This window comes from Papio anubis, chromosome 19 (genome assembly GCF_008728515.1).
Source record: "Papio anubis isolate 15944 chromosome 19, Panubis1.0, whole genome shotgun sequence".
Classification (NCBI taxonomy): Eukaryota; Metazoa; Chordata; class Mammalia; order Primates; family Cercopithecidae; genus Papio; species Papio anubis.
Window position 1 is genome coordinate 53,216,205 of NC_044994.1, and position 72,089 is coordinate 53,288,293.

The window sequence follows — 72,089 nt, forward strand, 5'->3', positions numbered from 1 at the left end:
GGAAGCTGAAATTGACACAGTACATTCTGGCAGAATTGAGCCCTACTGAAACAGAGGTTCAGAAGACTTGCTTCTTACTTTGTTCCTTTTAGAACTAAAATCTTAATTCTAATAGTCAGTGTCTTAGTCTGTGTCTCTGAGCAGAGCTGGAGGCAAGAGCGTCTGTCTTACTTTATTTTTAGGGTATGCCGTATGAAAGGGCAAGGTTGAGAAGAAATGAAGTGGGTCAGGAAGGGAAAGGACAGAAGAGCAGTATGCGGAATCATTAGAGACCTGGCTGGCAGCCAGGTCTAAGCACGAATATAGGCACAGTGAGTGCTTGATCCCCCAGGGTTTGTGCTTCTCAGGACAGTTCATCTGCGAGGAGGAAGGGGAAATAATTTACTCTCCACCAGGTCTCCTAGGGCCAAAGGATTGTACCACAGGATATATTGACTCCCCGCTACCTGATGGATGGGCATTCTTGGTTTCAGGCTGAAAAGGAAACTTCTGGGCAGGAGGCCAGTGACTGTTGTCAGGAGAGGAGGTGACTCGCTGTTAGGTCGGGACTGTGTGTGAGTGTGGCTGGGCCTGAATACTGTCCAAAGGCCTTAGAGGCAGAGCAAGCTGAGAGCGTCCAAAGCAGCACATAAATGATTCCTGATGTCAATATCTATGTTGAAGGACACTTAAAGGAGCCTTTAAAAATTTTTGATGACAAATAAAAGGATTTCTTGAGACTAATGAAAGCCACCTTTAGATTTCAGAACCCACTGTAAATATTTCATTGTTCATTGTACAGAGTGTGCACAAAGCAAAGCTTATAGCCTTGAATTCCAGCTTTTGCTTTCTGAAGAGCTGACTCTAATTGCACAGTGTGACACAGAGGGAGAGTTCCCATCATGGTCATCTCTGAATCCTTTTCCCTGGGTCCCACATTATTTTTGTCATGTGCTATCTTCTTGCTTTACAGCTGTTATTATTGAAAACATAATAACTCTTAGTTGTTTTTTGGTGTGTTTCCTCAAAGTACAATCCTTACACAAAGGATGTTTATCAATCAATTTCTAGAAAAGGCCTTTTCTACCCTTTCCATGTTCTGCAGAACATTGTCTGCAACTCCAGATCTATGTCTTTTTAACTTGTCTATTAAGGAATATATAGGTTTTTTTTTTTTAATAACTGGACATTTTCTGATCCTAAACTATGTTGTGTGTTCTGAAGGGATGGGAGTCGCTTTCAAGATTCCTGCAGGTGGGAAAGAAATGTTCAGATATTGCACAAAACAATGGCAGTCATGACGCTTTCTTTGTAGAACTAATATACTCAAGCTGGAATAAGCAATTTAAAATATATAAAATGTAACCATTTCTTGCATAGTCTAATATAGAATTAAAAAGTATATGATCTTGTTAACACATGACTTTACTTTGCCTCTTCTGTGTAATATAAGTCATGGTGGAATTTATCGATATGTATTATAGATTTACATATGAAATAGCCCCAGTTTTTACTGTCGTGCAGACAATTCTTCTCAAAATGTATGAAATTATTGGCTGGGGAGAAACAGAAGCAGATGGAATCTTTTCACCTGGTAAGAAAAAGCAACTTTCTGTAAGCTAAATAAAATACCTATCGGGAGACACTCAAAATGTATTCCAATTAATATTGTTATTTTTGACAGATAGACATTCGTAAGCCATTGCGCTATCATTGCAAATAAAATTTCCAGAAATCTGAAAGTGGAAATTTCATTGTTTGACCTTTCACCAATTTCAGGGAAGGATAATTTTAAAATAACAGCGATTTAGCACTCATTAGTTTCAGAAACTGCCAAATTGTTATATTTCAATAACATTTCTCAGGATTGAAATTAGCTTAATGGTCATTACTTCTCTTCCATAGGTGGCAGTATATCAGACCTCTGTGGTATTTTAGTAGCTCACTATAAACAATATCCAGAGATAAAAACAAAAGGCATGACTGCACTTCCATGCATTGTATTATTTGTTTCTGAGCAAGTAAGTATCAAGTGTAGGTTTTTTCAAACTTTTAAGAATCATCAAAGATAACCTGATAAAGATTAAAAATATTGGCATTATGCTTATATCAAATATATTCAGATAATCTCTAAGTCTGGATCTACATAATGATAATGAAAAGGGAAAAAAAACTTCCCAGTAAATATAGGCTCTGTAGGTAAGCAATACAAATAATTCACAAAAGTGGGCAAAGGATATGAACAGACATTTCTCAAAAGAAGACATGCATACAGCCAACAGACACATGAAAAAATGCTCATCATCACTGGCCATCAGAGAAATGCAAATCAAAACCACAATGAGATACCATCTCACACCAGTTAGAATGGCAATTATTAAAAAGTCAGGAAACAACAGGTGCTGGAGAGGATGTGGAGAAATAAGAACACTTTTACATTGTTGGTGGGATTGTAAACTACTTCAACCATTATGGAAAACAGTATGGCGATTCCTCAAGGATCTAGAACTAGAAGTACCATATGACCCAGCCATCCCATTACTGGGTATATACCCAAAGGATTATAAATCATGCTGCTATAAAGACACATGCACATGTATGTTTATTGTGGCACTATTCACAATAGCAAAGACTTGGAATTAACCGAAATGTCCATCAGTGACAGACTGGATTAAGAAAATGTGGCACATATACACCATGGAATACTATGCAGCCATAAAAAAGGATGAGTTTGTGTCCTTTGTAGGGACATGGATGCAGCTGGAAACCATCATTCTCAGCAAACTATCGCAAGAACAGAAAACCAAACACCGCATATTCTCACTCATAAGTGGGAACTGAACAATGAGATCACCTGGACTCAGGAAGGGGAACATCACACACCGGGGCCTATCATGGGGAGGGGGGAGGGGGAAAGGGATTGCATTGGGAGTTATACCTGATGTAAATGACAAGTTGATGGGTGCTGACGAGTTGATGGGTGCAGCACACCAACATGGCACAAGTATACATATGTAACAAACCTGCACCTTATGCACATGTACCCTAGAACTTAAAGTATAGTGATAAAAAAAAAATTTCAAAGATTTAATAGTTTTTTCACATTGAATAAAAACAACAATAATGTAATTACTGTTTCATCTTTCCAGTTAAGACTGAAGGAATCAGTTAAAAGAAAACTATATTTTTATAGACTAGATCTTCACCCAAACTCTTCTGATATTGACAATATCTCCACTGATACCTCCTTTACGTTTAGTACTCCACTCTTGTGCATAGCATCAAAACTATACCTGTAATAAATCTGATTGCTTTCTTCTTATCTACCATGGCAACACTTACAATCTTAAAATGTAGTAGGAGTCCCAGTTTGAGAGTTCTACCTAAAAGTGCTTAGAAACAAAGAGTTTCTAATTGAAATATTTCTGTTTTTGCAGTGTACTCCCTTTGCCAAACTCAAATTAGCATTACACATCTACATACTAAGTCCTCACTTAACTTCATAGGTTCTTGGAAACTGTAACTTTAAGAGAAACAACATACAACAGATCCTGGAATTACATCAGGTGCTTTATTATAATGCCAAAGTGAAAAAAATATTGGTTTGGTTATACATCTTTTCGCTTAAAGTCAGTTTCCAAGAACCTATGGCTTTGTTAAGGACTTACTATAAATTATCAAGTTGGAAACTACTACTTTATATTCAATGCAATGTCTTACAGAACTTCACAGAACTTAACATGCTTGTTTACAAATGCAATTTTAATCATTTGAAATACAATTTTAAAATATATATAATCAGTAAATAAGCTGAAATTCCATAATATTGATCTTTAAGAAATCAGTTTGTTATTTAACCTGTGTATTCTTTATTGAAATAGAAACATGGTTAAGGTTTATCTGGTCTTTTCCTGGCAACTAAAAATAATCCAGGCCAAATTTATCTTTGGAGCTGCTATTACCTCTGTTTTGCTAGTATTATTTACATAAGACAGGATGATACAAGCACAAATAAACTAGCAGGCAAGAGATAAAAATGGGTGTAACGGTCAGAATTAAGAATTACAGGCACTGGAAGACTCAGTGCATTCATAGGACCTCATGCCTTTTAAAACAAAACCAACCAAACAAAAAAAAATCACAAATGGGCCGGGCGTGGTGGCTCAAGCCTGTAATCCTAGCACTTTGGGAGGCCGCGGAGGGCAGACTGCCTGAACTCAGGAGTTCCAGACCAGTTTGGACAAGACGGTGAAACCCCATTCCTACTAAAATGCAAAGAATTAGCAAGCCGTGGCGACGTGCTCATATAGTCCCTGCTACTCTACTCGAGAGGCTGAGGCGGGAGAATTGGTGGAACCTGGGAGGCGGAGGTTGCAGTGAGCCTAGATCGTGCCACTGCACTCCAGCCTGGGCGACAGAGCTAGACTCTGTCTCAAAAAAATCTCAAATGCAGGAGTTAGAGCGGTCCAGAGCAGAAAAGGATATTCCTGGAGGATACTGTCACTAACTTTATAAATGATGTGGCTTCATGTGTATGCAGAGAACTGAAATATTCAAGCTTCCACCCAAGCATGTGAAGAGTTTTATTCTGTGACAGTGCCTTCTGGAAAGAGGTGCTACAACATTCTAGATCCCAACAAATGTCATGATGGGGTCCTGGAAATATGCCTTGATACCTGTGTGCATGTAAATTCACAGACCCATTCAAAGCCATGCATATGTGCCCCAAGTGCACTTGTGTGTAAATGGGGATTTCATGTAGGAGAGTAATGTCTTTTCTTTTTTTATATTATTGCCCAAGGGTCATTACTCAATTAAAAAAAAGCTACAGCAATATTTGGTAGTGGAATTGATAATGTGATTGAAGTAAAATGTGATGAAAGGTATGTTTCTTAATACATTCTCAAAGTTTTATGGTTACTATGCTTCATGGATTAGGATTTCATTTGCCTATGTTTCCATTTTTTGGCAAGAATCCTCTCCCAGATTCATTTTATTTGTATTTTAGAGAAAAGTCATTATGGAAGAAGTTTCAAAATTATTTACCCTATTGTTGACATTTATTACTAACTATGGCCTTATGAAAATTCTGTTGCCATATATTTGTTCCCTATTTTATATTTACGAAACATATTGAATCATCAACATAGTGATGTTTGGAAATTAAAACTTCAACTGTGTTATTAGAGTACAAGGTGAAAATATATTTATATTTTCCTTGGATCTCATTCTTCAGAAATAAGCTATACTATAAATTTTACACATATTCTGGATATAATTTTTATTAATATCAAATTTCTTCATAAATCAATTCTGGGTTGTGTTCTGTAATTTGCTTTATTTCCTTTGGGTTTATGGTATATCTTCAAAATCTTGTCTCATGAATTCACTCAGACTTTTCTTATTTTTCTTAAGTTACATCAGTTTCCTATTTTATAAATGCAGCATAATTTTACAAGTCCTATTTAAAAAGACATAAGTTTTCCCTTTGATTTTAGTATTTAAGAGCAATGCTTAAATGAATGTAATTTAATAAATGTATTTTAGTTTCTCTATGAATATCTCTCATATGAATGCCTCTAGGTTCAAATTTTGTGTGAATTTATATTTCAATACAAATTTTCCATTTGCCCTTTAAACATTTTTAGTTATATTCTTATCTGAAATGTAACATCAAAATATTATATTTTTATACTTAGAAAATGTGATAGAAATGATGTTTATTATTGTTCAGAACAACAGAAATCTTTTAATATGCTGACCTGCCAATTGTATATTACTGTAAATTGACTGTGCATGTCCTCTGCCTATTTTTTAGTGGTAGTTTATTACTTGTTATTGGCTTATAAGAAACACTTATATATTATGAAATTCTGAAATACAATATATGAGTATAAAGTATCTTGCAAATATTTTTTATAAGTTTATTCAATAAGCTTTATCACATTTGTCCCTGCACATTTCCTGAGAATTACCACCCGAAAGATATCTTACATCACTTCTACTATTATTAATAGGATTTTTCTGCTATTTATTTTCAATAATTGGTATTAAGAAATGGAGTCATAATTTACCTCTGTAACTTGCTCAACATTCTTATTTTTATAAACAACTTTAAGTATTCTAGATACACAGACATATGTACTCCAATTAGGTTTCCTATTTTATTATCTATCTCATTTTATTTTTCAAAAACAAAATAGAATATTGAAGCTAGTGAGCATTATTATCTTAGTACTGACTTTAATTAAAATGTTTCCAATGAATTATGTCTAAGCCTGCCTGCAGTTAGTCTCATAGCTGAATGGAGTAGAAAAATATTGGTTTTAATTTCTTTCATGGAAACGTGCTGTGAAGAAATGTGAGGCCACCTTAATTTATGCCACCCCCATCCCCCCTCAAATTTGAACGCCTGATATTTTTAATCTTGGTATCAAGAGGTCTTAATAATTAAAGTTTTAAGGGCCGGGCGCGGTGGCTCACGCCTGTAATCCCAGCAGTTTGGGAGGCCGAGGCCGGTGGATCACGAGGTCAGGATGTTGAGACTACCCTGGCTGACACGGCAAAACCCCGTCTCTACGAAAAATACAAAAAATTAGCCGGGCGTGGTGGCGGCGCCTGTAGTCCCAGCTACTCCGGAGGCTGAGGCAGGAGAATGGCGTGAACCCGGGAGGCGGAGCTTGCAGTGAGCCGACATTGCCTCACTGCACTCCAGCCTGGGTGACAGAGCGAGACTCCGTCTCAAAACGAATAAATGAATAAATAGATAAATAAATAAAGTTTAATTACTTTAAATAACAAAATAAGGGAAGAAAAAAAAATGATCGAAAGAGAGTTTATTATTTTGTATCTTCCTTACAATGATCAGAATCTTCTGATTAAGAGTGCAGATTTTAAGATGACTGAATAGTAGATGAAGCATTCTCTAACTTAAACATGGCTTAAATGAATTGAACATTTACTACCTATTCATACACTTATAAATATCTTTAGGAGACACTAAAAACTCATTGTTTTAAAATCTTGCACAACACTTCTTACTCTAATTGGTAGAATTTGTATGTTTATATACATATAATAAATCAATGTGTATTTGCATTTTTGAGGGGAAAGATGATTCCAGCTGAGTTAGAGAAAAATATATTACAAGCTTAAAAAAAAGGTATGTTCTACGGTTCTATATTTAACATGCAAATATCTTTATATACTTTACCTATTTTTATTACTGAAAAATAACTGATAAGAAAACTGCTGAAAAAAATAGAATAAATACAAAATGTGGGAAATTTCTTATAAAACTGAAGTGGTGTAATTAAGTAGCATTGCAGTATTTCTAATATTATTGGTTCTGTTAAATATGAAAGGCAGATTTATCAGGGTCATTCCTGTATGATGGGATTTGGCCATTTCTATGTTTGTGGTGTTACTTTCTTTAAAATAAGTTTAAACAGAAATAACAATAAATAAAATTGAGAGGGAAAGGTATAAATCCATCTTAGTTATGTTACTGTCTCTAGTGATTATGTACCTCAGAATATTTGAAATCATTAGCTATTCAATGTCCCTAATCAAAGTTATCCAGATTTCTGACATCGAGAAGTGTAATGGGTACCCGTATTGTACACAGTTCCTGTGGACTTTATGAGATTGTAAGAATGATTCTGTTGTTTTCATCACCAGGGCCAAACTCCATTCCGTGTCTGTGCCACAGCCGGCAGCACAGTGTACGGAGCCTTCGATCCTCTCCCTGCCATTGCTGATATTTGTGAGAAGCACAAACTCTGGATGCATGTGGATGTAAGTCATCTCCTTTAGTCTGACTTATAATGTCTCTTTTTAAAAAAATCCTACAACCCTTAAAGATTCCTAACAGGCATTTCAGGCAAGTCAACAATTTCTCTGTAGCCTAGATTTTATAATGAACAAACACAGAGAAAGAGTAATCTTATTTTTATTTATTTATTTTGACAGAGACTCACCTATCACACAGGCTGGAGTGTAGTGGCAAGATCTCAGCTCACTGCAACCTCTGCCTCCCGGTTCAAGCCATTCTTGTGTCTCGGCCTCTTGAATATCTGGGCTTGCAAGCATGAGCCACCACGCCCAGCCCCCAGCTGGCTAATTTTTTTGTATTTTTAGTAGAGACAGAGTTTCACCATGTTGGCCAGGCTGGTCTTGAACTACTGACCTCAAATGATCTGCCCACCTCGACCTCCCAAAGAGTTGGGATTACAGGCATGAGTCACCGCATCTGGTGTACCTAGATTTATTTTTAAATAGACTTACTATACCATGAAAAGGGCTAAAAATACACCAAATTATATTTAAAAGACTAAATCTCTGTTAATATTCAACCCCAAATTTAGAACATCACTGTGAAGAAAGTCAAACATGATTTGAAATTGAAATAAGACTCAGCCCATTAATATACATTTCTGTATTAGTATCTATTAAAGAAATAATAACTTGTGATGCTATTAATTTAGTATAATAACTTTTAACAAAAATTTCTTTGATTAGAGTTGAATAAAATTAAAGTTATATCATACAATGGAGAATTTAATTTTTCTGTAGTATAGCCTAATTTGATGCCAACTTTTAAAATCTGTCTTTGGAAATTATACAGAAAGTGCCTTCTTGAATTAATTAGGAACTTAAGACTTCACCGTGTCATGAATAGACAATGAAAATTCATGGTAGGAAAATTTTTTAATGCATTGTTTTTTAAGTAGAATAATTATAGCTAGCTTGGTAATTATCTAGCATAATAATTAAATCTTCATCATGTTTTCAAATAAATTTAACATAGAAAAAGTAGTCAGTGTAATTGAAAAATAAGTAATTAGTATAAGAACACATGCTCTTTGTCTTTGTTGTAGGCAACTTGGGGAGGTGGACTGCTACTATCCAGAAACTATTCCTATAAACTCAGTGGCACTGAAAGGTAAGACCTGGGGCATTGCTTGTGAAAGCCAAAGAACCCATTTGGACTCCTTTTCTAGTGACTGTGAGTGCTAACTGGAGCTGTTTTGTCACCCAGGGCCAACTCTGTGACCTGGAATCCACACAAAGTAATGGGCATCCCTCTTCAATACTCTGCTATCTTGATCCGGGAAAAAGTAAATTATTTCTGTTTTTAATTAGCGACATAAGGGATGGCTTAACAATGACTAGATTCCTTGTGAATGTTTTAAATTAACAAAAATATGACCTCACTGAATTAAACATACTGCAGCACAATTTGCCCTTCGGAGAACTTGTTCTCCTCCTTTGATCTTTAAGTATCAGTCATTTGACAAAATCAAATGAGTATAGTGCATAGGCAGTAAACCAGCTACCTGTGGGTGGAAAGGTGTGTTATGAGATGAAAGACGGTGAGAAGATCTTTAGAAAACTTGATTGTTTATAACCTAGTTATTAAAAACATAATGTCCGGCCAGACGCAGTGGCTCACACCTGTAATCTCTGCATTTTGGGATGCCGAGGCAGGCAGATCGCTTGAGCCCAGAAGTTCAAGACCAGCCTAGGCAACTTGGTGAAACCCCATCGCCACCCAAAATACAAAAAATTAGCCAGATATGTTGGTGCATGTCTGTGGTCCCAGTTACTTGGGAGGCTGAGGTGGAAGAATGGCTTGAGCCCGGGAGGAGGTTGCAATGAGCCAAGATCGTGCCACTGCACTCCAGCCTACGTGACAGAATGAGACCCTGTCTCAAAAAAAAAACAAAAAACAAAAAAAAACCAAAAACATAATGGCCATAGATATATGAAAAAAAAAAGTGCAACATCATTAATCATCACGAAAATGAAAATTAAAACTTCAGTAAGATATAACCTCACAACTGTGAGGATGCCTATTATGAAAAAAAAAAAAAAAAACAAAGATGAGCATTGGTGACAATGTGGAAAAAATGAAACCCTTGTACACTTTTGATGGGAATGTAAATTAGTGAAAAAAGTATGGGTAAAAAGTATGAAGATTTCTCAAAAAATGAAAAATAAAACTACTATACAATCCCACAATCCCACTACTGGGTATATATCTAAAGGAGATGAAATGAAATGAGAATGCCTGAGAGATAGCTATACTCCCATGCTAACCGCAGCATTATTCACAATAGCCACATTATGGAGTCAATCTAAGGGTCCATTCATGGATGAATGGATAAAGAAAATGAGGTATATATACATAATGGAATACTATTCGTCCATTTTTTAATAAAAAGGAAATCCTACCATTTGTGACCACATGGATGAACCTGGAAGTCGTTAAGTAAAGTAAGCCAGACACAAAAAAGACAAATACCCCATGATCTCACTCATAAGTAAAATCTAAAAACATTGATCTTACAAAACTAGAGAGCAGAATGGTGGCTACCAGGGGCTGAAGCAGTTGGGGGAGGGAGTTCAAGAGGAAGTTGATCAAAGGATACAAAATGTCAGTTAGATAAGAGGAATAAGTTCAGGAGATCTATTGTAGGACCTGGTGACAATAGTTAATAACAACATATTGTATTCTTGAAAGTTGTTAAAAGAGTGGGTGTTATGTGATCTCACCACAAAAGTGAAAACTATATGCAGCAATGCATACGTTAATAAACTAGATATACTCATTCCACAATGCATATATACATCATATATATACATATTCCACAATGCCTATGTAGGAAATCCATGTTAGTTAACTGTATTTAGTCATTCCACAATGCATAGTGTGTGTACAACATGCATATATGCAATATTTCATACATAAATGCCAAAACATCAAGTCGTGCACACAATAAATAAAATTTTATTCATCAATTTACAAATAAAATGAAATAATTTTAAAAAGCCACCAAGCAAAATATCTATTAAGGATCAAATTTGTCTCACTGGCCAATTTGTAATCTTACAGTATAGAGCCAATAATAGGTCATATTTTCATGTGGATGACAATGAGTAACTGTAATATGTTTTTAGCACAAAAAACATAAATGTAGCCAGGTGTGGTGGCTCTCGCCTGTAATCCCAGCACTTTGGGAGGCTGAGGCGGGTGGATCATGAGGTCAGGAATTCGAGACCAGCCTGACCAACATGGTGAAAACCCATCTGTACTAAAAATACAAAAAATTAGCCCAGCGTGGTGGTACGTGCCTACAGTCTCAGCTACTCAAGAGGCTGAGGTAGGAGAATTGCTTGAACCTGGGAGGTGGGTGTTGCAGTGAGCCGAGATCACACCATTGCACTCCAGCCTGGGTGACAGATTGAGACTTCATCTCAAAAAAAAAAAAAAAAAAAAAAAGGCATAAAAGTATATGTAGTATGACATTTTTTTCTGTTTACATGTATATTTATTTTATTTCCCTTCATAGTAAATGTGACGGTGTACAAGGACTGAAGCTCATAATCTCCTCCAAGTAGAAATACAATTATAAAGTTGCATATTCTTTATTGAGTTGTCAAGTTGGAAACACATTTTACCTAACTTTCATTTCTACCTTTGGGGACATCATTTTCTATTTTCTCTTATTTACAAGCAATCCAGGGGTTTGGGGTATAAAAATAATGTCTTCCTACTATAGCCTTCCTGCCTACTCTTTGAGTACTTCATGCTCACTTCATCTTCCCTAGTTCTCAGGGAATCTTTATTCCCTCACTACCTAGTGCATTATCAGCTCTGCTGACCGGAACATTAACATTAGCTCTGCTTCAGCTCTTGACAAGTTGGCTGCATGGCAGCAATATCCCGTCCACAAAATGGCAGGTGCCTCATGCTCAAAGCCTGCAGGTTACTTCTTCAGAAGTATCAGACTGATACTTCAGCACTGATGTGTGTCCAGAACTCACACATTATAGTTTGGCCGTTTTTTGTTTTGTTTTGTTTTGTTTTTTTTTTTTTTTTTGAGAAGTTTTCAAATTTGTCTCCAACCCTACCTTGCTAACAGGTCTCTATTTAACTTTCAGATTTCAGATGCCTTTCTTTTTGTGGCTCAAATACAAATTTTCTGCAGTTTTCTCTGATTTCTTAGCCCACCATGAGTATGTTGAAATAATACATTTCATTCTACGTAAGTACCTATCATGAGTTTTCAAATAAATTGTTTTTTTATATTTTGTCTTGTACTTTATCTTTTCCTAAAGATAGATACATGGTCAATGGAAGTAAAGCAGCATTCCCAAACCAATAAGCCTTTACTATTTTTAAGGTCATTTCTGGAAAACAAGTCTATCTTGGTGTAGCCTTGAATCAAGAGGAACGTTTGATTCTTATCTGTTAACCACTTGAATGTCTGGGGCTGCAGATAGACAATTTTAATTCATGCCTTAATGAGTAGAACAATTTGAGTATATTCAATATTTAATGAATGTATTTTTCAATACTGACGAAGGAATTGAGTATAAGGAAGTAAGTGTATACATTTTTGTATAATTGTACATAAAATACATTTAAACTGGTTTTAAATATTCTTCATTTTTATGCTCAAGGGAATGAAAATACCATATGTTTTTCAAATAAAATGCCAACCACATCAATTTCATTCATTCAGAAGAAGCTTTTCATAATGCAAAATATAAACTCATTAAGTAGCTTCTCCTTGTTGCTAGGATGGGGATTGAAATCCTTGACCTTGCACAAAGGCCCAGGAGGTGTAGTCCGTGACTTTCTCTGAACTCTTACTTCTTCTTGTGTTTCCTTTTGTTTTATTCATGTCCTTTGGCCCCCTTTTAGTTCCAAAAAGATGTACTGCAGCTCTCTCCATTATGATCTCAGTACATCTTTCTCCTCCCACCTGTCAGTCATGGTCTGACTCAACTTTCACTCCCACAGCTCTCTTCCCCCAGCATCTTTCTTGCTCAACTGCTGATTCAAAAACGTTTTTTACTCAGAAGCCTTCCTTGACTTCCAGGCTACATGGAATCTTTGACCCTTAGACCAGAATATTCTATAGCACCATGAAAACTCTTTCATAGCATTTATCATGGGTATAATTTGACATTCATATCTGTGACATTGTGTTTAGTGCCAGCCCTGCCCTTACCTACCCAGCCTCCTGCCACTCAGACTATAAGTTACATGAAGGCAGAGTTTCTCTACCCTTTTTCTCACCACAAATCCACTGTCTCAGCACCATGTATGACAGGTGCGATAAACATATGCTGCTTAATGAGTAAGTGTAGCTCAATCATCACATCAGATAAAGCTCATCTTGATGATACTGTTTTAATTACTGTATTAATGACTTGATACTGTTTTCAATAGTCTGTAGGCTTGCTCTAACAAAAGATTAAAAAGGAGATTCAAAAGAGCCTAAGAAGAAAATATTTACTTGTGTAAATAGGACACCCAAAATACATATTCATAAAATATTTTCATTTTTGAGTTATAATTTCTATTCTATTTCCCTCAAATACTTCAACACTGACCATCACATTGTGGTCCTTCCTACAGATCACAAGCCTATCCTGAAACAGAGTGTGAGTGTGACTTATCTTCCGTAGGATGTTGGGTTTCTACAAACCTCAAGTCAGACTGCCCTTTTGTCAGCTCCCAAATTCATCATTGTATAGATATATGTTCTTGAAAATCACTTAACATGTTAACATTTTCAGTTTCTTCAATCTATAAAAATGATGTCATTATAGTACCTATACCATCAGTTTTCCATGAGGATCAAATGATGTAATGTGAGGTGGCAAGCATATAACAAACACATAATACATATAATGCTATTTACCTCTCGTACAAATAGTTCTGCTTAAGTTACATTTAAATTATACCCCATCAAGGCACATAACCTTAGGTTTTGTTGTGCTGAAGCAACATACACACGGAGAAAATCATTTCTGTCTCAATGATGGGTAACATGTCCTTTTCTAGTGATTATTTCTTAATCTTCCAAAATAAAGCTTCCTGAAGTCTTTAACACCGAGGAGGAATGTTTTCCACATTTTTTATACGAGACAAAAGGCTAGAAAAAGATAAAATTAAATAAATGGATTAAATGCATGGATTATTTTATTCTTCATCTACTATGATCATCAGAGCTGTTTATTTGGCATCTACACCGTTGGTTCACAGGATAGTTTAGTTAAAATGGACTAGGCAGTCAGTTTTCACTAACATTATTAAAAAACAGTCACATAATTTCAAAATAGCAAGACTTCAAGGCATTTAAGTTTTAAAAAGTAGACAAGTATTCACCAAATTGCACCACCTGCATATTCCAGATAAATCCAAAAAAACAACTGAATATGCTCAAACATTTTCAAAAAAGAATATATTTCTATATTAAATATGTAAAATTCTACCTAAATTTGCATTCAAATTGGAAATAGTAAGTTAAGTGAAATAAATAATTGTGGTTTCTTATTGAAATGTACCTGACTTACATGTTAGATATGTTTTTTCTTTTTTAGGGTCTTCTAGATGCATGTAATCAGATGCAAGCTGACTATCTTTCCCATCAGATAAACTCCACAATGTTGACTTTGACACTGGAGATAAAACTATGCAGTGTGGCCGACATGTTGATATCTTCAGGCTATGGTTAATGTGGAAAGCAAAGGTAGGAATTTGTCATCTTTTACTCATTCTACTTTTTATTGGAGTAGAAAAGAAAGGGGGTAAGGCCCATATTAATATGCGTATTTGGGGGGAAAAACCCAAAATTTTAAAGTTTTAGGGCTATAATAATCTGGTTTTTAACAAGAACAAATTTAACTAATCAAGTTAATGATTTTCATTATTTATTTGGGATTTTGACATTTTACACCACAAGGTAGTAGAGAATACATGAACCTCGGGTGTGTTTCTAAGATGAGAACCTCTCAATGTTGTCAGGTGCCAAACAGATGTGTAAGTGTCTGAAATGCATGGGTTGTTAAAAAAAGAGGGAATAATGAAACTGGAGACTATAGTAACAGTGACTCATTCACATTTAAATTACTCTGTAGCAATGTACCATCCATATTGATGAAGTTTAACAATTTACTCTCAATTTGTTGAGCACTATTTTACAGTCTAGGCAGTCTAGGTGCTGGGCAACGCAGTGAGCAAAGAAATCAAATTTCCTTTTCTCATGTAAGTTACGTTTGGGAGGGTTGTGGAGGGTTTGGGTGCTATAGACAATAATCAATGAGTTAGCTAGAAATGCTATTTAAAAAAACCAAGGGAGCTTAGAGAATATAGAGTGATGACACTTCATGCATTAAGAACAAGGACTTTGGATATTGTTTTCAGTGTTACATAAAATCACTAAATGGTTTTGATCCAAGGAGAGACAGAATCAGATTATGTTGTAAAGGGAATGGTTTTGGCTTCTTATGATAAATGCATGGCAGGGAAGAGAAGAGAAGCAATGTGATTAGTTAGGAGGTTCTTCCAGTGGTCTAGGCAAGACATGATGGTGGATTGACCTAAAGTGGTAGCAGTGAAACTAAAGAAAAGTAGTTGGATCCTAGAGTAGTTCTGAGGTAAAATAAATAGGATTTACTGATGGATTGGATGTAGGGTATAAGAAGAAGGGAGTGAAAGAACATTCCAACCATTCTGATCTGAGCAACTAGGAGAAAAGAGTAATATCCTGAATTTAAGAAGGTGATGGAAAGAACTGATTTGTATCATGGAAATACAATTTTTTTAAGTTAAGACTGACAGATAAAGTGAAGATGTTGAATAGTGAATTGAGATTCAGTTGGAAGTTGTGGAAGATAATATACATTTAAAATTATTACATGTAGATAGTATTTGAAGTCATGGGACTGACTGTAGGTAGAAACAAGAGAAGGCAGAGAAAGGAAACTTAAAACATGGAAATCAAGGAGAAGCAGAAAAGATGCAGCCAAGGACACTCTGAAGTGTAACCAAGTATATAAAAGGATAACAAAGAAGGTGAGGTGTCGGCCGGGCACCGTGGCTCATGCCTGTAAGTAATCCCAGCACTTTGGGAGGCTGAGGCAGGCAGATCACCTGCAGTCAAGAGATTGAGACCATCCTGGCCAACATGGTGAAACCCTGTCTCTACTAAAAATACAAAAATTAGCTGGGCGTGGTGGCACGTGCCTGTAATCCCAGCTACTTGGGAGGCTGAGGCAGGAGAATCACTTGAACCCTGGAGGCAGAGGTTGCAGTGAGCCGAGATTGTGCCACTGCACTACAGCCTGGCAACAGAGTGAAACTCCATCAAAAAAAAAAAAAAAAAAGGAAAGAAAAGACAGGTGTCACCAAATCTATGGGAAGAAAGAATTTCAGCAAACAAAGAATGATACTATACTAAACTATGTGTATTGCTTGACTAAAATGAGAACTGGAAATTGAAAATTAAATACTTCATTATTGTTCAGTAGTGATCTCAGAAAATTAAATACTTCATTATTGTTCAGTAGTGATCTCAGAAGAACAGTTGTGTGAGAATAGAAAGTGAGGAAATGAAAAAAGCGAATGTAGAAAAGTGTTTTGAGGAGATTGACTATAAAGGGCAAGAGAGACACAGTGGTAGCTGGAGGGAAATTAACATCCAAAGGCATTTTTGTTTTTGTTGGTTTAGATCAGCTTTATTATAGCATACAAATATACTTTTTGTCATAGTCCAATAGATGGAAAAACACGGTTATGCAAAAAGAAAGTGAAAAACTGGAATGGGTGCTTTGTTTTACGCAAAAGGTGAGCAAGTGATGTAGTTTACAATTAAACTCCAGATAGGCTCATCCTATCCGGAGTAAGGTACAACCCATCTGTTGTATTGGGTTGATGCAAAAGAAATTTCCGTTTTTGCTACTATTTTTAATTGTTTTTTACCATTAAAAAGTGGCAAAAACCACAATTACTTTCACACCAACCTAATAACTAGAGGAGAGACCATATACAAATAGGTAGGATGGCATACTTAGTTCTACAATGTTATTTGCTGAGTATTCCTATTTTGTCAAAGAGCAAGAAACAAGATCATCTACTGAAATTGTGAGGAGTGAAGTGAAACTGGAGATTTAGTGAGTTGAATGAAAGTATGAAAAATTATCTAGGCAATGGAGGATTGGCCAGGGAACTCTAGTCAGACTGTGGAGAGGTGCTGAAGGTCCACTTGAGATTTGTGGTTATAACTTTACATTTACACCAATTCTCCAAGTTGCTTTTCCCCATCTGTATTTACCTGCCCAATACAAAAATGGAATAGACAGAAATATTGATTTAATGAGGTTAGGAGACAGTCAATTAGTAACCTTTCCCTGGTACTTAAAGCAATTTATACAACACTTCCTTTTCCTATTAACACTTTCAACATATGTAACTTTGACTAAATATAAACATATTATAGACTCAAACTTAATATTCTCTAGTCCTAATGAACATAAAAGTATGATGTTATATTCAAAATAAGTAGAGCTTAGGTGTCTTTGACTCTTCATATAACTCTAATAGCAGGGGAAATTTGAGAAATATCACAAGAATATTGTAATTTGCAAAGAACCTAGACAAGTCATTTAAATTATCTCAGATTCAGGCTCTTCGTTTGTACAATTATGTGTACCTACCTCTTTATACAGATACAGTTGAGTTTAAATAAAATATTACATATAAACACCTATATTGCTATAATTCACCATATAACCTAAAGAGTTATCATTGTCACAAGTTATTTTCAATTAAGGTAAAGTACAATTTTTATATTATCGGGCTTGGGGCATCTTGATACTTTTTTATGACACATTTCAGCTTCACAAGCTTTATACATTTTAGCTTTACAAGCTGAAAAAAACAAATCAACATAATGAAAGCATGCCTGGTTTTCATTTGTAAATGCTAAGAGAAAATAACCCAGAATTTAAACAGGAAATCCTTTCAGAAACTGTACCAAATCTACCAGAGACAAGAGGTGACAGTAAATACTGAGTCAAAATTACTAAGAATGATTTTAATGGTGTTAAAGTTTATTATGTACTGCTATTTTGAAAGGACAATAGAGAAAAGAATATGAAAGGAGACATTTATGAAAATCATCAGAATGTGGTCAAATGTCCAGCATAATTAATTGTTTTGTTACAATTATAGGATCAATATGAAGATAGTCATTGCATATTCATGTCTCACACCTATTACATAAAAGCTTATGGTGGAGTCAAGAATGCAATCATAATTATCTATGATTATGGTCATTGTCATATGATACGAATAATATGAAAATGGCCAAAGTCACAGACTAATATTTTAACTCATCTCACGTTTCATGATTTTGGTCACAAGAAAATATAAATGACTAAGTAAAGGAATATAATTTAAATTCTGCAGAGGATTTTTTGGTTCTTGAATTTTTAAGAACTGTTCCAAGTATAAGCTACTTCCATTGCCAGTGTGTTTACCTTTATTCAATCTGTGGTTATTTAGGTCATCGTTATTTGCATCCAATGTTTAGATGATTCCATTGATTTTTAGAACTCTATGAATCCCAAATTATGGTTCCATTATTTTCCTAAATATCTCTCAAGAAAACTGCCACCTTTCTAACTGCAAATTGCAAGTGGTTTCTCAAGTCAAAATTCTAACTGAGGTAACAAGAATATTTGGCAGTCCCACCATTACCATGTACTCTATGACATTTCAGGAATAAAAAACATGTTAGAAACATAAAAATGTGTTAGTACTTTTTTAGGTCTGTTTTTCACCTTTAGTAATAGTGATAATGGGTCAAGCTACCTGAAGTCAATATTGATTCTCAGATGTGAATACTTATCTATTGCCTAAAAGATCCATCTACTTCAGGATCAGGGTCTGCAGATACAGTTTCTCCAAATATTATACAATAAAAATTATATGTTCTGCACCCTCCTCTTGCCCATTATTTATGTTTAACTGAAATAACCAACAAGATTTTATAAAGCTATTTCTTTCACCCCCTTCCTAGTCCTCTATAGAAAGACGGACATTAGGTTCTGTGTAGATCAAAGGTTTGACATGAACTAAAAGAATCTTTCATGTATTATTAGCCCTACTGTTTAATTTGAAGTCATTTCTTTTGTTAGAAATTTGGTATTCCAAAAGCGAAGACATCATAGAAATAATCCATCAAGAACCTATTATATAGCCAACATTCTGATACAGATATCTATATAATCAGTAACACAGGATTACACTTGGCAATTATATAAACTTTGAAGTTTCCCAGATAATTTTTATTATTCTAAGACATGCATTCTGTAAATTCTTTTCCTGGAGATTTTTAAATGGACAATTTGGAATTTTGGGTAAACTTAAAAGACTTTAAAGCTCAAATTTTTGCACCCATGCAGCCTTGTGTAAATTTTGGACACTGATAATCCCAATGTTTCTCAACCCACTTCTATACAGATAGTATTTTGTAAATATTTTTATAAAGTTTATCAAATTTGTAAGAGGTTACCAGTTCTCATATATAATAGCTTAGCTGCCAATCAAAGCATGTAGCTTGACCTAGCTTAAATAACAGTGTATATACCTAAATACTTGTGATGAGGTTCAACCTTGAACAAATGTTCAGCACTTATCAAAATATTTTTTAAAGAAGTTATAATTATGCAATTATCTAAATGATCATATAGTTCATCAATAAAAGCGTGACATTAGAACTTTTTAACACAACCTACTGTAAGAAATACATTTATGTTAATGTAATAACCCACATCCATATACACAAAATGTAATCAAACAAATTTTAGGGGGAAAAACCCTTGTAATATATGAAACTCTGATAAATTCTATTCTACTCTATTTTAGAGAGCTGTCACCTGGGTCACTGTTTGGCCTTTTATAAAATTGACTTAACTGATGTATTTTTAATATCCATACTTTTGAAAATTTTAGCCTTAAAATAAACATGAGGCTTTTTAGATCAGAGAAAGATAAATTATTTACTTACAGAATATCTTAGCATAGACACTCACACTCTATTTTCCTCTTCAGACACCACCATGAGGGCATCTTAGCCTACAGGTACAAAGGAGATTTATACTATCCTGCAGGAAACCCTAAAATTGTGAAACTGGAATCTTATGTAGGAGCTGGTACATGGAGGTGTGGGACCTATGAGATCTTATACTCTGGATTTCAAACAAATATTCTTTCAGGGGAAGAGGGAAAGGTCTCTACCTCCGTCTAGGACAGAATGAAAGTATTTGACTCCTGTGGAGATAGCAAAGGTTTAAATACTCCTTCAATGGGAAAAGACAGCATATGACTCCACCACAAAGGGGATCAGTAGTAACAGAATGTGGAAAACAAATGGGTATGAAAAAAAGGAGACATCTTCTAATTTTAAAAGTTCCAAGTCTTTTTCATTTTTCACTAGTCCTTTAGCCCAGGTTGTCAGTAATTTTGCTCAGAGAGCCCTAATCATGCAGGAACATGAAGTATTTTTCTTATATTGACTGAATTACTTTTAGGTTTTCTTTCATGGGTTGTCCCATATCAAGTGGCATGACAAAGAAAAGCCCTAAAGAAAGTGTGAAATGATGTATAGTCATGTGTTGAAGACTTTGTCCAGTGCACACCATCCTCTTTGTGAATCACAAGGGATTTTTCTCTGGTGTCAGTATTAAGAGTAGTTATGCTCCACATCAGTTAACTTTTTGTTTAAGTGGATGTGAAATTCTTAGTACAAAACACAAATAGAATAATACGATCTGTAAAATGAATCACAGAGGCAAATTCATGGTCCTTTTTCAGTTGGTGTGTAATACCTTGGCACTCATTTTCTCTTCTAACTTACATTCATTGACTACTTTTTTTTTTTTTTTTGAGATGGAGTCTCGCTCTGTTGCCCAGGCTGGAGTGCAATGTCGCAATCTTGGCTCACTGCAAGCTCTGCCTCCTGGGTTCCCGCCATTCTCCTGCCTCAGCCTCCCAAGTGGCTGGGACTACAGGCACCCGCCACCACACCTGGATAATTTTTGTATTTTTAGTAGAGACGGAGTTTCACTGTGGTCTCGATCTCCTGACCTTGTGATCTGCCCACCTCAGCCTCCCAAAGTGCTGGGATTACAGGCGTGAGCCACTGCGCCCAGACTCATTGACTACTTTTTTGTAAATTTATAATCATCTTGTTCAGATATATGTATTTCTAAAAAACACTGTAATATATATATATATACATGTATATATATGTATATATACATGTGCGTGTATATATCTATCTATCTATATAGATATATATATACTGGTAACTCACTTTGAATACTTTGGTAATAAGGATTGAAAACATTAATACATTAACTCACCAAAATGGACCTACCACTTATTGTAACATTTATTGTGCTAGGACCTTTACATGTGTTATCTCACTTTTGTTTTCCAATAATTCTGTTGGATATGTATTGTACTTGCCCAGCAGGTTCTTCTTTCTTGCTTCACAGATAAAACCAATGCACTGAGACAGTGGTATTGCAATAGAGAAAGAGTTCAATAGAGAAAGAGTTTAATAATTGCAGGGCCAGCAAAGTGGAAGGATGGAAGTTTATTTCTCAAATCAGCCTTCCTGAAAACTCTGAGGCTAGGGGTTTTCAAGTATAATTTGGTAGGCAGGGAGCTAGGGAATGGGGCTACTTCCCTAACCCCCTGCCTACCAAATTATACTTGAAAACTATACAATAGTTTATTGGTCGAGTCAGAGATGTTATCACAGGAGATCAAAGCTGTATTCTTGTGCTAAGTCATTTCCTGGGTGGGGATCCCAAGACCAGATGAGCCGGTTTCTTGGTATGGGTTATCAGCCCAGGTGATCCCAGCTGGTCCATCAGAATGCAGGGATTAAAAAATACCTGAAGCACAAATTTTAGGGTTTACAGTAATTATGTGATCTTTAGGAGTAATTGCAGAGGCTAAAAATCTTGTGTCCCCTGTCTATATGACTCCTAAACTATAATTCTAACCTTGTGACTAATTTGTTAGTTTTAGAAAGGTTGATTCAGTTCTTGAGCAAGGACAAGGTTAGTTTTGGGAAGGGACTGTTATCATTGTTGTTTTAAAGTTAAACTATAATCTAAATTTCTCCCATAGTTAGCTTGGCCTACACTGAGGAAGCAACCAGGGCAGCTTGGAGGTTAGAAGCAAAATGGAGTCAGGTTCAATTTTTCTCACTATTATAATTTTGGCAAAGGCAATTTCAGTATTATTATGTCTATTAAGTAGATACACAAACAGTAGCTTACTGATGGATGGAGAGAACTAACTGTAAGCAATAGAGTTTTAGATGAGACCTGGCTACTCATCTATAGTCAACATGTATGTTTCTTTCCACAAGCTCTTGTTGGCTGTCTCGATACAATTCATAGCACTATAAGAATGGCAAAATGAACACAGGATAGTGATAAGAAATCAGGTTCATAATTTTTTTGCATACAGAGAATATGGCATAAAAATGATGCATCTATAGATATTACGTATTCAGGACTATTTCAATGACTAGTTGACAAAAAGTATAGTGGAAGGTTTTTTACTTAATATTCCCACATGGTGAAAATCAGGTTCAGGTAAAAATCTGTGGTGAGCTTGAAAGAAAGGAGTTGACTTGAAAATTTGTTATAATTTATAATTCTTTTTATAATTATTAAATATTTAAATATTTTTAAGTGAGCCACCATTAGTACTCTTGCCAAAATAATGGGCATTAAGATAAAATCTAAAAATATAAATTAAAAAACTCTATTTTGTTCTCATTTGCTTTAATTACACAACGAATACTTTATTGAAAAAGAAGAGCCATGATTAACAAAATTTAGATTTCTTACAAATGTAATTAATTATATAAAATACTGTGACAGATTATAAACATCAGAGAAAAAACATATAGAAATATAAGATTCCACAAACATTACTTATGTATGCAAAAATAAATGTAATGCAAAAGCCTACTTTGAGATGAATGTTTTACATGAATTGGACAGGTTCTGGAATCATAAAATGAATCTGGCCATGAGAATGCTACAGAAAGCTTAATTGTGCAAGAGCCTTGTCTGCTCCTCTAAAATCCACCATTGCATTCACTTTGAGTCTGTGCTTCCCAAAGGTTGTTCCAGGCAGTGACTGAATTGGCAAGGATTCTATGACAGTCCTCATTCCTAGGAGACAGGAGAGTCCTCTCAAAGCTGACTTGGCATAAATATACTTGTGGCCTTTTTAAATCTTCCTCAGACTTTATGGTAGTCATGGATGCTGCTCCCCCACCTCCCCTTAACATCCCTTTTACTTAGAGCCAGACTTGTTCACTATCTGATGGCTCTCCCAGTCTAATCAGGTCTCTCTCCTCTGTCTTTCACACAGGGACTTCCACCAATACAAGTGTTGAGCATTTTTAATCCCATCTTGGCATCTGCTTTTGGGAGGACCTGGTCTAACAGAATTTCTTAAAGTTTAGACTAAAGTTGCCATGGTCTTTGCTATTTAATCTTTGTAGATATTTTTCCAAGAAATTTAAAAATGCATTTACTATATGGACACATGGCATAATATTTTTTATTGTCATTTCAACATGTGTGAATGTTACCAAAAGATTCTATAGGAAAAATTTCTGGAGAGTGTTATGCTCTGTGGCAACTACTTCGATGGTCCTTAGCCTCATTTCTTCAGAATTAAGAGTCAGAATATTCTTTTTCAATAATTTCGATTAACTTTTCTATAAGTTTGTTTTGATTTATTTTTAACTACCAGTAATTTCCCCTGAAATAATTGCCCTCAGGAAAAAAAAATACCTGGCATAATGTCAAATGATAAAGTGGTTATCTCAAGAAATTAGTTCATTGACATTTAGTCCTACATATTCCTAGGCATTTCAGAGACTAACAGTGTGTTTGTTTGCAATTGTGAGTTGCCAAGTGTGATAAGTTCTTACAATCAAAACTTAAAACGTATTTTGGTTTATAAATATATACATAGATGAATCATTTATATATATATATCTCTCCCTATTTCCTAGGGAGAAAAATAAGACATTAAAAAAGAATAAGGAGTCGCCTGTAATCGCAGCACTTTGGGAGGCAGGTGGATCACAAGGTCAGGAGATCGAGACCATCCTGGCTAACACGGTGAAACCCCATCTCTACTAAAAATACAAAAAAAGAAAATTAGCCAGGCGTGGTGGTGGGTGTCTGTAGTTCCAGCTGCTTGGGAGGCTGAGGCAGGAGAATGGCGTGAACCCAGGAGGCGGAGCTTGCAGTAAGCGGAAATCGTGTCACTGCACTCCAGCCTGGGTAACAAAGAGACTCCGTCTCAAAAAAAAAAAAAAAAAAAAAAAGGAGTGCTAGGGATGATGAGTATTTATAATGTTAAATAGAATGATCATCGCCAATAAAAGGTTATATTTCAACAAAAATCTCAAAAAAGTGAAGAGGAGGTAATGCTACATTTAGGAGAAGCATAGCTAAAAGGAAACACAATTTAGAAACTTTGAGACAGAGCCCGCCTACTTTGTATAATGCACAACAGGATATCAGTGTGGCCAGAGTGGGGTGAGTATGGTTAACACAGGGAAGTAACACAAGTAAGAATGGATAGAAAAGGGTTACTTGACTATTAATGTCTCTTAGAACATTACAGCTTTCTTCCTGCATTAGAAACAAGTCCTAGTTTAAACAGAAAGTGTGGCCTTTTGGGACTCCCAGCATCCTCACTTACTGTATTGTATGTTGTAGATGCAACACGCTTACACTGCACTGACAATGAGTGTGACTGGGCTCCTAGGTATCATGAGTCCACTGGAATTCTATGCTTATGGTGCATTGCAAATGCTATGTATAAATGAGGTGTTAAAACACGGTAGACATTTATGTTGCATGTATATCCTTAGCTTATGTGCATGCTTCATTGTCCCATTGGACTCTGCTTACAAAACGCAAGCCCAAAATAAAACTTTAAAGAATTTCAGAACTGTGATAGCAGATCTTTCAACTGATATGAAACCCTTTTGAGTATGGGAGCCCTGTGCAACTGTGTAGCTTATACACCCATAAAGCAAACCTTGATCACAAAGATCACTTAATTACTGAGAATATACTTAAGTACCACCTCATAGGACTGGAAAGTCTCTACACTACATAAGCCTAAAGTAAATGTGAATGGCACGGCCTCAACATGGGCAGTCTATCCTGGACGCAAGCAGAAAGATCAGTCAGGAAGCAGTTTCAGTCACGAAGCAGAGAGTGATTGGGCTTACATAGTGACAGTGAATATGTTAAGAAATATCAAATTCTAATTAGATTTTGAAGGTATATTTGTCCATTCTCATGGTGCTAATAAAAACATACCCAGGACTGGGTGATTTATAAAGGAAAGAGGTTTAAGTGACAGCATGGCTGGGGAGGCCCAGGAAACTTACACTCATGGCGGAAGGGGAAGCAAACATGACCTTCTTCTCATGGTGGTAGCAAGAAGTGCCGAGTGAAGGGGGAAAAGCCCCTTAGGAAACCATCAGATCTCGTGAGAACTCACTCACTATCATGAGAACAGCATGGGAGTAACCACCCCCATGATTCAGTTACCTCTACTGGGTCCGCTCCACGACACGTGGGGATTATGGGAGCTACAATTCAAGATGAGGTTTGCGTGGGGAAAGAGTCAAACCATATCAAAAAGTAAGCCCAATCAAATTTGCCACAATATTAGGTGTGGAGTGTGAGAAAAAGAGGAGGGTCCAGGGTGAGAACAACTGCAATCTTTTGGGCCTTAGCAACTTGAAAGTAGAATTTACATATTTTGAGATTGAGAAGACTGGTAGAAACAAGTTGCATATAGAAACATCAAGATTTCAGTTTTGAACATGTCATTTAAGATGTTATTAGTCATCAGGAAGATGTTATTAGTCACCAAAGTAGAGCTTTGAATAGGTAGTTGAATATATGAGTTTGAGTTTCACAGATACTAAAGCACATTAAATAAATTTGAGGAACATCTTGAAGGTAATTTAAAGTTCTTACTTAAATTGAACCTTTGATTTGATTTATTTTAAAATTACAGGGAACCCTTGGCTTTGAGGGACAAATCAACAGATATATGGAACTTGCAAAATACTTCTATAAGGTTTTAAAGAAAAAAGATAACTTTAAGCTTCTGTTTGATGCAGAGGTAAGGAGAACTCTTAGCTTTTTATTTATTTAATTTTTGAGATAATTTAATGGATCTCTATTTTCTTTTCTGAGTATTTTTATCTGAATCTACTACTTATCTTATGTGTTGGGAGAACCTTATGGGTACACTTAATTATTGTAAGTATTTTATTTTACCTGAGTTCATGTAAGTTAGGTTTTAAAACATTTTTAATTTAAGTTCTTTGTCTTATAAGCAAAGAGTCCAGAAGACTACGTTAATAAGTACATTCAATATTTACATTTTTAAAACAATGAAACTGTTTGCTTTTAACTATGTTTCCAGCATCTCTGGCACTAAATAAAATGTAATTTAATTGTTCTTAGGTTTTTTTTGTTTTTTTTTTTGTTTTTTTTTGTTTTTGTATCTTAGAGTAGGCAATTGCATTTCTAGACAGTAGATAATGTAAGAGAAGGCAGGCTTTAAATTATAATAATCTTTGGTACATTGTTATCAAGTCACTAAGCTGATAGTAATGATAGATTTGAGAATTTTGCTAGCATTACATGGTATATCAATCTTTAAGGCTCAATAAACCTTCTACTGGCACACAGTAAATCGTTCTAATAAGAGTAACTATTAAGAAACAAAGGTACCTTGTCTATCTTCTAAATTGTCTCGCTCTATGTTATTATCTTAATATTTGCTTATTCCTCTGCTTTAAGTGGAAACTAAACTTTGTTTTTAATACTACACACAATCTGACAGTTTAATTTCCTCTCTGAAATAAGCTTTGATAGCTCACTTAAGTTCCCTTTCATCCTTTGTCTATGTGAATGACACTCAGTCATCTAAGCCAGAACCCTTTAATTCATCTTGAAAGCCTGACGTTGGTCATCAGGCTGATGAATTCTCTCCCTTGAAGCTTTTGGAAATGGAAGCACTCCTATCTACATTATGGCTATGCCCTCAGTGAAGTCCTTTTCATTCTCTCCTGAATGATGAGAACATTCTGTTTACTAATATTCTCCTATCTTCAATAATACTTCCCTCGAATCAGTTATCCTTACTTCAACTTGAGTGATCTTTCTCAAATACAAAACTGATGCTACCATTATTTGTTTAAAATAGTTGAAGTAATGGTCATGGCATGGATGAATGGAAATTTGAAGGAATTCATAAACCAGAATATGGGGAAGATGATCACACAGATACGAAAATCCTTAAGAATTATGATGGGAGAGTTTATTGGAGAAACAAGCAGATCCCATGCCAGACTAGGCCCTCTCTGAGGAAAGTAGCTACTTCTTTTATCTCTGAATCCAGGCCTTGGCATGTGCTAAGCACAGAAAAAGCCCTTTATTTAAATACATAAACATTAAGTGAAATAAATTAAAGTACTTCTGAAATAATGGAGTTTTTATGGATACTTGTAAAGTATTTTTCTTTGATTTAGTGTGAGTTCATTAATGTCTGCTTCTGGTATTTCCCAGCAAGGCTTAAAAGTATTCCAAAAGATTTTGAAAGACATCAAGAACTCTAAAAGGTAAGGGTTTGTTTTTTTTTTTTAATATTTGGTATGTGGTATTTTTAATTGTAATTTTAATGGGTCTATTTAGTTTGGTTAGTGGATTGGTGGTCATATGATTCCAAGCTACTGGTTTAATAATTATATGGGACTCACTGATTAATGGGTTGATAACCCATTAGTCATTTTGAAATTAATGCAGTCATTAGTTACATATCGAAAAAAATATTTCAATGCCTAATATGCAATCAGCTGAAATTCATACCCTTTGGTTAATTTATTCATTAGTTAATATTTCCCAGGTGTGCTAGTAGGAGTTGAAAGTTATAAAATGAATAAGACAGAATCCTTGTCCTTAGTTGGCTTGAAAGATTAGTGGGAGAGAATAAAAAGTATAGATAACTACAATTCCAAAGAAAAATAGAAGAGATACTTAACAAAATGTTATCAATTTTAAAATTTTTATCATAAGTTGAGCAAGAATCTGATATTTTATTATAGATCCATTAATAATACTGAAAAGAATTCAAACGAATGTCATAGAATGAGAATATTTCATCTGTATTGTCTTATTTAAAGTGGACATTATCACCACTGTATGCCATTTAGCCATATATTTAATATGAGCTTTTGCCTAATCTTAAGCATGTATCATAATACTTATTTTATAATATTACCACCACTTTCTGAATTAGCTGATAGGTCAACCACGTATTTTACATAATTTGGGTTGCTGTAAGGTAAGTTGAAAAAAAATTGTCTGACATTAATGTTTAAGGCCATCAAAATTTTCTATCATCATTAGTAAGTTTCACTGGGCTTGTAAGAGAAAATGGAGTTTTTGTTTTCCTTTTTGCTTTTCACAGTACTGTTATGTAAATATGTTATGGTTTGAGGCAAGGACAAAGTGAAGGTCTTATTTTTTTTTCCTAAGCGTATACATGTCACCTTCCACTAGGGTAGCTACCACCAACTGAGTTAGCCAGAAGCAAGGTGGCTTCTAGAGGCACACCCAAACCACTCAGCCTCTTAGAGTTCTACACGTATTCCTGACTGGAGGGCAAGCCAAGACCATTAAACAATTTCTCACAATATTATAGACACTAAAAAATACCCAATATGGTATTGTTATATTTAATAAAATATTAATTAGAGAAGGAAACCAAATAAAATTCCTGACTCTTGAATGATAGAATTGTATGTGTGTGTATATATATAATTGTATGTGTGTATACATTTACACATGCATAAATATGTATATTTGCTTCTGCACTGCCATCAGTCTTATAGGAAAGTTAAATATGGATAGCATTTGTAACATTTAAAGGTAAATTGTTTGCAGATTGCGTACTTATAGAACACTATCTTTGGCTTTTCTGAGTGTTGGTGTCACTTTGCCCTATATAGTAGCCAAAGTTGTTTTAATGTGCTCTAACGCTACCTGCATGATGCCATTTTAGGAGCTGAACAAGACAATTAAATAGAGCTTGTCTCTATGAAATTTACAAAGAAACTATATTTGCCGCAAAATAGTGACCTTGTAGGAAAACTGAAGATATACAATAATGATTCAAATAATGCAAATAATACTAAAACATGATAATATTTTTCCATTCTCTATTTCATTTTACCTCTTTCCCAGGTACTTCTACTTGAATTGTCATATAACTATAAGGAAATGGCACATGCCTTTCTTTAATGCAGTCTAGCAAGTTTATATTACTTTATGGTTGGTAATTGTAAATCATGGGGTAATGAGAGTTGCAATATGAATACAGAATATGCTGCTTTTTTTGTACTAAGCTACTTCTTAAAAATTATCCCTGATGGTTTTCAATTGCCTACAATTTACTTGAAGCTAATGACAGTTATGTAGCCATCTGGAATATGGAAGAGTATTTGCTTGTAAAGCTTCTTTATAATAATATTTACATTTACACACAGATTGCTCCAAAGATTAAAGCACAGATGATGATGGAAGGCACAGTCATGATAAGCTACCAGCCACGTGGAGACAAAGTAATTTATTTTTTTCGAATGGTTTTCTCTAATCCTGCCACAAGACAAAAAAATGTTGACTATCTTATTGATGAAATTGAAAGGCTTGGGAAGGATTTTTCATACTTCAGTGTGAACTTGAATATCCCATGTAAACATCAACTTAAAAATTCTATTCCTAAAGATAGTAAGAAAGGAATACTGAAAATGTTACAAATAAGAACTTTTAATTATTATTGTATGCTATGTAAGATGAAAGAGAATCCAGTTTATACACATGCACACACATTTGTTCATGTATTTGTTATTTGCTCTAATTCAATACATATTTAGCACCTGTTAAATGTTAGATACTTTCTTGGTGTGCTTAGGATACATCAGTAAATAGGAGACAAAAACCTCTCGTCTTATGAAGAGAAGAGAAATTCCATTGTGGACATTTAATACCTTAACATGTATTTTATGTGCTTGATAAAACATATAAGATGTTTCTCTTTGTTAAACAATTATGATGTATAAATGTTCTTTATTTTGGATCAGAGAGAGGGAAGGGAATAACTGGGCTGACATATTTGCCTTTTAATCCTTGCATTTTTATTTAGAAGTGACTATAGCTTTTATCAAGCTCCTAATTTAACTCACTTTTTTTCCACAACATCATTTTAATGTCACGAAAGATCAACTGCGGTGACACCTTTTGTAATTACCCAAAAATACATTAACCATAGCTAACATCACATGAACCCTTCTCATGTATCACATGGTTTCCTAACTTGCTAACCTAAGTTGCATGGTCTCATTTAATTCTCGATTGACATTATGATTTAAATGATTTATTGTCTCCATTTCATGAATGTGAAGATTAAGGCTTAAAGATTAAATAATGTGTCTAACATCATGCTGTTAAGTAATACAATCAAAATCTGAAGCTAGCTAGGTTTCTTAAGGGTGGATGGCAAAAAAATCTGCCAAACACTTTGCTGCAATTCATGGACGCCACCTACCAGCTGAGCTGTTTGTCAAATCACTGGACTTAAGCAGCTCTGTTTTCTTTTCTCTTAAAGTAGAAATAATAATCATCACTATCTCACAGGACCATTCTGAGGATAAAATGAAATAATTAGGCTAAGTATCTCATAAATTGTGTTCATTTTTCATATTTAAAATTTTACTACATTAGTCAGAATTGTTTTATATATAATATAGTATTATAATTATATGTAATTATAGTATATAATAAAATATATAATATATATTATGATTTATAATTATATATAATTATCAATAATCATATATGTAATTTTGTTTTATGTAAATAATTTAAAGGTAAATATTTTAAAAATATACAAAATATATATTATGCATAATTATATATAAATATATTATACACTATATATACTATATACTATATATAAAATTAGTATATTAAATATAATATATAATGTAAAATTATATTTATATATAGTATATGTAAAATAGAGTATATATTAAATTTATATATAATATAGAATATATTATGTATGAATATATAAAACAATATATAATTTTATAATTTTATTTCTATATATTATATAATTTATAATATATGAATATTATATATAACAAATTATATATAATATATAAATTATATATAGTATATTTATCATATATACTATATAGTACATATATAGTATAAATTGTATTTATAATGTATATAATATAGTATATATAATGTAATATAGTATATATAATATAGTATATATGACATATATAAATTATATACAAAAAATATATATTTATAAATACATTATATATAATTATAGTTGTATTTTATGATATATAATATGTAATATTAGATATATATAGTATATTATATATAATATATATAGCTTCCGTACACCTTATTTATGTATTTTATAATTATAAACATAATTTTATTTCTATATAATTTATGTATTATATAAAATATGTATTTTATATATTATATAATATATAGAGAGTATATATACATACCCTATTATACATTATGTATATACATTATATACTGTGTAATAATTTATAGTATATATATGTAATTTATACTATAATTATATATAAAACATAATTATACATAATACACATTTTATATATTATTTAAATTTATTTACATTATATATGTGAATATTATTACATAAATATACAATATAAAAATTATATTTTTATAGTTATATGTAAATCATATGTATCATGTAAATCATATGTATCTATATATTATATAATATACAATGTATCTATAATATATACATATATATCTATATGTAATTATACATTGATTATATAAACATATATAATTAATACATAATATCTATACTATATATGATATATACAATATATCTATAGATCATATAGCTACATAATTATATAGAATTATATATATTAGATTATATTATATATTACATATTTATGTTATATAACATAAACAATATATCCTTTACATATAATATATTGTAAAATATAAAGATTATGAATTTGTCACTTGAAACATGTTTCAAATAATTCAACAAAACTAAAAAAATAGACATTTTAAAATTATACTTTGGTTCTAGGTTCTATAATTTTGTTTCTAAAGTGCAAAGAATGTCACTTCTGTGATAAAATGACCAGAGTTTATAATCTAGGAGGAAGGGACATATTTTTTGTCAAGTAAAGAAATTTTATAAGAATTATTTTTGATTCAGAGTCAAGTTGCCTGCCTGCATTAACATATCCTGTAAACTCAGTGTCTACCTTTCTAACAGTAAAAATAAAGGTCTTTTTTTGTGCATCCTACTCCCTGTATTTACCAATATAAAGAGATATTTGGAGAAATCTATGAGACTGGAAGGTTTTGGAGACAGCAAGAAATACATTTGGATCAAAACAATGGATGTTACATTTGCTGAGCTGGGTCCTGTGTTCCCAGGCAGACCAAATCATCTGCAGCAGAGAGCTCACAATACAAACAGTAATTGAACTATTAGCTTCGAGATTCTCTCCTGGCAACCCTGAAATTCTGTTTGGGGCCATGTTACCACTGCTGTGCCTTGGTAGCATTTTATGACACATTCAATCTTTCACAGATAGTACACTCAGTAGTTCCAAGTCTCAGTTCTCTTATTCTCATCCCTCAAATCATTTAGAGCTAAATAGAAATGGAAGTGAAGCTGTATCCAAATTATCCTTTGCTTAGTCAAGAGCTGGGGGGACATAGTGCAGACTTTATGTTAATTATCTTTGCCCAGATCACACATCTCAGGGAATAATTGACATAATTAAAAGTGCTATAACATCATTCAACATCGTTAACTGTAGCACATGCACTCCACTTCAGTGATTTATGGATAAGTTTGAAAATCAACATTATTCAGTCTTTCAAAATCCTATGGATTATTGCATAATTACAACAAGTACATTCAGTAACTGTGTTATACATTAAATTTTCCTTTCAACAGATGATTTACTGTGACAGTTCAACAGTGCTGAATTTTTGTTACAATAACTCTGTATTGAACAGTTAACTGCTACCAAGAAATAAGATGAAAATATATGAAAATGCCAATTATAGAAGGATATTTTATAGCTTTATTAAACGTGGCCTATACTTTTTCTTGATTTCCAAAATGACATAGTTCTGTGATTTTCTCCCTCATAAACGAGGCACAATTTTGCATCATTCTGCTTTTGATTTTGTGCTTACCTTTCATCCTGTAACTCCAAAGCCATGAAAGGTCTTTAGACTCCTCATTGAGCAAGGGAAGGACTCAGGCTAGGACCTAGGATATAGCAGGGACCAAGAGAAGTCATATTACTTATTGATCAATTCACACATTTACACGTCCTTACAAAAATGCACACAAATAAATGTGATCATGTCTAAGTAAGAGTAGCTTTAAGGGACCTGGCTAAATGTTATTACTTGTTACATTTAGAACTTACTATAAAAATCATAGAAATTTAAGCTGTTTCTCCTTCTTTGGAACAGTACGTGTGTTACATACTTAGGTAATCTAAAATTGGCACAGGAAAACTCTATGTCAAAGTATTGCAGACATCATAGTCAAAAGAACTAATTAGTTATTGTTTTCTTAATCTCATAATTCTTTGTATAATATTATCTTAGTTCAAACAGAAGTTTGGAATTCAGACCTACTGAAGGAAATACTTGTTCATATAAGGACTAAAGATTTAAAAGTATTTAAAAGCAATACAAACAAAATACAAAAATCAATTTAACTTCTAAACACTCGTAGTTAGCGGCCTGAAAGTGAAATTAAGAATCTATTTACAATAGCACCAAAAACAATAAAATTAATTGCAATAAATTTAACAAAAGAAGTTCAAACAAGCACACAATAAACTGCAAGACATCACTGAAAGAAATTAAAGACCTAAGGAAACATAAATAAATCCATGTTCGTTATCAGAAGACAAATTTCTTGAAAATTCTGTACTCTCCAAATTGATCTACAGACACAGCAGAGTTCCTATCAAAATCCCAGCTACGATTTTTGGGTAAAATTTGACAAGGATTTGAAAGTCATTTGACCAAACATTTCTCCAAAGATACACAAGATAAGCACAGGAAAAGATGATCAATATCATTACCGTGAAGGAAATGCAAATCAAAACCACAATGAGATATCACTTCACATGCATTAGGATAATTAAAATAAAAAAGACAAACAGTATCAAGTGTTTATGAGAATGTAGAAGAAACTGGAACCCTCCTATATTTGGGGCAGAGAAATAAAATGGTGCAGTGACTTTGAAAATCAGTTGGCATTTTATATCAAAATGTTAAACATAGAGTTGCCATATGACTCAGAAACTCCACTCTCACTTATTCCACTTCCAAAATAAATAAAAACTTATGTCCCCATAAAAACATGGACATGAATGTTTATACCAGCATTATTCATAATAGCCAAACAGTGGGAAAAAATCAAATTTCCATCAACTGATGAGTGAATAAGCAAAATGTGGTGTAGTAATGTGGATCATACTTGGCAATAGAAAGGAATAGAGTAGTGTCTCAGTTCCCCTGGCTAGGAAAAGGGATTCCCTTCCCCCTTGAGCTTCCCAGGTGAGGCGATGCCTCGCCCTGCTTCAGCTCTCACTGGTTGGGCTGCAACAGCTGACCAGCACCGATTGTCTGGCACTCCCCATTGAGATGAACCCAGTACCTCAGTTGATAATGCAGCTCCAAGACAATCCTAAGTCAAAAGAACAAAGCTCACGCTGCCTGACTTCAAACTATACTACAAGGTACAGTAACCAAAACAGCATGTTACTGGTACCAAAACAGAGATATAGACCAATGGAACAGAACAGAGTCCTCAGAAATAATACCATACATCTACAGCCATCTGATCTTTGATAAACTTGAGAAAAACAAGAAATAGGGAAAGGATTCCCTATTTAATAAATGGTGCTGGGAAAATTGGCTGGCCATAAGTAGAAAGCTGAAACTGGATCCTTTCCTTACTCCTTATACGAAAATTAATTCAAGATGGATTAGAGACTTAAATGTTAGACCTAATACCATAAAAACCCTAGAAGAAAACCTAGGTAATACCATTCAGGACATAGGCATGGGCAAGGACTTCATGTCTAAAACACCAAAAGCAACGGCAACAAAAGCCAGAATTGACAAATGGGATCTCATTAAACTAAAGAGCTTCTGCACAGCAAAAGAAACTACCATCAGAGTGAACAGGCAACCTACAGAATGGGAGAAAATGTTTGCAATCTACTCATCTGACAAAGGGCTAATATCCAGAACCTACAAAGAACTCAAACAAATTTACAAAAAAAAAACAAACAACCCCATCAAAAAGTGAGCAAAGGATATGAACAGACATTTCTTAAAAGAAGACATTCATACAGCCAACAGACACATGAAAAAATGCTCATCACTGGCCATCAGAGAAATGCAAATCAAAACCACAATGAGATACCATCTCACACCAGTTAGAATGGCGATCATTAAAAAGGAAACAACAGGTGCTGGAGAGGATGTGGAGAAATAGGAACACTTTTACACTGTTGGTGGGATTGTAAACTACTTCAACCATTATGGAAAACAGTATGGCGATTCCTCAAGGATCTAGAACTAGAAGTACCATATGACCCAGCCATCCCATTACTGGGTATATACCCAAAGGATTATAAATCATGCTGCTATAAAGACACATGCACACGTATGTTTATTGTGGCACTATTCACAATAGCAAAGACTTGGAATCAACCCAAATGTCCATCAGTGACAGACTAGATTAAGAAAATGTGGCACATATACACCATGGAATACTATGCAGCCATAAAAAAGGATGAGTTTGTGTCCTTTGTAGGGACATGGATGCAGCCGGAAACCATCATTCTCAGCCAACTATCACAAGAACAGAAAACCAAACACCGCATGTTCTCACTCATAGGTGGGAACTGAACAATGTGATCACTTGGACTCGGGAAGGGGAACATCACACACCGGGGCCTATCACGGGGAGGGGGGAGGGATTGCATTGGGAGTTATACCTGATGTAAATGACGAGGTGATGGGTGCTGACGAGTTGATGGGTGCAGCACACCAACATGGCACAAGTATGCATATGTAACAAACCTGCACGTTATGCACATGTACCCTAGAACTTAAAGTATAATAATAAAAAAAAAGGGAATAGAGTATTGATACATGTTACAACACGTATAAACCTTGAAAGCAGTATGCCAAGTGATAAAAGCCAAGCACAAAAGTTCACATCTTACATGATTTCGAAATGTCCAGAATAGGCAAATCCATAAATACAGGAAGAGCATTAGTGTATTCAGGTGCTTGGGGCTAGGGGAGAATGGGGAATGACTGCTAATAAGTACAGAGTTTCTTCTGGTAATGAAGAAAGTGCTGTAAAATTAGATAAAGATGATGATTGTACAGCTTTTTGAATACACCAGAAACCAATAATTGTGCACTTTAAAAAGATGAGTGTTATAACAGTAAATTATACTGCAACACAACTGTTATTTAAGAAAAAAAATCTTTAAACATTTTCTTATGAAACAAAGTTCATATTCGAGCTACTGTTCCCAATCCTGCCTCTGCAATGGGAGTCGTGGCAAAAACATCCAGCATGGCAAAGCCCTGGAGAACCCATGTCAGTAGATCCTGCACTGATCCCAGCAGCTCCGTCACTTAAAACCTTCACAGATTATTTTGATTTGAGCCAAGACAGGAAAGGATTATGCCAAATTCTGGGATGTATCAGCAAACTTTAACTAAAGAGACTGTTTGTAATGGGAGCTGAAGAAAGCACAAATTGAAACTTGCCTTGACATCGATGTATATGCCAAATCCTATTATCTGCTCAAGAACCTTCTGTTGTTCCCAATATTCCACAAATAAAAATGTTCAGTCTTCTCTAGTTCTTGAAAAAAATTTTAAAAGGCCATTAGGTAAAATCAGATTAAAGCCATTATGGGATACCACCTTACACATATTAGAACTGAAATAAAAAAGGACTAAAAATTCCAAGTGTCAGAAAAGATATAAAGCAATGGGAACGCTCATGCTTTGCTTGGGAATTTAAAATCGTCCAGCCACTGTAAAATGGTTTGGCAATTTTTTATAAAGTTCAATATGATCCAGGAAACCCACTTCTTAATTACTCTATAAAAGATAACATTTTTGTAATAGGAAATCTGTATGCTAGTGTTCACATATAGGCATGGTAAACTGCTCTGTTTTATTTGTTTAGTCTTTTTTACATACTTTTAAGTACTTGGTCTTTTTTCTGTACTGCCATTTTAGCTAACTACAAAATTGAACTAAGCAGGAGGACTGCTTGAGGCCAGGAGTTTGAGACTAACCTGAGCAACATAATGATATCCTGTCTCTACAAAAAGTAACAATAGTTAAAAAAAAAAAAAAAAAAAAAAAAAAAAAAACTGGGTGTGGGTGTGCATGCCTGCAGTCTCAGCCACTGGAGATGCTGAGGCAGAAGGATTACTTGAGCCCAGAAATTTGAGCTTACAATGAGCTATGATTGCACCACGGAACTCCAGCCTGGGTGACAGAGGAAACTTCTCTCAAAAAAAAAAAAAAAAAAAAAGGACATATTTGGACATATTCCATGTTAACCACTGCCATCTCCTTTCCTATTATCAATTATCATAGATTATCTAGACATATTTTATTAAGTATGAAATTTCATAGTCAGAAACTTGTGTTGCATGATGTAATTCATTTAACATTCTTATATTTTAACTTTCTTTGGTATCTTATTTTTTACATTAGCAAATAATGTAAGCTTAAAAATGTAAAGTACTTTTGCCTCTTCCAAGTAAAAACTAATTATCCTAGGATTCTACATCCATTTTCGTTCTTTTCATATTTATTCTGAGGGTAATCCCATTAGAGGTAGAAATAATATTTAATCACACTGCTTTGGGGGGCGGTGGAAAGCAAATAATTTAGGCTCTGCTCATTCTGCATAACCAGAACCCCTCTGTTTTGCATTGGTAAGTAAGGTGAATGCCTTCACCTGAATGTGCCTCCAATTATTGGAGAACTCCTCATGCTGTGTCCTTGTCATTCAACTCTTCCACAGACCTCTTCGGAAGTCTCAGCTGCTTTCCTCACACCATACTATGGATGCTGGTTTTAAAATGAAGATTTAAAACACAACAAAATATGCAACAGCTTTGTTTTTTGGGCCTTCCACCAGGCCAGTTGGGATTTTTCTGTTCTCTCCATTACCATTCTACCTTCAGTTTTATCCTAGTTTGTGGTAGATAAGGTATTGGTCAATTCTTCTGTGTCTGAGCTTTACTCATTTTCAATCCCTTTTACAGCCCATCCCCTGGCCCAGAAGAAGTTTGTTTCTGCCCTTTTTTATAACATGACCTAACTTTATTTCAGACTTTTTGGTCCATACTATCAATTCTATACCTTGAGTACGCCAGACTTCTTTGAATTGTATAATTACTGCCAACTGAAAGTACTTTGACTGAATTCATGGTATCCCATTGCAAGACTTCCCATAAAGCTACAGTAACCAAGGCAAAAGGACACTTTCAAAAGGATAGGCGCTTATGTCACTGGAGAAGAATATACAGTCTAGAAATAAACCTACACAAGTATAGTAAATTAACTTTTGACAAAGATTCAAAGATAAATTAATTGAGAAATAAGAGGTGCCCAAAAAGAGATCTTGATCCATATCTCACAACGTGTGCAAAAATGAACTCAAATGGGTCATAAATCTAAGTGAAAAATAAAGAATTATAAAACTTATAGAAGAAAATCTAGACAAAAGACTGTAGGTCAGACAGAAAAAAAAAATTCTTAATAGAATCTCCCCCAGATTTAGGCTTCAAAAAAATTAAAAACTTCAACTCTGTGAAAACACTGTTAGAAAAAAAAAAAGATAAAAGTAAGAAAACACCATCAGAAAATGAGAAGACAAGTCACTTACTGGAGAAAATATTTTGCAAATACTGTTTTTGACAAAAACTCGTTTACAGATTACATAAGAACTTTCAAAACTCAACAATAAGAAAATAAGCAACCTGATGTTTAAAAATAAGCACAAGATTTTGACTGATTCATCCAAGATGACATATGGATAGGAATAAGAGTGTGCAAGTATGCTTATTTTTAACAGATTCATCAAAGAAGACATATGGATAGCAATAAAAGTATGAAAATATGCTCAACATATTTATTAATTAGCTCAAAACATTAAAATCACAACGAGCTTTCACTGCATAGTTAGTAGAATGAAAAATAAATTGGCAATACTAAGAACTGACAAGAACACAGAGCAATTGTAACTCTCACATGTTGCTGGTGGGAGTGCAAAATAGTGAAGCTCTATTGGAAAGCAGTTTGACCTTTTCTTATAAAGTTAAGCATATACTTACTATGTGACCCAGAAATCCCATTTTTGATATTTAGCTAACTGGAATAAGCAGCTATGTTTATATAAATCCTGCACACAAATGTTAGTTTATCATGGCTTTATTTCTTATTACAGAAAACCTGGAAACAATCCAAATATTCTTCAACCAGTAAAAGGATAATCAAACTGTGGTACATATGCCATCGCATACTCTCAGTAGGACAGACTGCTGATTCCTGGAACAACATGGGTGACTCTCAAATGCATTTTAGTAAGTGAAATAATTAGATGTGAACAATTACATACTGTCTGATTACATTATATGACATTCTGGAAAAGGCAAAGTTATAGGGACAGGTATCAGATACGTGGATTCCCGGGGCTAGGGGTTGAGGGTAAATGGTTGTATCTAAAGGAGCAGCCTGAAGGAATTTGGGGGATGATGGAACTATTCTGTATCAGGATTGGGGTGACAGATACATTACTCTATGTCTGTGTCAAAGCCCATAGAACTGTACTCCACAAAGTAAATTTCATTAATTTTTAAATTTAAATAAAAAGCACTTTGGAAAATTCATAGTAGTGACTACTTTGTCCTAGGTTGCACTCGCCCTCTCTCTGAAGTAATATAATGACTTAATTCAATGGTTAGAGGGTTAACTAGAGACACCAAAATTTACAAAATAACATATACCAGTAAGTATTTCAAATATATCATCCTGCTGCTATGTTACTGAAGTGTGGGGATTCGCCATGCTTATAGTGAATTTCTGTAATTTTATATGGCCTCAGCATCGATTTTAAATGTAAGTTTCACTTTCTCATGCCAGAAACAGGTCTTCTCCACCCTTGACAATTTCTAGTTCTCCACCACCTCCCAGTTCTTCATGTGACTGATACAGATATCCGCCTTACACAACTGCCTCCTGGTGACCACTTCCTTATGGGACAGCAAAATTCAACCTCACTGACCCCCATGCTCAGTGAAGGTTGCACAGATATGCCACAGTGACCACATCTCAGTCACAACATTACTCCAGAGAACTCATGCCTGCTTGTTATAAACCCACCAATTGGAAGTCCCTGAGGGAAACCTGCTTAGGTAATGCCCAGGACCCCAATAAAGGCTTTAGCCCACAGGACCCTCGCTCTTTCTCTCTCTCTTTCCACCTGGTCCCTGATGGCCCTCCCTGCGCCCCATTGGTCCTGCGAGTTATGCTGTTCTTTACTTTCTGGGAGCTGTGAATAACAAGCAGCTTCTGTTGTTTTAAGTGTTTTGTTAAGTTGCCTCTTCTGTGTCTCACCTGACTGACATAAAGAGAACCTAACTCCTGTCCTGGTTAGGGCTTTCCTGGAGAGTGCTATTTTGGTAGGAATAAACTGGACATAGATCAGACAAGACCCAGGAAGACCCCTGCCAGTATATACAAGTTTCCTTTGAGAGGAGCACCTGGTCACAGGTCAGACACATAGGCATTGGGCCACCTGCCTGGATAATAAGTGTCCAGTGAAAGGCATACTGGAAGCATCCATGACCAAATTCCTGGAGCCCCGTCAAGGCAGGGATAGAGTTCATAGCCTCTCTCCAGAGACAGAGACCCCAACATCAAATTAGAGGAAAATACAGTTGTTATAGTTATTACACCATATGTTTTCATTGTCGTGGCTTATAACATAAACAGACTTTAAGTTTACCATGTACCATAGGCAGAAACTCCAAGATGACTAACATGTTAGAATCCAAAAATTCATGATGGATTTCTCCAGGAAGTTCTCCAAGAATGGGGTTTAGATGCTGCTGCCATTGTGTTCAAGGCATAGCTGTTTGTAATTACTTATATTGCTGAACATGAAATTTACAATGATCTATTGATATATAGATATTCCATCACAGTAGAATCATTAATGATAAAATATATGGAAAGCAATAAATGAAGCTGCTCATTAGACATAAATGAAGGAGAGAGAGTAAGAGAAAAAGTGATTTTACAGATATGATGAAAAGGGTCCTATATTTTACAAACAAGAGCCACATGGAAAATTTCACATCTGTTTTGGCAGAAGATCTTGAATTATGAAAATAACTGAGTTACAAAAATCTGGGAGAAGTTAGTGTTAATAGGATCTGATTTCATGGACTTCTGACTGACTCTTCTCAGGCAAGGGAAAACAGACAAGCTCATATTAGTGCTTCTTTCCTTAATTTCAAATGACTGGTCAACCATTGAGCCTTCTATGCTTGTTTCCATGACAACAAAAATGTGGAAAGACAAACTATTAAGCATGGCTTTTAAGAAACACAATTACTTATTTTGTAATGTGATGTACGTAACAGAAAATGGCAGTGCAACATGTTGCTCCAAAAGGCTCCATTTGAGTGCTCCTTTAAATTAAGTTGTCTTTCTAACCATCTCATCAAGTGTTAGGGTAGTAAACCCTAGTGAACAGCTAGACCTTGATCCAGTGATCCTCCTAGGCTATTGTTTCTTCAGGCTACAAAAATTCCCACCGTGTTCTTCACTGAGAAGCTACCGTGATGCTCAGTACACAATTATTGCCAGTTTGATAGTTTTGTTTACCTAAAGCAGAAGAGAAATTTCTTGCTCAGTTGGCTTTTGGAGACAGTCATCTGAGCTATGACTCCTGTCTTTACATATATATTCCCACTACTGGTTTAGATCACTCATAAGAATTTCTTCCCAAATCATAATTCCTCTTTTAATATATATATTTCTTGTATTCCACTCTACAGTGGCAGAGACTATTTCTAGAATTTCACTTTGTAACTAGTGCCAATAACATGACCATCAAAAATATAATTCACATATGTTCACTGATAGTACTGAATACACTGCATTGAAATGATATGCTTGGCTATCTGCTTCTCACTAGACAATAATTGCTTCTGGGTTGGGGATGGTGTTTTATTCTATTTCTGGTAATAACAGGAGTATAGTGATGCCTACTATATCCATGAATATAATGTGCTCAGTTATACAAAGGTAATGCCTCAAGGTTTTGATAATAATATAGGATGCTAAAATTTACAATTGTAGAGAATAGTTATTCTCTGCATTTCTTTATACAACAGGTGACATTTCTCATCTCCTGTTCATGGTAAAGAAGATAAATGGTAGAGAATGCATGATAGTTTAATACAAAAAACATACAGTACATAAACTACATTTACAGCATAATTACATGTAATCAGAGGCAAACTGTGGTTCTTTCATTAATTGGATATGGCCCTAAAGAAGTCATGTAATATACTGAATTCCAAGGTTTTAAGTGGGTGTATAATTAGGAAGCAAAACCAGAATTTTAAAATATAATGACTTTGATTACCTTCAGCACATTATGGTGCCAAGGTTTTTATGACATTCTCCTCAATCATTTAGCAGTTTTCTGCTGTACTCAATTAGACAAAGATTACTTGGCTGAGGTTCAGTGCTTTGGGTGTTCTGACCTTGTTTTTCTGTTGGTACTTCTTTTTAACTCTGGGTCTTGATACTTGTATATTGGTCGAATCTAGTGTTTTTTTCCAGGGCAATTTTTAAAAGTACAAATGCATGGACTCCCCAAAGACAAATTAAGTCAGAATTTTTAACAGTGTGATCACAATATTATTTTCTAAAGTATCGCTAGTGATTCAAAAATGCACTTAAAGTTGAATCATTGCTCTATATGCCAATAAAGGTAAATAGAAAAGCCTGACCTCATTGAGTTCTATCCCTAGAATAGCCATCAAGGAATTGGCTACTTTCTAGAGACAATAAATTTAGTTTTATAAATACATATACATGTATGTGTGTGTGTGTCTTCACTATTTTAGTAAATATTATGTTGTGAAAATTAAATATAAAAATCAAATTACATAGACTGAAACTTTAATGGATATTTCAATGAACAGCTCCTTCCATATTATAATTTTGTAGACAAATGCAAATTCAAGTAGTTTAACATAAAAAATATAAATGAAGAATTAAAATGTGAATGCAATAATATAACATATAAGTAAACATTTTCAAAGAATGTACATATTTAGATCAAGAGAAGTCACCATAGTACACAATTATTGGATACAACATTCTGTTCTACCACAACAACTGGTGAAAGATTAAATATGTACTTTGAGCTTAAGTAAAGTATCCAAATGACCAAAAGAGGTTGTTGTGTGAGCAATGAATATATTAACACTATGATCTATGAAATTTGGATATAGGTTTTAGATTCAAAATACATGCTGTTGAAGAAAGCCATCTAATGTCTAGAGAAGTAATTACAGATGATCTCTGACTTACAAAGTTTCTGCTTATACTTTTTTGACCCTATGATAACACAAAAATCATACAAATTCAGAAAAAAACAAACTTCAAATTTTGAATTTTGTTCTTCTGCTGTGCTAGCGATATGCAATGCCATCCTTTGTTCAATGCTGGGCAACAAAGCCACAGCTCCCAGTCAGCCCCACACTCAGGAGGGTCAATAATCAATACTCTGCTGGGTACTGTGTTGCCAGATGATTTTGCCCAATTATAGGCTAATATAAGCACTCCGAGCACTTTTAAGGTAGACTAGGCAGCGCTGTGATGTTCCGTATGCTAAGTGTGTTAAATGTGTTTTCCAATTATGATATTTTCAATTTACCATGGACTTATTGGGATACAACCCCATCGTAAGTAGAGGAATGTATTAGTTCATTCTCATGCTGCTAATAAAGACATAACTGAGACTGGATAATTTATAAAGGAAAGAGGTTTAATTGATTCACAGTTCATCACGGTGGGGGAGGCCTCAGGAAACTTACAATCATTGTGGAAGGGGAAGCAAACACGTACTTCCTCACACAGTGGCAGCAAGGAGAAGTGGCGATCGAAAGGGAGAAAAGCCCCTTATAAAACCATCAGATATCGTGAGAACTCATTCACCATCCTGAGAACAGCAGCATGGGAGTAACGGCCCTGGTGACTCAATTACCTCCCACCAGATCCCTCCCAAGACAGGCAGGGAGTATGGGAACTACAATTCAAGATGAGATGTGGGTGTGGACGTAGTCAAACCATATCAAGGAACATCTGTATTCATTCCTGAATAAAAATTGCTGAATCTGTTTTAATCATATCTCTCCCTAAGCAAAATGAAACATGTAATTTCGAACTACAGAATGCAATCATTCCTCAGTATGTGAGGAGGATGGATTCCAGGACACCAATGAACAACAAAATCTGAGGTTGCTCAAGTTCCTTATATAAAAAGGTGTTGTATTTGCATGTAACGTATATACATTCTTTTGCATACTTTAAGCTCGAGTACTTATGATACCTAAAACAATGTAAATGTTACATAAATAGTTGTTATACTATGTTGTTTTTTAATGTTTTTGTTGTTGTTGTTGTTGTTGTTGTTTTTTCATTGAAAAAAAAATGTCTTCCATCCATGGTTGGTTGAATCTGAGGATGTTTTGCAGATACAGAGGGCTGACTATATAAGCAAAAATCATTTTAATGATACTTAAAGATCTAATGTAAATGACTTATATTTTAGTTAAAGAGCTTATTTTATTTCTCCATAGTCTACGGATGGCATCAACTAAATTGAGAAAACATAAAGCCAGCTACTTAAAAGAAGCAACAAGAGATTGATCTATTTCAGTTCAGAGAAAGAATAAGAAACTGGTAACAGCCCCTTCTCTCTAGAATTCCATTCAATGGTTAAACTTGGGGTTGAGATTTCTGTCCCTCTCCATGAACAAGCAAAACAACCAAAGAGTTAATAACTTTTCCTAGACCAGGACTCAGCTGTAAGGGAATCAACTTTCTTGTCTGGGAAGAGCTGAAGAAGTGGTGTGAGGTTTTCTGAGATTACCTAACAGAACATTATTTGGTGATAGTTACACTAAAAGCCAAGACTTTACCACTATACAATATATCCATGTAACAAAACTGACCATGTGGCCAGGCGCGGTGGCTCACACCTGTAATCCCAGCACTTTGGGAGGCCTAGATAGGCGGATCACGAGGTCAGGAGATCGAGACCATCCTGGCTAACATGGTGAAACCCCGTTTCTACTAAAAATACAAAAAAATTAGCCAGGCGTGGTGGCAGGCGCCTGTAGTCCCAGCTATTCGGGAGGCTGAGCCAGGAGAATGGCATGAACCCAGGAGGCAGAGCTTGCAGTGAGCCCAGATCGCACCACCGCACTCCAACCTGGGCAACTGAGCAAGACTCCGTCTCAAAAAAAAAGGAAGAAGAAAAGAAAAAAAAACTGACCATGTACCCCTTAAGATTATATAAATAAAATTTTTAAAAAGAAAAAAACTTGTAACAATTTAATATCGTGCATTGATAAAAGAAATACTTGTATGAAATTTTTGACCTCCAAAAATATATGACTTCTATGTTGCTGATGTAAGTTTAATATTAAATTTATATTAATATTTAATTTTAAGAAATTGAAATCCTCTTACCAAATTATTTCCCAGATAATCTGAATAACTAAAACAAACCTCTAGAAATATGATCCATAAAAACCACAGAAGTACAAGTTAACCCTTGCAATGAAAAGGTGCCTCAAATACAGATTCTAAATATATTTAAAGTTATTTATTTATTTATTTATTCGAGACGGAGTTTTGCTCTTTTTGCCCAGGCTGGAGTGCAATGGCACCGTCTCGGCTCACTGCAAACTCTGCCTCCCGGTTTCAAGCGATTCTTCTGCCTCAGCCTCCTGACTAGCTGGGATTAAAGCGCCCGCCACCGCGCCTGGCTAATTTTGTATTTTGTAGTAGAGACAAGGTTTCTCCATGTTGGTCGGGCTGGTCTCGAACTCCGACCTCTAGTGATCCCCCCGCCTCGACGTCCCAAAGTGCTGGGATTACAGGCATGAGTCACCGTGCCCGGCTATGATTTTTTATATTATAATAAAATTCAGAGAAAAAAAAAAAGAATGCCAGCAATTTTTAAAAGTATTTTACCATAATTTTCTCAAGAAGAAAAGAAAATTAGAAGAAAGTAAAAAACATGGTGCTGGACCGGCCAGCTCGGAGCCAGGGTGGCGGGGGTCCAGCCGGACGTCCCCTCATGCCAGCGGGGTCTCTGGCGCCCCTCTGGTCAGCGGGGCCCCAGCAGGGGAGGAGCTGCGAGACCACACAGGACACCGGGGTAGGCCCCCAGCCTGGAGCCAATGGCTCGGAGCAGGGGCTGGGACCTGGCAGCACCGGGCCAGAGCCCCCTCTATCCCTGGCCATCGCGGACTCCGGGGGCTCCATACCTGGGGTGGCAGTGAGGTTCGTTGATTGAATGAGCAATGGTGGCCCAGTTGCAAGCAAACAGGTTTCATCACCTTAAATGGTTTTGAATGAATGAAGCCATATTTGCTTAAAAAGACGTACAGCCCATCGTGTGACCTACAGAGTTTGTGGACAGATTTATATTGGGTTCATAGTGGCATCATGCGCGCAGACTCCTGCGAGTTCCCCAAGTTCTTAGAGGACTGCCTTGCCTTTTGATCTGAGTTGCAAAGTTCCATAAAGAATGGCCAGTGTGGATAAGTAGAAAGTTAAGAGACAGCGAGTGCACCGGATCTGTGAATGTATCCGCCCCCAGGTCATGAACGGCCCCCTGCACTCCATCCCCGCCCCGGGTGTCGCTGCTGGACTGCGCGACTGCACCGTGGAGATGCCCATCTCAAAGCACCTGGCCACCATGGCCTACTGTGATGCGCACTCCACGCAGGAGATCCACGAGATGGTTTTACATGAAGCTGTGGATGCCATGAGGTACCACACCATCACCTGCACCAGGGAGGACCTGGAGAAGTTCAAGGCCCTGAGAGTGATTGTGCGGGCAGGCAGTGACTATGACAACGTGGACAAATCAAGGCCGCGGGCAAGCTCGGGATTGCTGTGTGCAACATGCCCTCTGCAGTTGTGGAAAAGACACCCAACTCAACCATCTGCCACATCCTCAGTCTGTACCGGAGGAACACGTGGCTGTACCAGGCACGGCCAGAAGGCACGTGTGTTACAGCGTGGAGCAGATCCGAGAGGGGGCCTTGGAAGGGGCTCGCATAGGTGGAGAGACGCTGGGGCCTCATCGGCTTTGGTAGCACAGGGCAGGCTGTTGCAGTTCGAGCCAAGGCCTTTGGATTCAGCGTCATATTGTATGACCCTTATTGCAGGATGGGATAGAGCGGTCCCTGGGCGTCTACACCCTGCAGGATTTGCTGTGTCAGAGTGACTGCGTCTCCTTGCCCTGCAAGCTCAACAAACATAACCACCACCTCATCAATGACTATGACTATAAACCAGATGAGGCAGGGAGCATTCCTTGTGAACGCAGCCCGTGGTGGCCTGGTGGACGAGAAAGCCTTAGCACAGGCCCTCAATGATGGGAAGATAAGAAGGCAGCTCTCGACGTGCACCAGTTGGAGCCCTTTAGCTTTGCTCAGGGTTTGTTGAAGGATGCGCAGAATCTCATCTGCACTCCTCACGCGACCTGGTAGGTACAGCCAGCAGAGGCGGCTGCCACCGAGATCCGCCGAACCATCATAGGTCGCATCCCAGAAAGCTTAAGAAACTGTGTGAACAAGGAATTCTTTGTCACATCAGTGCCTTGGTCAGTAATAGGCCAGCAAGCAATTCATCCCGAGCTCAATGGTGCCACATACAGATATCCGCCAAGCATCGTGGGCGTGGCTCCAGGAGAACTTCCTGCAGCCTTGGAAGGGATCATCCCTGGAGGCATCCCAGTGACTCACAACCTCCCCACAGTGCCGCATCCTTCCCAAGCTCCCTCTCCCAACCAGCCCACAAAACATGGGGACAATCGAGAGCACCCCAACGAGCAATAGCAGAGAATGCTTGAAGGTAATCATTCAGATACACTTGGGGCCAAGAGACAGTGAAAAATTGATGAACTCGGAGAAAATGAATCTGACGGTCTTTTTAACTGATTCTGGACATATGCATTATTGATGTTGCAGTGTTAAAACTACAAGAGCTAAAACCTGGATGTCGTCTGCTTACGGAAGCGCTGAAAGAATAGGATGTGATTTATTGATGACCTACTTCTGTCACTGTGTCTTAAGTTTTTCATCTTAACCACCAAGAATAAATAGAGCTTTTTCCTTTATCAGCCCTTTGGCCACAGCAGGTCCTGAACACCCTGCTCTAGAATGTTGCGTCAAGAGTTCAAACACCAAAATAAAAAACACTAAGAGGAAATCCCCATCTGTCTACAGAGGCTGGTTACCTCTTTTTGCTAAGAGGAAGATCACATGACTACAAAATGGGGAGAGAACGGTTTGCCTGTGGTAGACACCTGCGCGCATAGGACTGAAGACAGTAAAGGCTTCTGTACAGAGGAGTATCTCACACCTGAACTGCATTCTGAGCCGGCAAGTTGGTTGTAAGTTCAGTAAAATCTTCTGATTATGTGAAAAAAAAAAAAAGTATTACATTTCACAAGCTATTTGTACTCAGATATACTTTCTCAGTTTCAGATCCTCTGCTATTTTACTGAGTGGAAAGTCTTGAGCTAAAAGGTTCAAGAAGAATAATGTTGCATTTCCTTATTTCTCGGGAAAGACTTTTTATGGTAACTCATCAGATTGTCTATGAACAAACCAACATTTTTAGACATTAATAAAGCCTTCTTCACGTGATATTTTACATGAGAACACTTCAGATGTGTTAGATGATTGATTTTAACAAATCCTATTAGATTTCTATGAACTAGTTACATATTCCATTCATAGTCTTTAGTGAGTCATTGTCTTTTTATTTAAAAAGATGGCCTATTTTGAGCCTTTGTATAGGTACATTCCTATTTTAGCGACAAAAGAAAAACTTTAAAATTGTTCCAAACAGAAAAATAATGGCTACCAGGAGTATGTTTTGTTTTAGTGTGAGTTACCGTTACTATATTTGTTTATTGTAAAGGTGGACATTTAGCATTCAGTGCAGTTTTCAATAAAAAATAATTTAAAACATAGAAGTTGATTAAGTGCTTTATTGCCCTGCCAAGAGGAAAATATATCAGGCCCTGGTGGGTTTACAGATGGGTTTTACACACCCTGAAGGAAGAGATGATCCCAACTTGATAGAAACTATACTTTAAAACAGCATTAAAATAAAGAAAAGTTTGCAATCGGTTTTCTGTATGTATTCTGTTTCAATAAAACCAGAATAAGGCCAGGCATGGTGACTCATGCCTTTAATCTCAGCACGTTGAGCTGAGGTGGTTGGATCACCAGAGGTCAGGAGTTTGAGACCAGCCTGACCAACAAGGTGAAACCCCATTTCTACTGAAAACAATAGAAACATTAGCAAGGCGTGGTGGCAGGTGCCCATAGTCCCAACTTCTTGGGAGGCTGAAACAGGAGAATTGCTTGAACCCCAGAGGTGGAGGTTACAGTAAGCCAAGATGGCGCCACTGCACTGCAGCCTTGGTGACAGAGTGAGACTATGTCAAAAAAAAAAAAGATATAAATATAATATATTTACATTAATTATATAATTATATATAAATATAATTTTATAATACATACAATTATATTTAATACCACACTCCTGTGTGGACATTGAGGCATATAATTCAAATCATGGTTAGGAGATTATGTGCAACTAAAAGAAGACTCAATATCTACAATAGAATGTTCCTTTAATCAGTCTGGAAATTCAAAGCAATTTCAATCAAATTATCAACAGGTGTATTTTGTTTACTTTTTGAAACTTTACGATTTGATTTCAAACTTCTTACAAAGGAGCCACCAGAAATAGTCAAGTCATTCTGAAGTATAAAGAATAACAACTTGCCCTATAGAGTAATAAAATTTGCCATAAAAATCAAGTAATCCAGATACTGGGATATTGGCACAATAGTAGATCAATAAATCTCTAGATGACTAGAACTGAAAGTTAAAATTCACATATACATAATAAAAAGGTAAAAATGTGGGCAGGCAAGATACACATTAGTTTTAGGATTAACAATTTCCTTCTTGAGAAGGAGGGTGAGTAATGAGTAAATATTTCAAAAGGTATTTTTAATAGCATACAGAATGTTATATTTCTTTAAGTAATCTCAAGTAAATATGAAAACTTAAGGATTATTTATCTGCATGATGGGTGAATGGATATTTGTTAAATAGTTTCTTCATGATACTGAAATATTTCACAATACAAACAAATTAAAAACTCATTTACTACACAGGTAGTAACAGAACTTGAATTTTAGACTCTCCTCGGCCTTCAAGTATCTCTGTAAACTTCACTGTCTAAATATTACTTTTCTCATTTATAAAATAAAACTGTCAGAATAGATCTGTAGTTTAAAGCCATAGTCCATGCCCTAAACCCCAAATGACAATGTTCCTGTTTGTTCCGACCTATGTAATTTCCAGGAATTTCAATGGGTCTTGCCTTTTAGCTGTATTTATCAGTCAGCCTTTATTTGTCAAATAAGTAACTACAGTTCTTAACTCCCCTTGCTTATTCCTCCAAGAAGGAGGCAATTATTATGACATCTCCAATGTAATGCACTAACTGGTCCTTAATGGTTACCATTTCCAAGTTTATCCTCACCTAATTACGGCAACATGCCCGTAACTTCACATATCCCTTTGGGAAAACAGCAAATGTATACTGGGTTCCATTCAAAAGATTGCAAACAGAGCCTGGCTAGACTTCAATTCTGTATTGAAAGGAAGGCATTAGCTAGGCCTATAAAGAAGACATGCCAGTCCCTCGCTGATTCTCTCACCCTTCTTGTACAGTCTTTTCTATATACGATTCAGCTGAAGCAAATGAAGATACCATCTTGTTTAATCCTCTACTCCTAACTTCCGGAGTGTCTGTTTTGCATAATGACCAGATAGGACTATTAAAAGGGGATTTAGCGGGAAATAATACTCCTACTATAACCATTCTCTTAACCAGAGGAGTGATCTCTTGCTGCCCTCCAGGTAAGTTGTTACTTAGCATAATCAATTAGAACTAGGAAAAGCACAGGCTTAGACAATATCCCTGATGTAAAGAATAAAGACAACATGACCATTCACTCATTATATCCATTCCAGTATTGCATTTTAGTAAAGCTGCTAAGGCTTCAGGGTAATCTCTTCAGTTATTTGTAACGCAACCCAATTTGGAAGTCAACCCATCCTTTAATCTCCTCCTATACAGCATTTCCATAAGTTCCTTTCATCACTGGGCCTTTCATAGCACCATCCTTATTCCCCCAAGGATGACTGTACCTTGAGCTGTACCATACCTTGCAGAATTAAAGTGCATTGCATACCACTCACTTTCCATTTGACTCAAATTGTGACTTCAGACCCGGGATTCCCCACCAGGAATTGGACAATTGGGTGAGCAGATCACGGGCTCTCAATCCTTTACAGATTCTATTACTTTAATTGAGGGTAAAATCAGCCCTGGTTCAAATATTTTTTCATTCTAAACCTCAATCCTTATAAATTAACTTGAGTTCCTCACGGCCTTGGAGTATAAGAATGGATCATGTCATCTGCATTTAAGGGTGCTGAGTTTTCTTCTGATGGGCACTTCAGTTACTGGGGTTACATTTGAGCTTGTCAGGCTTGGTTTTATTCTTTATTATGGTAATCAATGTCAGTTTCTAACTTAATCCTTAGGCATATGTGCTTATTTTGGAGCTTGATCCTTAGTTTTAAAACCTTTCCTTTGTGGAGTCTCAAAAGAATGTCCAAGGTGCTCAACCAGGCTGCTTCACTCTTCCTGGGCTGGGAGTCACGGTCCCTGGGAGCCTCACAGCAACAGCTCACTGTTAAGCCTCACAGGATCTCTTCCAGCACACCCACAACCCAGCCCAGCAGACCTGCTGCAAATCCACACTCAAGACTTTCCCAGTCTCCCTCTGTGCAACTGCCTCTTCTCTGATAGACCAGTTTCCCAAATCCCAGCTGCTTCAGCAGTCAGTGCTTCCGCTGTGTCATCTCAGTCCAGCAAGACCCCATTGACTTGAGCTGCACCTCCTGGTAGGGTGCCCTGAAAGTGCCCCAGGCAGAAAGGGTGATCGATGGGGTTCATACATTGTTTTCTCTTAAAGAGCATGGTTTTGCACTGCCTTTTGTTCGATGCAAGAAAATCATTGCCTCATATGTTGTATGGTTTTATAGTCCCTCATGATGGGAGGGCAAGAACAGTGCCTGTCACTCTGTCAGGCTAGAAGTGGACATCTGACTGTCTTTTTCCAGTGTGATTTTTTTTAATAGCCCACATTCAGTATATTTTCATGAAAGTGCCAGTAGATGTCAGCAAACGCAAGGCAGTAATATATGAATTTTGTAATGGCTGCCAAAACTTCAATTAGCAAAGTCAATTAGTTCAGTCAAACATCTCAATTTTCTAAATGTAATGACTCCACCTATAAATCTGTTTCGGGGGTGGTGGGTGGGGTTGGATTGCTGGAAATGAAAAGAAGAATCTGATCTGCCAGATTAACAATCGATCCACAAGTCACTCAATTGTTCTGACCTGTTGTACAGGGCCCTGTGAAGTCAAACTCAGAGGACTATTCACAGAAAAAAATGCTATGCAGTGGTTTATTTAGTTCCATCTTGAAGGGGACAGTACCCTATTACACCAGATTTCTGAATAAGGTGGTGGCCTGCAGGTGTGCCCCCAAGACTGCCTAAACCTTAGACAGGACAGGCATGGTCCTGTCTCCAGCCTGACCTTCTTTTGCTTACATTTATAAAACATGTGAGTTCTTTTTCTGCCCCTTTGAGATGTAAATCTTCCAAAAATTTTCTTGTCAGTTTTACATCACAGGGACTTTCTCAAGAACTTGGGACCATTCCTTTGAGATGTAATCACAAGGGAAGATAGCTCCTTCATCTCCCAGTTTCTGTCAGAAGACAGAAGCCTAACTTCAGTGGACACTAAGCTGTAAAATTACCTTCTGCCATGAAGATATGGAAATGTTTATTTTTCATCTGAGTAATGCCAATTAGCAAACAGAGATGCCCTATAATCTTCCTACTCCACCCCTCAAAGAGTCTCCAGCCCTTTGTTTCAGCAGAAGTGAGCTCAAACGGAGTTTTGGACTTTCTCTCATATTGCCATAGCCTTGAATAGTCTTCCGTTACCTGTTTGTGCAACTTTGGCTTTAGCATACCAAACTGGGATTTACTTAAAAATCTTTAAGTTATCCTTTGCAAAAAAAAAGTGTGGTATTCAGCATACTTAATAATATGCAGGTGTTCAAGATAGGCTCTGAGTTTTTGAATGTGAAGTATTTGTATGAACTCCTTGTTCCTGCAAAAAATTTCTGTGACTGTAATAATGATTGATCAGATCAGTGAATATACTAAAAGCTATTAAATTGTACACTTTCAATGGTAAATTGTACTATAACTCACACAATGGGTGGGTTCAATCCACCCAATTACCATATCCAAGGAAGATTTAACAAGAATCTATTACTTGCAACAAGTAAGGAGGACATAGAAGTAATTCCCCAAAGCAGTACCTCTCCAAACAAAGGTGAAAGCTGGGTTGTTATTGGGCTAGTATCTGAATAGCATGTAGAGGTGCAGTAAAGACAGTGCAGGCGCAGCAGTTGCTGATCATGCTTCTACATATGTCCTATGGATAGAAACGGTAAATAAACTCCTCCTTGGTCTGGGTTTTTAATATGGTAATGAGGAGGATTCATCAAAAGTGTATCTCCTACTTAGGCATATCTGAATCCAACTGGTTTTTGTTTTGCTGAGGTTGGGCTTCTTCCTAGGAATTTTTGAAACAACAAAAACTTAAGGTGCAACAGTTACGAATGGGTTATTCTTCATAGTGTGTACCTGAAAATGGGGACCCTGGGTTACAATATATGTGAATCACATCTCAGTAAATCCATCTTGCCTGTAACCCCAGCACTTTGGGAGGCCAAGGTGGGTGGATTACAAGGTCAAGAAATCAAGACCATCCTGGCCAACATGGTGAAACCCCGTCTCTACTAAAAATACAAAAATTAGCCGGACGTGGTGGTGGGTGCCTATAGGCCCAGCTACTCTGGAGGCTGAGTAAGGAGAATCACTTGAACCTGGGAGGTGGAGGTTGCAGTGAGCCAAGATGGCAGCACCGCACTCCAGTCTGGCGACAGAGTGACTCAGTCTGAAAAAGGGGGAGGGAAGGGAAGGGAAGGGAAGGGAAGGGAAGGGAAGGGAAGGAAGGGAATAGAGTCCTGGTAAAATAAGTAAGCAACAAAAAGGAAGAGGACCCAGGTGGGGAACAAATGTTCTGCGAGATGGCTAACACAAAAAACTTGCTGGCACAACATCCTGTTCCCAAGATCTCACTCCACATACAGCCTCAGCAGCAGTAACTGATCTGTATGTAACCCTTCCAGCATGACCCTATAAAACTTCCCTCTAGCCCCTGTCTCTCCTTGCAGACAGCCCGTTCTCTACTGTGCTGCCCATTGCACTCTCACAACATATCTTGGTACTTTCTCTGATACATCCGCCTATCTTTACACACAACTGTCTTGGTAAATTCTTTTACTGCCCACAATGCTGGCCCCTGCCAGTTATATCCGAAACATGAAGCGTTTAAGGAGTATGGTGATTGTTAGCTAAACTAAAGCCTAAAAAAGGCAATGTAGGACTTTTTTTAGTGGTAATAAAATTCATAGTTTGTGTTGTTATTTCACACATTAAAGGATTCCTCTGTCTTTTAGATGTTTCAAATGCTTTCAAAACATTGTTTAAATAATTATACAACTCATAAAACAGTGGTTTGTGAAAATTAAAAATGACCAAAATTAAATTAGTTGATTATGCATGCTAAGGAAGTTTACTTACTAAGCAATTCTTTAAAGTACATTGTGTTTTTAAAAACTGAAAAAAGAAAGTCATAACTTTAGCAGCTTCTCAACAGGATTCTTGAACTCCCCAGAACCACTGATCAACTTGAGCAAAAATAATTGCCAGATGTATGTGGCTTTAAAATATATCTTCACTAAAAGCTATGGACATTCTGTTGACTCCATGCTGTGAAAGCAGTGTTATTGCACACTGTGAGTCTAGTAGTAGAAATCATTTGTTATACACAAGACTTTATAATAACCACTTTATAATACAGCATTCTTCATGTGTAATAAAACCAAATGTAGCTATTTTCTTCTAACGTATTTGTTAAAAGCAACTGGAAAAAAGCAAAAGTGTGCAGTGAGTCTGTCATACGTGAAATTGCTCTTAAATTTTTACTGTGAAATCAAAGTTTTAATGGTTATATATTAATTTATTTACTAAACCCTGTGTACAGCAGAAGCTATTGTGTTACTATTTTACTCTGAACTGAATAGTATTCTAAAATGATTTGACCACCTTAGCCATGTAACACTTATGCCATAAAATGAATCTGGATGAATTTATTATATTCCTTTTTCTAATTGTAAGTAAAGACAGTACACTTCTGATTTTTTATAAATACACATATATATACACACACACACATACATACGTGTGTATGTACATACATGCATAAATACACAGTGTATATAAATGTATATGCATATATATCCAGATATACATTTAAATATAAACATATGTATGTACCTTAACTTAGATACATCTTTCTATGACCACATTTTGTAGATTCATCTGTTTGTTACCTAATCATGATGAATAAAATGTTGCTAAATTGTTCTTAAGTTTTCTATTTAAAATCTTTAAAAAATAATTATTAATTTTGTGTTCCAGAATGCTTAAGTATAAAGACTCTGGATATAAAACCGCTATTCCATAGAAAATACATACCTATCTTAAATACAAAACTTTAAGATTTTAATATCTTCCCATAAATACCTAAGCAGTTCATGAAATCATACTTGATAACAATATGAGTTTAAGAACATGATATTTCCTTAAATCAGTTACATTGCTGTAACCATCTATTTAAATAAATAAAACCAAAATATTTTCTTTTCATCCATACTGAGTTCTATTCTCAGGGTCACAAAACTGACAAATTGACTTTGAGAACTGTGTTGAACAAGCTAGTGGACAATTACAACTTAAAGAGGACAATTGATTCTGTTTGGATGAAAATGATAGTTCTACCAGTCATTCTGTACAAATAGTAAAAGAATGTTTGTGAGAATAAAAATATTAACTACAACTTGATATAGGCTATTCTTTAAATTTCCAGTAGTCAATTCAATATAACCAGCTATTGAAAGCTGTGTTCATGTTATGTCTCAACTGCTATAAAACATTTTAAAATTTCACAAGTATATTTTACTGAAATAAAATATTATATTAGAGAAAAAATTTAAAAAAACCCAATGTGTTGATATTGTCTAAGGCAGTTGATGTTTTAAGGGCAGGTGATAGGTAACTCTCTAAATAAAAGGAGAAAATTCTACTATTTCATATACATTGCAAATCCAGGTTTAATCAACTTCCACAAAACCACTTTACCTTGTGTATTAACATATGAATATGTATATTATACATGAAAGTAAGTTTATTATTTAGATTAACATAAAAAAGAAAAAATAAGAATTGTGATATAGGTTTAAATGCTTGCAGGTTTCTAATAATAGCTTGAAGATAAACCATGAAAATAATCTGCTAGGATGTATTCAAAATTCTGATTGATATTTAGGTTGAAATGATAATTATGAAATAGTTTAGCACTCTCCCACTCAGTTGTGTCAAGATTAATTGCACTCCAAAGTTGAGCATTGTTTCCAGCCACTCCGCCTGTTGGCATTTATTCAGAATGGTGGTAAGCTGACGGCTGACTATTAGCACATCTAAAAAACATGAAAACTCAAACACTCCAAATGCAACATTAATGTATGTGATATATGTATAATTTTCTGTCATTTGGCACATAAGCTTAAAATGTTTGTATGATTATCTCAGTTTCAACTAAATTTAGGACTTAGTTTGACCCACGAATTATCCAACATTCTTATAGTCAATGATCTCTACTCCCATTCCACCAACTCTCTGAGTCTCTTTGGTCTGTGGCACTCTCCTTTTTGTTCATTAAAGCCCTCACGGAGAGAGACATGCATAAACATCCTATCATCCCACCCTTCTCAAAGCCTTTCTAGAGATCCTTCCAGTTGGCATCAGGAGACTCTGGCTATCATGGACTCTACCCATTCTTACTATTACTGGTTTGTTTGAACAGTAGATATTTCTTTCATTCTTTGGTTAGTGTCCATTCATTAGCTCATTTTTCATTTATCAGATTGAGGAGCAAATTTGGTTTTCTTCCTCAGATTTGTTCATTATCTGAGCCTTATATATAAGTTCTTGCATCTGAAACACATTTTCTTCTCTGGCATTCTCCAAGTCAACACCTACACTTCCATCTGCATATATACTGGACAAAACTTTAAATGAGGTACAATCTGTTTTCCGCATTCTGTCCTGAGAAAATGGCAACCTCTACCTTAAGTATAGGTATTTTTTTTTTTTTGCAATCTTTTGTATCTGTTAAATAGATCTGAACCTAAGTTCTACAAATTCTCAAATTTTTCAACATTTATTTCTCCCATGAAGGAGGCATATTTAACTTTTCATAACGCATTTTCCTATGTCTAAATAAATTAAAAGAATATCATCTCTGACAGTCCTTGAAATTCCTGTGATGAGTAGAGGAAATTTTATGACATTCACTGGTGTAGAGCTGAACATCTGCTTTAAAAAGGAGTGGGAGTTAAACAATTGGAACAAATGAACTCAGGGAGGGGAACATCACACACTGAGGCCTGTCAGGAGGTGAGAGGAAGGGGAGGGAGAGCATTAGGACAAATACCTAATGCATGTGGGGCTTAAAAACTAGATGACGGGTTGATAGGTGCAGCAAACCACCATGGCATGGTACATGTAGATCTATGTGACAAACCTGCACATTCTGCACATGTATCCCAGAACTTAAACTAAAATAAAAAATAAAAATAAAAAAGGGGATTTAGTTTACTTCATACTAACATATGTTCTTTGTACACCACTTTGCCTTAATTTCTCTGATATCTGTAGGAAAACATATGACAATAACCTGTAGTAATAGCATTTTGACATTGCAGCTTCCATGGACCTGCATGCACAAGAGACTATGACTTGCTTTTATATCTTATATTATTGCCTTTTCTACATGAATGGTACAAGGTTTTTGAAAATTTAACTTAAAAGTGCTCACTTTTCACAGACTGTTAAAATGTTAAGAAATCCATTTGTTGACATGAGAGAGATATATAAGCTTGTGTTCCATTTGTGGTAATTCACTGACCTATAGGCTTATATTGTGTGCACTTTTCTATATGACTACTTTACCTCCATTAAAAAAATAAGAAAAAAAAATACTATTTTCAGCTATTATGTAGTCATTTATATCAGCCTAACAATGCTACACATCTACCAAGAACAATTAGAAAACCTGGGTAAAATACAACAAAACATATTTTTGGAGGCATTATGGAGCTACTAAGGCAGCCCAAAATTCAGCAGTCAAGCTTCAGGAGAGAACAGAATCTCACTGAAATGACACTAAAATTAGCCATCCACTTTTACCCTTGGATCATTCGGTGATTTTTAGAATGGATTGAATGGCTAACTAGTCATCAGAGTTGCAAATCACACTGCAGTAATACGCAAAAATTGGAGTTCAGGGATCTTAGGGCTTAGATCCTTATTGGAGGAGCCAAGCTTCCTGAAAACAGGGAGGCACAGAGAAGGGAGCCCAATACCTGGAAGTTTCCCCATCACAGAAGTTACTCTTCAGGCAAAAGGTTAAGAAGTCAAACAAATTGTTAGGGAAACATAGAATACATAAATATATTTCCTAGCTCTGTCTTCCTAGAAACAATGATAGCCTAACAGCACAAGGCATACCTAGTACTCAAAGCTTGATTTTAAATACCGGTCTCCAATAAAAGGAACGATGAATGCTTAGAGAAATGGCTGGTTTTAGGGCTTGAAGAGGAAAAGTACAATACAAGCCTGGAACAACTTGTGATAACACGAAACCCGGAAGTAAGACCAAAAACAAACAAAAAATTAACAAGCAAAGAAAGCATGTCAAAAAGGCACAGTATCCAATAATCCACTGGAAGGACTTCCCAATGTCCAAAGCTGAGACAGTTTGGGTAACAAAATAAATATTGGTAGTATTAGACTATAACCTGTAAAATAAGATCAACCCACATGAGTCCATTCTGATATAAGTGAATAATTAAATGGGGAAAAAGGATTTTACTTACATTAGAAAAAATGAGGGAACTATAAAGTCATCATTAAACAAACACCAAAATAATAGTTGTTGCAGGTAACATCAATGGATACTAAAATTAGTGGACAAAAAAAGTATGATGAAAAACAGGATATTTCACGGTCTCAAAGTATTTCTCATGTGTTACTTTGCTGTGAAGAAACCTCGCAGATGCCACCTTAGTCATGGGATCAAAGTTAACATTGCAGCAATAGGACATATCAACAATATAATATGATTCACTGGAAACGTATATTCTCCTTGCTGTGGTATTCTTGCCAAATGTTTACAACCTCAATCTTACCATGAGAAAGCATCAGGCAAACCCAAACCGGGAAGCATTTAATAACCGACTAGTATTCTCCAAACATACCAAGGACATGAAAACAACAGAAGACTGAATGCCTGTCAAATATTAGAGGAGAGCAAGGAGACACCCACATGCAATGGTCCTGGATTGAAAAAGAACAACAAATGGACATTATTAGGAAAGTGGTAAAATGCAAATAAGGTGTATAGATTATTTTATATCAATACTAATTGCATAATTGTAATAATCACACTATAGTTATGTAAGATGTTAGCATTAGGGGAAGCTTGGTGATATATACAGGAGACCTCTCTGTACTATTTTTACAAATTATGTATTAAAATTTTATAAATAAAAATTACACTTTCAAAATAAAAATTTTAAAATAACCCGCCACAGGGTGTATAGTGATGCAATGTATTCATGAGTTTTTTTGATGCTTATGTTTAGAAATACTTTATACTTTAGTATTCTAAACCAACGATCAGTGAACTGCTTTGTGTAAAGGGCAATTAGTAAATATTTTACGCTTTGAGGCCCATAAGTTCTCTGTCTCAAATATTCCAGAGTGCTGTTGCAATATGAGAACAGTTATAGAAAGTATGTAAACAAATGGATATGATCGTGTTCCAATAAAACTGTATTTACCAAACAGATAGTAAGCTGGATTTGGCCCAAGGGCCAGAGATTGCCAACTTGTTTTCTAGACTAAGGTCAAAACATATCATCTGGGTAAAGTTTATTTGAGTTGTCCCAAAGTTGTATGAACATTTCTTCTCCTATACCCAAGGTCACCAATTAACAGGGAGCCAGTATTACTGATTTTTAAATGTAAAAGAGAAAATATAATTCATGCCTTAATATGGTTAACTAATGAGCTTTCTAATCTTTCCAACTGGTTTGCTAGCTTCCTGCTTTATATGATGCTATTTAATACTCTGTTTTCCGTATTTAAATTACACTGTTTAACAGTGTCATCCCCTATGTTCTTCCACAGTAATATTAAATAATACAGAAGACATAAATTGGGTTTTGGTTGTTTATCCTAGGATGAGTATAAAATATGACACTTTTAATCATATTTTAATATTGTAATAACAAAAACAATTTGGTTTGTGTTGTTTTTCCTTCCAGGAAAATGAAAGAAAAAAAGTATATCAATTACTTACAACAGAGAATTTATTTAGGGTTTCTAAAGACATAATAAGAATATCTAATTTTTATTTCATTAACTGCTTTGAATAATGGTTCACAATATCTGAGAAGACTCATGTTTGTACTATACAGGTGTAAATCTATTTAAAGTCATTCAGACAGTACTAGAGAGCATATAACATATGTAAGACTCCCAAAAACAAACCCTGAGAACAGTATTTGAGTTTGTAGGGAAGGTGAAAGGAACACCTGTAAGGAGGTGGGAGGAGTAAGACAAGAAAGGGCAGGTGGTGGGTAAAGGGTGTCTTGACAAGCCAGCTGGCCCTATGGGTGAACAGCACTTAAACCCTCTGGGATTCTAGGAAACTCAGCAGTCATTAGTTGAAGGCTGCTCTGGAGAATATTAATTCCTTAGCACCTCTGGCCTGCTGTGCACACAGGGAACCAGGCTCTGACAGCAGATAAAGCCCTCAGGCAAAGAAATGTAAGCACTGGCTACAAGGAGTCAGGCCAGGGTATGCCGAAGGGAAGACTAGGAGGTGGCTTAGGTGGGGCCTTGACGGCACCTACTACAGTATATTTAACTGATGAGCCTACATCTGTTTCTGATGCCTAGAAAAAGGTCCTTTTTTTGTTTTTAAGACAGAATCTTGTACCGTCACACAGCACAGGCTGGAGTGCAGTGGAGCGATCTCAGCTTGCTGCAACCTCTACCTCTCAGGTTCAAGCCATTCTCATGCCTCAGCCTCCCAAGTAGCTAAGATTACAGGTGCGCACCACAATACCCAGCTAATTTTTGTATTTTTAGTAGAGACCGGTTTTCGCCATGTTGGCAAGGCTGGTCCCAAACTCCTGGCCCCAAGTGATCCACCCACCTTGTTCTCCCAGAGTGCTGGGATTACAGGTGTGAGCCACTGTGCCCAGTCAATGCTTAAAAAAATTCTAATGCTATTTTTCTTACTTTTCTGTAGCAGAGTAAAAAGCAAGTTTGTTTAACAGAATATTTTAATTTTCTTTTTTATTTTTAAGTTCTGTGAAAGCTGATAACATAACAGCAATGTATTTCCCATTTGACATGAAGTTGCTTCAGCACTTGCAGTTTCTCTCCAAAGCTTCATTCGTCTTTCTTCTCTTGGTAAAGAATGTTGTTGTTGGGGAAGGACTGTCCAAGTAAATGGTGAAGCTATGCATTCAGGTTAGCAACATGCTGCAGAGGCCCTCTGAGGGGTCCAGCAAACAGCACGTTCTGTGAGCATCTGGGTGTTGGCAGAGTTGGGGGTCCTTGTCTCCAGGCTGGGCTCTGAACCTGAACTCATGAGCCCTGCCTTCTCAAGCTCATCAGGATTTGCTTTGCTAGTTACCTGGGAGACTACAGTTTGCTTTGGATGTTGTAAAATATCTTTAGAACGCATTGGTTTCTTTAAGTCCAATTTATTTCTTCAGCATATTTTATCCGAGACTACACCAGGGAGAAACGTGAATTAAAAGCTACTCAATTTGTGCCATTAGCCTGAAAGAATAATAGAATAAACAACCTCTTCTTTGTTTGGGAAAATAAGTTACTTGTTTGACTACTAAAGGTGGGATTTCCAGATGTGTAACTTAGTTTAGATAGGTTTAAATAAAAGGTACATTTTCCTCTGAAATAAAGTAAAAGAGGCTGCGTAGTGGTGCTCTGTTCACCCCTCTACAGATGGGAAAGCAGAAGATAAAGGGAAGGGAAACATAAGGGTCTAGGGAGCTAAGAAAACCAGTAACTTATAAGAAGGCTGCATGCTACTGAAGGACTTATCAACTGAATTCCTATGGTGGGCACTGGTCAGTGAATTTACAGGAATCACAATATGTGACCTTAAATTGAAAAATCATCCTACTCTGTAATGCAACTATTCAAAATTCTTTCAACTAAAGTCCGGTAAAAACAAAAGCTGGTTAGTGGAATCTGGGACAGGGAAAGAGGAGAAAGTAATCATGATTATATAAGAGACCAGCAGCACAGCACACAATATTTAGTAACCAGAATGTCTAACTACATTGTGGATTCTAATCAACTTCCTCCCAATAAGACATTCTGCTGCAGGGACATCCACCCTACTTTGTGGGGTTTGCAAGCTTCTAAGAAACAAATCACTTAATAAGAGTGTCAAACACTGAGTAAGGCAACTGACCGAGACTCTCTCTCTCTTTTTTTTTTTTTTTTTTGTCAATGTTGTTAAAATAAAGAAGTTTGGAAGGAATGGAATTCTTCTCTTTATTACTTCTTCACAGCAGGTAAACAGCCTCCAAAAAGTGCTTTGAGGCAATTAAACAGGCAAAGGTTTTTATAAGGTTTTGAGGATGGAATCCCTGTGACAGTCCCAGGTAGCCAAGTAGCAGAGACAATGAGTATAAGATCCAGAGCAAATTCCAAATTTCCAAACATTCTGGACTGAAGATTTCCAAATGGGATAGGGTAATCATGAGAAAATAAAAGAAAAGGAAAAGTATTCCTTGTCACTTCTCTGATAAGTGTATGAATAGTTATTTCTCAGTAACTTGGCATTAATTTAGGGCCAAATAGAATACTCCAGCTGAGAGACCTAGGTAAAACTTTTTGAGATCCCGGGGAATCAAGATAGTCCAGGAACATAGAATCTCTCAATGGCAAGAACGAGAATAAATATGCATAAACTGTTCATCCCAGACTAAGAAACATAATGATTACATATAATGTGCAAATCGTAATTGGAAATAAAAGAATCCAACTAAAAGAGATATTTGGGGGGCAATTAGGGTGACTTTTTAAAAATTTATTTTAAATGGACAAATTAAAGATTGTACATATCATGCACAATATGATGTTTTAAAATATGTGTACATTGTGGAGTGGCTCAATACAGCTAGCTAATGTATGTGTTACCTTGCATAATTTTTCATTTTTTGTGGTGTGAACATTTAGACTCTACTTTTTCTCCCAGCAAATTTCCAAGAATGCAATGCATTGTTAAGAACTATAGTTATGTTGTACAACAGCTCTCTAGAATTTACCTCCTATCTAATTGAAATTTTGTCTCCTTTGACTAATATCTCCTCACTTTCCTCCCACCCCCAAACCCTGAGAACCACCATTCTACTCTTGTTACCGGAAAGGGGTACTGATCCAGACCGGAAAGGGGTACTGATCCAGACCTCAGGAGAGGGTTCTTGGACTTTGCACAAGAAAGAATTCGAGGCAAATCCATAGAGTGAAGGCAAATTTAATAGGAAAGTAAAGGAATAAAGAATGGTTATTCCATTGGCACAGCCTCCCTGAGGGCTGCTGGTTGCCCATTTTGATGGTTATTTCTTGATTATATGCTAAACAAAGGGTGGATTATTTATGCCTTCCCTTTTTAGACCATATAGGTAACTTCCTGACATTGCCACGGCATTTGTAAACTGTCATGGCACTTGTGGGACTGTAGCAGTGAGGACGACCAGAGGTCACTCTCATCGCTATCTTGGTTTTCGTGGGTTTTAGCTGGTTTCTTTACTACAACCTGTTTCATCAGCAAGGTCTTTATGAGCTGTACCTTGTGTCGATCTCCTAGTTCATCCCGCTATTTAGAATGCCTACCCATCTGGGAATGCAGCCCAGTAGGTCTCAGACTTATTTTACCCAGCCCCTACTCAAGATGGAGTTGTTCTGATTCAAACGCCTGTGACACTCTGTACTTCTATGAGTTCAGCTGTTTTAGATTCCACATATTAATGAGATAATGCAATATGTGTCTCTCTGTGCCTGGCTTAATTTGCTTAAGATAATGGCCTCCAGGTTAGGTTTATCCATGCTATTGTGCTATACACTTACTGGATGGCCAAAATCCAAAACACTAATAACAGCAAGTCCTGGCAAGGATGTGGAATGACAAGAACTCTCATTCACTGCTGGTGGGAATGCAAAATGATACAGTCATTTAGAAGACAGTTTGGCATTTTTTTTTTTTTAACACAACCAAATGTATTTTTATCATATGACTCCATAATCATGCTTTTTGGTATTTACCCAAATGAGTTGAAACAAAACTTGAAAACAGATGTTTACAGCAGCTATATTTATAATTGCCAACATTTGAAAGCAACCAAGATGTCCTTTGCTAGGTGAATGGATAAATATACTGTATTACATCCAGGCAGTGGAATATTATTCAGCACTAAAAAGTAAGTTATCAAGTCACAAAAAGACACGGAGGAAACTAAAGTAAAAAACACAATCTGATAAAAATACACACTGCATGATTCCAACTATATGACATTCTGGAAAAGACAAAACTATGTACACAATAAAAGGATCAGTGGTCGCCAGGGATTAGTGGGGAAGGAGAGAGAGATGAATAGGCTAAGCACATGGAATGTTTAGGACAGTAAACCTGTACCGCATGATACTATAATGGTGGATAAATATCATTACAGTTTTGTCAAAATTCATAGAATACACAACACCAAGAGTGAAACCTATGTAAACTATGGACTGGGTGATATTGACTTGTCAATGTAGTTTCATCAGTTGTAACAAATGTATCAATCTTGCATAGGATATGGATAGTGGGGAAGACTGTGCATGTGTGAGCACAGGGAGTATATGGGAACTCACTATTTTCCACTCAATTTTGCTGTGAACATAAAACTTCTTTAAAAATAAACTATCTAAAACAAAACAAAACAAAATACAGCTAACATCACACTTAATCATAAAACTGAATGCTTTCTCCCTAAGATGGGGAACAAGGCAAGGATCTCTTCTCACTACTATTGTTCACTATCATACTGCAAATCCAAGGTAGAACAGTAAGACAAGAAAAGGAAATAAAAGGCATACCGATTTACAACTTCCTTTGTTTGCAAATTAAACGGTTGTGCATGTAGAAAATCCTAAAGAATTGATAAAAACAACAACAGCAAACGAAAAAACAAACTCCTGGAGATGCTAAGTGATTAGAGCAGGTTTGCAGCATACAATCTTACTACATGAAAGTCTATATAAAATCTTACTATATAAGACATAATTTACTATATAAAAGATAAGTACATGAAATGTCAATGTTGTCAAGGCCTCAGTGGTTTGACTTTGCTAATGTTTAGGTTCTGTATACCAGTAAAAACTCTTGGGATTAGAAATGAAAAACATAATTTTATTTACATTAGCACAAAAAAGTAATACTTAGGTACAAATGTAACAAAAGTGTACAAGATCTATATGAGGAAAAATAAAAAATTTTGATGAAAGAATATCTAATTAAATGAAGAGATATTCTATCTTAATGCATATAAATAGTCAACATTAAGATGTTAGTTCTCCCTAATTTGATCTACAGATTCAATGCAATGCCAATAAAAATTCCAGCAAATTATTTTGTGGATATCAAAACCTGATGATAATGTTTATATGAAAAGATAAAAGACACATGATAGCCAACACAATACTGAATAAAAGCAACGAGTTGAAAGAGAGACACTCAAAAAAGATTTATGCTGTAAATCCTACAGTAACCACTAAAAATTAAAAAAGACATACAACTAATAACCATTGGTGGAATTTTAAAAACGGCCCACAACCCTTAATTAAGAAAAGAGAAGCAAAAAGGTATAGGAGATAGAACACATGGAGCGAATAGAAAATACTGGTAAGATGGTCATTTTAAAGTCAACCATGTGGATAATCACACGAAATGCCAATGTTCTCAAGGCCTCAATTGAAAATAAGAGACTATGATGCTGGAATAGACAGGTGTGACAATTTTAAGTTGAAAGTTTAAAAAAGGAAAGGGTGAGAAAATTATAAAAGAGTCAATTCATCAAGAAAATATCACTTTCCTATGTGTATTCACCTTCAATAAAAATAATAAAATGTAAGGAGGAATTAAATCTATATACAACAGACGTCAATACTTCAATTTTCTCTCAGTAATTTATACTATAAATGGATAGAATGTCAACAAGAATAAAGACCAAAAAACCATGCTATCAATTTGATGTTCTTGACAATAGAGGTGTCCTCCATGCCAAAAAGAACATACATAGGTAGCAAATATGCATATGAAAAGATTGTCACTATCATTAGCCATTAGAAAAACACAAATTAAACCATAATGAAGAACTGCTACACACTTACTAGAATAACTAAAAATAAAAACTGACAATATCAAGTGCTGCTGAAGATGTGAAGCAAGAGGAACTCTCAGAGAGCTAGTAGTAATGTAAGTAGAGCAATCACTTTGGCAAACAGTTGCACAGGCTTTTTCTGTTTTGTTTGTTTCTGTTTGTTTGCTTGTTTTGGGATGGGGTCTTACTCTGTAGCCCAAGCTGGAGTGCAATGCCACTATCAGGGCTCACTGCAGCCTCTACTTCCTGGGCTCAAGTGGTCCTCCTACCTCAGCCCCCCAAGTAGTTGAGATTACAGCTGCATGCCACCATTCCCAGCTAATGTTTTTGAATTTTAGTAGAGACAAGGTCTCACTGTATTGTCCAGGCTGGTCTCAAACTCCTGAGCTCAAGTGATCCTCCAATTTCCACCTCCCAAAGTGTTGGGATTATAGGCGTGATCCACTGCACTCAACCCTTCCATTTAAAAATATCAAGCATGATATATTAGTCAATTTTCACACTGCTATAAAGAACTTCCCAGAGACTGAGTTTATAAGTACAGAAAAGAGGTTTAAGTGACTCACAGTTCCACACAGCTGAGGAAACCTCAGAAAACTTACAATCATGGCTGAAGGTGAAGGGGAAGCAAGCACCTTCTTCACAAGACAGCATGAGAGAGAAGCAAGCAAGAGCAGGGAAAACTGCCTAACAAAACCATCAGATCTCATGAGAACTCACTCACTATCATAATAACTGCATGAGGGAAATTGTTCCGATGATCCAATCACCTTCCTCCATTGACACCTGAGGATTACAATTTGAAATGAGATTTGGGTGGGTACACAGAGCCAAACCATATCATATGATTTAGCAGTCCTACCTCTAGATATCTACCTAAGTCAAATGAAAATGATGTCCACAACAAGCATGTATGGAAAAGCTTATAGCAGTTTCATTTGTAACAGTCCCTAACTGAAAATAAACATCCAGTTTTGACTGGACAAATAAATTGTGAGATATAGTACAGTGGAATACTATTCAACAATAAAAATAGCATACCACAGATACATGTAGCACTATGAATAAATCTGTTAAGAATTATCATAAGTGAAAGAAGCCAGACACAAAAGGCTGCATATCATCTAATTCTGTTTGCATGACATTTTAGAAAAGTCAAATGATAAAAAACACAAAGGAGTAGAAATGGATACCAGAGTCTGAAAATTGAGGGAAGGGGATTGACCACAAGAGGCACAAGGAAAATTTTGGGATAATGGAAATCTATTTCTCATTTGTAATTGTGGTTACATGGTTGTATATAATTGCTAAAATGGATAGAAACATACATTTAAAGGGTGAACTGTACAGTGGTGAATTATATCTCAACAAATCTAAATTTAAGACGTTACTGAAGAAAAATTCTATAAAGAAAGGTATCCTTTGCTGAAATGTCACTATAGGGTTTAAGGGATGACCCATGGTGACCTAGCTGGAGTAGTATGTTTGCCCTTCTACAGAGCAGTTAGATACACACCTCAAGGGATGAAGTAGAGTCCACCATGTGGGTTTCACTGAACTGACTTAAATAGTTTCAAATGCCTTGCTTAAGCCAGAACAAACAATAGTTTCTCACTATTCCTTTTATCGTTTATTTTAACAAGATTTTATGTTTTCTCTAGAGTACCTTCCTACTGTCTTAAAAATTTGCTAGTATATCCAAATGAAGTTCAAATCTGACTTGGTAATGCCTTTGTTTATAGACACAGACACTTTCTACTTCATTTGGTTTTACATACACACACTTTGTGTATATGTAACACACTTGGTATATGTAAAACTAAATGAAATAGAAGTCATTTTCTATTTCTATGAAAATTTCAAAGTAAACAGGAGACCATGGATTTTTGTGTGCCATTTAGCCAAAATTCGAATAAATAAAATATTATTTAAAGGGTTGATAAGCAGAGAGAATTAGCTTCTGTAAAGTACCTAATTGGTTTCTATCAAAAGAATTTGACTTCTCATTTAAAAATGAGAATATTAATACACTCCTTGCAGTGTTCTCTTATAAGAATATTAACTGATATTATATATGTAAATTATCTCAGGCTCAGACAAATTGAGCAATTTTCTTAAATTTATCCTGAATAAATGACAGATGAGGGACCTTTTACTAATCATTAGTAGACCTTGTTAGCTGTATGTGGAAAAGTGTTGGATAGCATGACTCTTAGAACTAAATTTTGTAGGTTCAATAGCATGTTACTTTACTGTGACTTCACAAACTAAAATTAACAATTCTTTTACAATTTTCCTAACATAAAACACACACACAGACTTTCCTTGCATTTATTTAATTGTTCCACTAGATGGCATTAGGAGTCCACAGGGTGTCAAATCCTCTTCCAAGAGTTCTAAAACATTGACATCTTTTATCTATGGCGAGTTAAGTAAACTTAGGCCTTAACCGCATTTGTTGCCATATGTGTTGATACTTCTTTTACCATTCTCAAGTAAAATATTACTGAAAAAATGCAACATGTTGTTTTAACCACATTACCTTGGGTGTGGCATGGTGAGACTCCCAGGGATCCAGAAAGAGAAACGAGTTTTACAGTTGTGTCACACCCAGCTTCCTGGAAGAGCACAGACGGCCACCCCAGGCCACTCTGGAGAGGTACTGGGTTGGCCCCAAGGCAGGGGCAGGAAGGGGCTGTGGGCAAGAGTGTTATTATGGTTTCTGCCAGAGGCAAGGGCAAGGCAGGACAGGCAGGTTGGAGGTTGGCTAATTTAAATACTTTCAGTGTGCTGGGGCATAGGGCCTGTCCCCTGACATCTGGTACCTGGCCGTGAGAAGTCAAGGGAGGTGGCTGAGGGTGTGACCTTGGTCGGCTGCTCAAGAAAGGAACTGACTAGCTTCTAGCCAGGACCTCAAAACTGAGTTAAGACCACACAAAACAACCAAACAACAAAAGACAAAAGAACAATAACAAAAACCCTATATTGTGTAGGTATTATTTGTTTTGTGGAAAGACTGTTCATATTTCATACAAATGAAGGTCACTCAGAGCTTTCTATCTTGTTGGAAACTGAGTCTCTTTCCATTCATCCCTAAATATTCATGAAGGAATTGTGACAGAGACTACAAAGCCACTTTTGTCAAGCAGTATTTTGGGACTGAGAAGGGTAAGTCTGGGTAGTTTCTGTTCCTAGGTGTTGGATTTGTACCTATTGAGTGTGGACCATTTTCCTCTGTGTCTTATCTTCCTTGTGAAGAAAATTAAAAGGCTGAACTACATAGTGAAGATTTGCTCCTTTAAGTCATGATACTTGATTCAGGTAACTTTAAAGAAAAGCCTGGACAAATGGCGGGCAAATACATCCATCATAGCATAGTTAGCAGAAATGATTTGATTATGTAATATATCATAAAAAGTAAATATTGTGGATCCTGAGAGTGAAATGATTAAAAAGTCATAGGGCAAAGGGACATAAAAATTCAAATGAAAAGATAAGAAGTTCAGGGAGAGAGGAAAACATATATTAAAACTTGAAATCTGAAGCCCTAGAAGCAGTAGCCAAAGTCTATATCAATATCCCCAGGCCTTCTAAAATCAGAAAGGGACCCTACTCCCATGCAGAAGTAAATCCTCTGGTAAACAGTTCTAGTCTGAGAGCTCTCCATTTGGGAGGTCCTGAAGTGGGGCATTCACACTTTTTCCACCCATGAATTTGGCCAAGCAAGATCTCAGTGATGATGACCAGAGAAGCTGTTTCCACAGCAGCCCTCAGCAATACCACTGGTGGATTTGTCTGCGGCAAGGAGAGAGGCATATCAACCAGACAGACTAATTGGTGAATCCAATATGAATAGAAAAGGAAGGCTAGAAAGAGTATTTGAGAGATAATATTATACTGGGAGATACCAGGGAAACCGGGGAAGCATTATCACAACTTACAAATAGAAAGGTGTTACAGAAGCAGCAAGATAAGCCCAAGTAGAATAAATTGCTTGACCAGGTTCAGGAGTTAACTAAAGGCATGAGGAAAAATATTACAAAATGCAAAATGCTAAGCTTTACTACCATTGTTACTATAATATTCATGTTCCTTCCTTTTTTGTTGTTTTCGACAAAAATGAAATCAAAATTTACTTTTCTCTAAATTAACCTTCCAGGTTTAACAAGTAGAATAATTCATTTGGCAATAAATTGAGACTTGTATTTTTTGTATTTCAACATTTATTTACAGAACTCCTAAGCTTTCAAATTATGCTGACAGTTTTGAAACTCTCATTTTGTTAACACCTCTCTTATTTTTTCTATTGAATCTAAAGTCCACTTTTCCCTTAGTCTCTACCCTTATTTACCTCTAGTAAAATTATTATATTGTATTCTAAATACATGTTTCTATGACTAAGCTCTCCACTAGGTTGTCAACGCCTAATATACTGTTTTCTTTATCACTTTTGTTCCCAAGGCCTGGGCACATTCTTTGGCATACACCGGGTAATTAACATACGTCAAATGAATGAATGAAAATTCATATTTTGATATTCCAGGTGAAGAAATGGGACCTGGATAAAATATTTACATAGACTTAGCATTGTGAAAAATATGACCCTGGCCATTACAATACCCTGTCCCAGAGTTTTATTTTTAAATAAACTGATTTTTATTAGGAAAAAGAATGACCAGAAAAGAATAACCAATAAGAAGTAGTTTAAAATATCAAAAAGTAGAGTTTTCTTTAACAGAACAGTGAAATCATTACACTGGGATTAGAGTAGATATAATTGTCTTATGAAACATAAACATAAGAGAAATTT

At 35.9% G+C, this 72,089-nt stretch overlaps 1 long non-coding RNA gene and 1 pseudogene across 1 annotated transcript; one reads left to right on the top strand and one right to left on the bottom strand.

Annotated features, from left to right (window-relative positions):
- Positions 1-11,882: 11,882 nt before the first annotated feature.
- Positions 11,883-34,642, bottom strand: LOC108583117. Its single transcript, XR_001897420.3, has 3 exons — positions 33,226-34,642; positions 30,536-30,631; positions 11,883-13,931 (listed from the first exon to the last, which is right to left on the bottom strand). It is a non-coding gene; the product is annotated as an uncharacterized LOC108583117 (long non-coding RNA).
- A 12,315-nt stretch (positions 34,643-46,957) lies between these two features.
- LOC101016907 lies at positions 46,958-48,834 on the top strand (annotated as a pseudogene).
- The last annotated feature ends 23,255 nt before the right edge of the window (positions 48,835-72,089 follow it).